This window comes from Bidens hawaiensis, unplaced genomic scaffold, assembly GCF_021521415.1.
Source record: "Bidens hawaiensis isolate Kalapana, Puna unplaced genomic scaffold, B.hawaiensis_p1.1 tig00009076_1, whole genome shotgun sequence".
Classification (NCBI taxonomy): Eukaryota; Viridiplantae; Streptophyta; class Magnoliopsida; order Asterales; family Asteraceae; genus Bidens; species Bidens hawaiensis.
The window spans coordinates 244,660-316,748 of NW_027491666.1; the positions used below are offsets into that span (position 1 = coordinate 244,660).

General features: G+C 36.9%; 2 protein-coding genes and 1 long non-coding RNA gene across 3 annotated transcripts; 2 read left to right on the forward strand and 1 right to left on the reverse strand.

The window, feature by feature from the left end:
- The first annotated feature begins 643 nt into the window (after positions 1–643).
- Positions 644–1,054, forward strand: LOC143531051 (chaperone protein dnaJ 11, chloroplastic-like). Its single transcript, XM_077026441.1, has one exon. It carries the CDS (start codon positions 644–646, stop codon positions 1,052–1,054), a length of 411 nt encoding a protein of 136 aa, XP_076882556.1.
- Positions 1,055–6,652: 5,598 nt separating this feature from the next.
- Positions 6,653–14,793, reverse strand: LOC143531083 (enhancer of mRNA-decapping protein 4-like). The gene is made up of 12 exons (XM_077026465.1): positions 14,032–14,793; positions 13,499–13,548; positions 13,268–13,424; positions 12,949–13,167; positions 11,269–11,397; positions 9,934–11,193; positions 9,506–9,862; positions 9,310–9,429; positions 8,288–8,458; positions 8,036–8,200; positions 7,839–7,964; positions 6,653–7,123 (listed from the first exon to the last, which is right to left on the reverse strand). The coding sequence occupies exons 1-12, from the start codon at positions 14,719–14,721 to the stop codon at positions 6,818–6,820; spliced, it is 3,750 nt and encodes a 1,249-aa protein (XP_076882580.1). The 5' UTR covers positions 14,722–14,793; the 3' UTR covers positions 6,653–6,817.
- A 16,331-nt stretch (positions 14,794–31,124) lies between these two features.
- LOC143531084 (uncharacterized) lies at positions 31,125–32,738 on the forward strand. Its single transcript, XR_013134961.1, has 3 exons — positions 31,125–31,245; positions 31,867–31,930; positions 32,466–32,738. It is a non-coding gene; the product is annotated as an uncharacterized LOC143531084 (long non-coding RNA).
- Positions 32,739–72,089: the final 39,351 nt, after the last annotated feature.

The window sequence follows — 72,089 nt, forward strand, 5'->3', positions numbered from 1 at the left end:
AATCCGGACGCTACTCTCTCCAGACATAGAGTGTAATAACTTTAAACAAACACTCATTTTATTACTGTAAGAGTAACATTATAATGCAATGGGCCTTCATGATGATCTCAGATTCGAAACCTGACTCAATGGTTTTCTCATAGTGGTGGGTTTCCTCCTTGATGATGTTCTTGGGTGAGTCAGGCCTGGAGAGTCAAAATCCGTATGGATGTTGATATCCCGTCTCAAGAAGACTCACTCGGTATTAGTGGTGGATTCAAACGCTATTTAAAAAAAAGAGTAATATTATATCATATAATAAAACGAAAATATCTGATAAATAAAAAAAGAAGATTCTATTCTATGAAGTAAAACGTTAAAAATTTTCTTAGCTTTTTGGTAGGTTCATTTATAAAATTTAATGGAGTGAGCAAGACTTATTTGTCACATACTTAATGATTTAACCATACAACAACGAGATACCAACCGTTTGAGTTGGGTGTTGACTCTTCTAGAACCAATCAGCCCAAACCAAAAGCAAGCAAAGTTCTCACAACACTGGGCCCAATGGGCCCACCTCCAATATTTATATAATCCAACCGGCTTAACCACTAATCACTCACTAAACTCTAATAAAACCCCAAATTCATTTATCTCCGGCGACATGATCGGAAACCTAACAACTTTCTCCGGCGTAATTTCCGTCCACCTACATCCTCCAATCTCCATCAAATCCACCTCAATCAAATCTCCTGCGGCGGTTAATCGGCCGGAGAGTTTGTATGAAGTGTTACGAGTCGAGAGAACCGCGACTCCGACGGAGATTAAGGCGGCGTACCGGAAACTGGCTAAGGTTTACCATCCGGATGCTTGTGATGTCAGTTCGCGTGGTGGTGATGGTGATTTTATTGAGATTTATAAGGCTTATGTGACGTTGTCGGATCCGGTGACTCGAGAGACGTATGATTTGACGTGTAGCGGCGGAGTGAGGCGGAAGGTAGGGTTGGATACGGCGGTTGGACGGAGGCAAGGGTTTTGTAGTTGCCGCCGGTGGGAGACTGATCAGTGTTGGTAGATATGATATTATTATTACGGGAATGAATATTTGTATAGGTATAATAGTTGTAACCAAAATATATAAATATTAAAAACATATAATTAATTAAAAATCATGTGTCCTTCTGCTCAGTTTTACGTGGTTTGTTCAATTACGTAACTTTAGGTATGTTTTTAAATTAATTGTAATAGACATAGGAGGTGTTTGAGATTGCTTGGGATTGCTTATATTGTGAGAGGAAAAGTTGCATAAGTTACGCTTTTGTAACTTATTAATTTAATGAAAAGTTATAATGAGGTAAAATAAGGAATCCCAAACACCCCAATAGTTAGAAAAAAAACACTAAAATTGTAAGTTTTAAAAGAAGTATGACAATCACATGTACTAAAATGACACTAAACTCGAAAATATATATAAAAAAAGTGTAAATCATTAACAAATTAATTCAAAATGTATTAGAATGACACTTGACTTGAAAATATATATAAAAAAAAGTGTAAATCATTTAACAAATTAATTCAAATTCCACAATTTAATAAACTACTAAGTCTATTAAATCCACACACCATGTGAAATAGGCGTTTTCTTTTCTTTTTTTTGGAGATCAAGGATTCAAATTCAATAGTACATATTAGATGGATTTGACAGTAAATTAAATAAGACCAAATTAAAATTAAGTTAAATGAGTTGAGTTCCACTTTAAAAGTTTGGCTCTACTCACTTCTCCTTCGTTGAGGTGAGGTGAAGTGAAAGCAAAAGACCACAATCATGATGGGCGAGCCATAACAACATTATCTAATCGAACCATACCATACATCGGCCACCTCAATATATCACGCTACTAACACCATCACGATGTGTTAGACCTTTAGTCTTATGTTATATTTATGCTAACCCAATGTGTATACTAGTCTTTAAAACTTATAGTTTTTTATGTTAACATAAATTCCCTCATACTTTATAACCTCTCAAGTGCCATTTATTGTTTCTTTGTTGTGGGTTCTTTTAAAAGTATTTATATTTTTTAATTAAATGAATACATGAACATTTGTTACAATTTTTTTCCTAAACGACTTAAATTGAACAATCATGATACTTAATTATTATTGAGTGTTTGGTCATTTTCACTTTATATATTTGTTGTGGTTACTACTCATGGTTCAATCGAATAAATAGAAGCTATCTAAGAAATGATTTTAAATTTCACATTTTTTTAAATAAATATGTACACAGAAATATCGAATCTTACGAGACAAAATTAAGCCGAGTTTAAGCGATTCAAACATCAGTTCGTACGAGTTTGGCTCCTCTCGCTTATCAATGAGCCACGACAACGCTATCTAATCGAACCACACCACACATCTGCCACTGCAACACTTTCACACTACTAACGCCATCACAACATGTTAGACCATGATCTTCTGTTTATGCTTATCTAATGTGTGTATTAATCTTTCATAACTTGTAAATTATTTGATAGATGATGTGACATACTAACAAATAAGTTACTATAGTTGTTAAATGGTGAGATGGTAACCCAAGAATTTGTATAATGTTACATAGAACCTTAAGGTCCATCCTTTCACTTTGAGCTCCCTCAAAGACAATTATTTTCTCTCAATCTGTAGTATTAGAGAAGAACAACGGAGATTGTAAAAAACAAAAGTTGGTGGTTATCTTAGTATTAATACTTTACTTTTTTAAACCATTGTAGTTTGATCCTTAAATATTCTGTTGATAAAAGAAATTATTGTAACCCGAAGTCCTTTCGAAACTAACTTTTCAGCCTCTACTCCAATTTTAACTTCTAGAAGAGTACAATCATATAAAATAATTGTCAAGATAAACCATCACTTTATTATCTATTTTTTCTTCCTAATGTGACATTATTGTCTTGAAAAGGGATGAATAAGATATTTATAACTAACCCAACTAACTTAGAAGAAGCTAAATAATTATCACACTTACCACTGTTTGTTGTAATACAATCATGATTCTTCCACAAATAAATACATAATGTTATAAAAGAAAATTTTAAAATAGTATAGTGTGAATTATCATAATGCATCTAATATCAACTTAAGATCCCACTAAGAAAAGGTAACTTATAATTAAAATAATCATCAAAGTTAACCTTGCTAACACTTCAATATCATGTGTCCCTTAAACCAATGGATTTCATGCAAAGTGTTCCCTTTGCGTGAACTAAACAAGTTTCCCCTTTTCAGGAAAGTAGGCATGGCCATTTACAAGTAGACAAGGTGCGGGTCCGGTGGGGCAGGTTTTGATAAAAACCATGTACCAAAACGTCAACTAAGATTTGAAAAACGATAAACCAAACTGGCTGGCTGGGTGGACAGGCTAGCCAGTTTTAGTGGTTTAACGGTTCGAGTGTTTAACTGATTTTTAGTGAGTTTTTCAAAATGGTTGGTTTGTATTAAGAGTCTTAAAGGCATAAGATATTTGGACAGACAATATATCCGGACACCATGCGTCACGTATAGGTCTATACTAGAGGTGGCAAAACAAACTCAAATGGGTTGTTTTGGGTATATTTGGATAATTTTAAAAATTGAAATGGGTCAGGATGGATCAAAAATTTTCCAAGAAGGTAAAGATGAGTCGGGAGAAATGCTAGTGATTTGTAGTTATAGGTCAGAATTAGTTTATTTATGGTTAGAATGGACTAAAACAAGCTCCATCCAATTTTATTTAAAACAAAATCCACGCAACCAAATAGAAACCAAGAAACCGACTGAAATGGAAAAAAAGCAAAACCAAACCGGAAAAAAAACCCGAAAAAATCGAACCTGAACTGATACAAAACCGGTTTTTTTAATGGTCGAGGACGACGGGGAAACATTTTAGTTATTTTACATTTGACGTTTTTTATTTATATTTTGAGTTATTATTTTTTTTATCAATTTTATTGAATTTTTTTAAGAAGTTTTTGAAACCCTTTGTATTTTAACCTTCACTTGGGTCAAGATGGGTTAACTTTACTCATCTTGACCCATGCCCATCCTAACCATTCGTTTTAAAAATTCATCATGATCCATGCTCATACTGACTTATACCCATTATAACTCATCACCCAAATCTATCCAAATCCATTCACATTGCCACCTCTAAGACCTAGTCTATACGATTTGATAAAGACAACTTTTGTCAGATTATGTTCATATACCTCGTATGAATTGTTTATTTATTAATGTTAATTTTTTCATAAGATCGTATTTTCAATTAATTAAAACTTTTAATAAGAGAAACACACATTTAAGAAAAAAACATCTAATATATAATTATAAGATAAAAACACTTAACTTATAAATAAAATATATCTTTTTAAAAGTGTTTCATTCTAATTGAACAATCTATAAACAACATAAGTGATTCAGAGGTACCGGCCTTGCTATTCGTAGGTTGTTCAATTGGTATAGAGAAAAAAATATATGAATATCTAAAATGTTTTTTTGTTTATAAATATGTGTTTTTATTTTATAACTATGTGGGATGTTGTTTCTTAAATTATATATTTTTTATTAGAAGTTTAATTAATTAAAAACAGGATCTTATAAAATAATTTAAACAAAACTAAAAAAAATGTTACTACACGAGGCGTATAAGAAAAGATATCCATATACTAAGTGAAAGTGATTATGGTTGCAAAGTATCGATGATTATTATTGATAAACAATGACCCTATATATAGGGAAGAATACAACTAAGAAATAAGGAAAGGATATACACAATGAATACAATGATTATCTCTAAATAACTAACTATAATCTATTCCTAATTTACATAATAATTGGCTGGCTAAGACACCCCCTCAGTTTGAGCGGGCGGAGGACAGACGCTCAAGCTGGACCGAAATGATTGGAATAGTTCACGAGATAATCCTTTGGTAAATATATCCGCATACTGCATAGAGGATGGGACGTGAAGAACTTTAATGTGCCCAAGACGAACCTTCTCTCTAACGAAGTGTATGTCAATCTCTATGTGTTTTGTCCTTTGATGTTGAACCGGATGATTGGACAAATAGACCGCTGAAACATTGTCACAAAAAACTACTGATGCGCGCGTTAAAGGAGTGCGAAGTTCGAGCAGCAGATTCCTAATCCAAGTCGTTTCTGCAACCGCATTTGCAACTCCCCTATACTCAGCTTCCGCACTGGATCGTGAGACAGTAGGCTGACGTTTAGCAGACCAAGATATAAGATTTATCACCAAGGAAGACACAATAACCAGATGTCGAGCGTCTCGAATCTGGGCAACCGCCCCAATCAGCATCAGAATAGGCAACCAAGTCATGTGAATCAGATCTCATGATCCGTATACCATAGTCAATTGTTCCTTGCAAATAACGGATGATACGCTTCATAAAGGCAAAGTGAGGATCTCGAGGCTCATGCATGAAGAGACACACCTGTTGAACTGCATATGACAAATCTGGACGAGTAAAAGTTAAATATTGCAGTGCACCCGCCAGAATCCGATATAATGTCGGATCCGAAAATAGAGCTCCATATGTAGCACTTAATTTAGATGAAAGATCAACCGGTGTTGAACAAGGTTTGCACGAGGACATGGAAGCGCGGGTGATTATGTCTTTGGCATATTGGGTCTGTGACAGGAAAATACCATTCTTTTGCTGAGTAACTTTTATTCCCAAGAAATGATGTAGACGACCCAAATCAGTCATGGCAAATTCCCTTGAGAGCGTGCCAATAATGTTGTTTAAGAGACGGTCATTAGAAGCTGTGAGGACTATATCATCAACATATAATAATAAATATGCGATATTAGACTGGTCCTGTTGATAAACAAATAAAGACTGATCACAGGTGCTGCTACGAAACCCCTTGGGAGTAATAAAATTAGCAAAACGGGTGTACCAAGCCCTCGCTGCCTGTTTAAGACCATACAGTGATTTCTTCAACCGACAAACGTGGTTAGGAAAACGTTTATCATAAAAACCCGGTGGTTGATGCATAAAAACCATCCCATGTAGTTCCCCATGTAAAAAAGCATTCTTTACATCAAGTTGATGAATAGGCCAAGTCCTTGACCATGGGACTAAATGTCTCATCACAATCGACACCAACTGTTTGTGAATTTCCATAATAATTGGCTGGCTAAGACCAAGGGGCTGTTTGATAGGCTCTTAATAGCCATTAAGAGGCTACCTCAACCTCTTAATCGTTAAGAGGTAAGTCTGAATGGTTAAGAAGTTACCTCTTAACCATTCAGACTTATGGCTACCTCTTAACCATTAAGAAGTTATAAACCATTAAAAAATAGCCTCTTAATGACCATTAAGAGGCTACCAAACAGTCCCTAAGTCTTGAGTTTAGTGGTTATAAAATAAATCATAATTTTACCTCAATAATAAAACTCTAGAAGTGACAAACGTTATAACTGAGAATTTACCATATTATAAATTTCCAACAGTCTTTAAAACATTTGGATCTAGCAACACCTCTTTTCTATATCCCCAAAATTAATGCAAGAAACATAGCAGCTTTTTGCCCAAAAGAATGAAACTGAAGCTTACCATTTTCAGGTCAAAAGTAGACCACGCCACGATTAAGACCCGTTGCTTATCGATGAAAAACATCAGGAAATGTGGTGTTGTGTGAAGAGGTTAAAACGGATAGCTAATACTTAAGAATTACTATTAAAAAAGTTCTCAAAAAGCAACAATTTAGAACCAAAATGTGCAATTCCCATTACAAAATTTCATGACTTTGTACAAAACAATAATCTCTGAATTACTTACAAGCTCCCTAACATAGAGTTTATAAGTCTCATAACCACACGAATACTGGAAAGCTCAGCAACCGAAGTTGTGGAATCACTCATCTGATTGTTTAGAATCGAGTGCACTTGTTCAAATATGGGCCTCACATGCAATGCAATTATCTCGTCTGTTGGTTTGATCGCCACCACCACATCCATCATCCAATTAAGCTTCTTAGATGTATCGTTTCCAATATCACACGCCAATTGCTGCAATAGTGACAGCAGTACCCCTTGGCTCAGAGGAACAAGATTACTCGTTAATATCCCCTGTAGATTAACCTGCGATTTTTTAAACATAAAAAGTATCAAAAGATCAGCACAAGGGCTGTTCACAAAGCTCGTGAATTGCTCGAAATCAAATACTTCGTAAATGAGCCAAACTGAGCCCGTTACGCGGGCTGCACGCAAACACACACACACCACACACACACTCACACATATATAAAACTAAAAGCTGTATGTTATTTTTAATAAACTTAATATTGAAAACACTCGTTTTGACTCAATTGAAAACTTAAGCCTAAATTTAAAACCCAAGTTTGGATTTATAAATACGAATTCTATAGTTTATAAATTCTGCATTATTGTATGTTACAAATATTATTTTTAGGTTTTATATACAACATGTGTCAAAGTTAAAATAAAAAATAAAAAACTGAACAAGCTCGGTTCGAGCTTTTGGCAAGCCGAGCCCAAGCTCAGCATTTCAGCTTCTTATATAAACGAGCTGACCCGATTCGGCTCAACTTATCGACAAGCCGAGCCCAATCCAACCCATCTCAGACTCGCGTACATCCTTAATCACCACAAACCTACAAGTGAATAAAAAATGGGTAAAAGAAAATAAAGAAAATGCTGTATTTGTAACGCACAAGACCTCCTAAAAATAATTATAGGAGGTATTGTTACATTTGACATGCTATTTTATTACTTGAAAAAAATTTGGAGAAAATATGGTTTTGGTTAACCTCCTGGTTTGACTCGTTAAACGTACCTGAGAGCATAACCAGGAAACGATGCGAACATCGCTTCTTTGCAGGGCAGCAGTAAAAGCCTCCTCAAATTTGTGCTCATATGCTAGCCTAGATAGCTCTTTTGTGGGGTCCACTGGTGCTTCAATCTATATAAAGAAATTACATAATTATAAAATGATCTTTGAGTGTTTTAACATAATGTAAGAGTAAAACCTACCTTTTCATGGAAAACACCTAAAGGCCCATTACTTAGTTGGCTTATTAATGGATTTGCTATTTTAGAATTTGCACCAGCAACTGAAAGAGCCGTTAACTTCCTTTGACCCTCAGCAAATTCATTGGTCAATGCTTGACTTAAAGATAACGCTGAATTGATAGTATCCTGAAAGAACCATCATATAACATCAAACAACATATATTAAATCATTTTACAAATAAACAATCATATTTAATAATGGTGATTTCTTACTCTCAAAGTAAATGCCAAAGAAGAATGCATGGACTCAACTTGCTGCTGAGTTGCAGTTGTGTGTTCCATCATTCCCTTGTGGAATGTGGAGTCAACTTGGTCAAACATTGACTTGCAAGACATCTCAAAGGCGGGAACAACAGAAGACTCCATACTTGACCTAAGTGCTTCCTGTAACATAAACACAACAATTTTTGAAAAAAATTACATGGCGGTACATTAATACTATGGTTTTGGTCCCTAGCTTAGAAAGATCACATCCATTGGTCCTCATTAAGAACCAAAGCCATAAATTTGTAAAGCTAGACTCAGAGTCCCAGATAATGAATTGGTCTTCACTGGTCACGAATCAGATTTTTAATTCTGATGACTCCTACATTCAGACTTTAAGATAACATTAAATAATCACACATCACGATTTGTATAACCGATTGCTCTACTAACTGCTGTTACGCAATTGTCCTCGAAACAATCATTAGTGCATTGTTGAATATTCACCAAGCCTCCAAATTGATAAATATTATACTCCAAGCAAAAAGTTGTTAATTATAATTATTACAATTATGCCATTAGAAAGTAATACGTGGAATATAAGCAACAACACAGTTGTGCATATCAGCAACCACGTTAGTACAATCATACACCACTAGTCCTAAGTTCACAAAAACTAAAACCAGGTGAGTATTAGGACTAATGGTGTATAATTGTATTAATGTTGTTAATATACACTGTTTTTCTGTGCTTCTATTTCTCGTAACAGCACCGAGCAGATGCAAATCGATTATTTGAATAGTGAATTGTGATTATTTAATATTACATGAAAGTTCAAGTGCCAGAGAAATCAAATTTGAAACTCTTAAAATATGATTGGGTCTCGGTCCGCTTCGGTTTTTGGTGTAACAGCAAATAATGAACACCCGTGGGACTATCCGTGTAATTAATAATAATTCTATATTCATTCAAAATCCCGGTAAACAAGGCTCTATAGAATCTAAAAACTTTATGATTCATCATTATCATACCTGTAGAGATTGTTTGCCAGAAGTTTGAAATTGAGTTTGAATTTGCCTAGACACAGTAGCTTCCAGTTTGGAATTAACCGCTTTGTCCAGTTGGTTAACAGCTTTATCACCTATTCCCCTCTACACGAAGATACAATTACAATTTCATCAGATTATTATTGTAATAATAATGTTCTTTGATGTAAGATTTAGTAACCTGGAAGGCCTCTGTGACAGCTGTCGAGACTGATTTCTCAATAACTGGAATTACCGAGCGTCCGACAAGTGGCACCGCTGCAGCAATTTCTTTCTTGAGCATTTTCTCTGATGCTACAAGAAATTCTTTGTGGCTATTTGAGGCGGAATTTGATATTTGTTGATGATGGTCTTTGTTTGACTTTTCTTGTTTTGCAAACTCTTCTTGTAAACGAGCCAAATAAGCATCAGAATTAGCTTTATGAATTTTCTCCATGCTTTTGCCAATGGCTGATTCTATCCTTTTCCCTTCTTTTGTTATTGGTACTGCAGTAATCACTGGAATCTGTTTCTGGATTTCCTTTTGGTTGATCAAAATCTGCAGAGATTAAAGAAAATTAATTAATTAATTTCTTTAAAAGAATTAATTAACAGAGGGATATTTATTACCTGATTAAGTGTTTCTTGCATGGACTGAATTTGTGAAAGCATACTGGAACTCACTCCTAGCTCATCATAAGAATTAGTGGATTTTAAGACACTTGAAGTTTGACCTGATACTTGAGCATTCTTTTTCTTCTTCTTCTTCTTTTCTCGTGAAGTGGGACTCGCAGATTGAACTAAACCAGACACAGACATCTCAACAGATCCAGCTAGATCAGTTGCCACATCATCAACTTCATCCTGAGCATCTGCAATTTGATCCAACTGTTTAGACTCATTATCAAGTGCCATATCAAGCCCTAGCCCTAATGCCTGTGATGAGAAAGTTCTAGATCTGTCCTTTTCTTCATACGCAGAACTATTAAGGTCACCCACAACCTTAAGCTTCACCTCAGCATTCTGTGTATCAGAGTTGACCACCACGTCATGCATACCATCAATATGATTCACTTCAGCGGATGATGTGGCCATCAACTCAGCAGGAGTTACTAGATGAGTCGGATGCTTAAACTTAACCGTCTGATCATCATCACCATCCAACGAGGCGGCATTCGACATATTTGAACGAGCAGTTTCCAAATGTATGTCCTCCATAACTTTCTGATCATCATAACCATTCAGTTGCTGACGTGGCTCAAATCGGCCAGATGGACTTTTAAAGTCAGAAACTTTTCCCGACAACTTAGGGCTAGATTGAACTGTTGGCGATACAATACATGAAACATTGGTATTCGTATCCTTCAGCTCATTAGGGCTCAATGTTGGTGCCACATCAGCCTGAGCCATCTCATCCAAACCAAGAACCGTTGCATCAACGGTTGAACCAGATTTCTCAAACACATCATAAATGGGAGGTGGTAAACATAGAGATAAGTCTAGAGCATATTGTTGAATGGCTTGTGTTTGAACACAGTAAACCTGAATGATGTGAGACCCGTTTGGCAATAGATTACTAGTGCCCGTAAAGCTCAATATTGGCATAGTAACAGTGAACTCAGCAATGTAGTCCAAACGTGTTGTTTCCGGATTGGGCCCATAATCCAAGTGTACAGCATATATAGCATTTCTCTTGGCATTTGCTAGTAAGAGAAGACCCGATTGAGGTAATGCAACTACTTGATTATAAAATGCATCTTGGGGTCTCGATTCAATAGAGCTTTTTAATTCCAGTGTTTGAGTACAACGCCATGAGTCAGCATCACTGGGAAGTAACCATCCTTCTTCACTATCAGAGACCCATATTTTCAATTCACGGTTCAACGGGCCCTGTAAATAATTAGTTGTTAATCATATTTAACACGTCAATTTTTAAGATATTATAATAATTGATTTAGCACATACCCCTGTGATAAGTGTGACGTGATTTGGGCGATGTGGAGCGGTTAAGAACGTAGCAGAACCAACAGGAAGGCCGTCGTGTGGCCTCAGTACTGCAATAGGTGATGATTTGCGATCTTCCCAAATCTTTATCTGTTTGGTCAAAATATACCTTCCTGTTACTTACGCATTATTAATAAAATGGAACAACAAAAAATCATATAAATTAATCTTCAGTCAACTTGTGCATCTTCTTTAAGTAACTTTATACCGATGTTTTTAATATGTTTTGTTTCCTTATTTGATGGTTGCAGTTTGTGTGTCTGCTTTTTTGTAGAGTGCACATAAATAGATAAGCAATTGTTTATGTTATGCTTAATGTACATTACAATCATTATACATTATACTTACAATATGTAGGGATTCCGGTCATATAGAAATTTGTTGGAATTCTTCACTTAAATTTAACAAAATGAGCAAACGTAGATGCTACAGCGTGATATCAGACATCTTAGACAAACTTTGTATTTGTGAGGAGGACCAGGTGAATACTCTTCTAACTATTTCATAGTTTTAAATCCAATAAAAACTATAGCTAAGAATGGATATTTTAAGCCAGCTTTAATGCGATTGAATGTGCATATTATTGCTGAAAATGAACCACATGGTAATAATAAACAAGATATTTAATTGACTGCATACGTCACTTGCACATTAAAATGTAAATGAAGCAATGAATGACATACAAATATTTAATGACCTTCTTAATATGGTCCGTCCTCTGGCTGAAGCTTCAGCAAGTATTTTCTTAGTTGATTCAAAAAAGATGAACACACGATGCATTCATGTAAAGAAAAAAAATTATAGTGGTTTTAGCATAAAATGTGCGTGAAAACATAACGAAAAAATGATAGTAGGTTTCGGGTGTTAAATGTTAAAATACTATATATTCAACTCCGGTTCTTCAAAATAGGTGAACTAGACAAGAACACTTTTAGCACTTCAGGGTCACAAGACAAAAAAATTGCATTGATTGATTTAAAATTCCTACAGTCAACACAGTCAAAGGTATTAGAATTGACATCATATTAATCAACTTTTGGTTCTGGAAGCTCGGGTTATTACTGTAGACTAATATGCAGACTATGGTAATAAACCGAGCTTCCATACCATAAATTAACTGATACGATAACAATTATAGTACCTTATCTTTCAATAAATAAAACTACAAATAAAAGTTCGTGGTCAATCATAACTACTTACAGGTAAAAGCACCAAATTTTTCACAATATTTTGTAATCCTTTACATGATACAGTGATACTGATAGTTCTTTAGATTGTAAATTAAATATGCAATATTCTAATAAGGGAATGCCATATGTTAGTGTTAAATTAAAAGAATAGATTACGTGCAGCCAACTGTAACTGCTTCAGGCTACAAACAAAACTTGATAGTCCTTTGTGATGACATTGGTTACATAAAATGTTCATGCATACAATAACATGATGTCACGTCTTAGGGGTAAAAACTAAGTAGGTTATTGTTTATGTGATAAAAAATGCTACTGATGAGTTCCTATTCATTTTCCCAAACAAATGCATGTCAATTAAACGAGATCATAGTTCATTAAAGACAAGTACAGAAAACATATAGATATTAGGTTTTATATAAATTTGCACAAAAAGATATCTTTAAAAACTCACCGTGCCGTCTACCGAAGCAGAAACTAGACGCGAAGACATCCATTGACACATGGATAGATCTGTAATTTCACCATCATGCTTACCAACAAAACTAACTCCATCAATCAACTTATCAATAGGGCATATGAGAGGATCATCTGCTGAATATCCTTTACCTCTCCCAACCTTTGTAGTATCAAATCCAAGAATACGATTCTCGATTGCCACTACAAGAACTTCCTGCAATACATCAAAAACCACATCCAATTATGATCCAATTACTAGACATGTCAATTCGAGTTATCTTCCATTTCAAACGAGTTAAAATGGGAAACATTACTTGTTTATGGCAGTGCCAACAAACCCTAGAATGAACATATTCTCCAACTCCTAGAATTTGGACTGCAGTAACTATCTTTCCTGTTATCTGTGGCTTATCTTCCTCATCAGGACCTTCTAGAATCTTCCATACATAAACTCCTCCATCCGTGCTTGCACTGCGTATACGAACTTCAGTATACCACAGAGATCAAAACAAAAAATAGATAACTTATAAAGTAACAAGTTCTACCTGGCAAGAAGATGAACCTCCTCTGCAAAGAAAGACATGTCTGTAATCCTCTGAGAAAGAAAGTTAAACTGTTAAAACGAACAGATTGTATAATATGCTAAACTAGGGACGTAAACAAGCCGAAAGCTCAGCCCGCTTTAACATACAAAAGCTCGTGCCCGGCTCGTTTCAAGCTCCTTTTCTAAAGCTCGAGCTTCGCTCAGGCTCAACTCGTTGATTATTTACTAACTAATTTCTATACACTTTTTATTACTATTATATACTTGAAAATAAACTTAAACGAGCCAAAGCTCCGCTCAAGCTCGTATGCAGTACCTTGAACAAGCCAAATCTCAGCTCGAGCTCGACTATGCAGTGTAAAACTAATACATAAAAGTTAAAATTTAATAATACACAAGCTTTATTTGAGGCACAAGCTCGATAAAGCTCGGCTCCTTTTGAGCTATTTATCAGTCCGATCTCGAGTAACTCGCTGGCAACTCAGCTCGTTTGCATCCCTACGCTAAACCTATTTAAAAACTAACCAAACCAACCTGAACAAGACCTTTAAGCAATGATCTCAAAGCAGTATTAATATTAAGCACCCTAATTGTCCCTGTTTTCAATCCATAACATATATAACTCTTGTTAACCGCAATCTGCCTTCCCACCACCAAATTCGGATCCGACCCGTACTTAGTAATCGGCGTAACCTCAAGCTGAGGCTGAACCTCTCCATCCAACCTAACATCAATGTCGTAAACCACCCGATCACCGACCAAATGCCGCCCCTTGGGCATCTTACTACTCGGCATCCGCACCGGACCTGAGCTAAAGTTCAAATTAGTTGGAATTGGCGGCAAAGGCATGGATGATTGAGATTGAGACGAAATATTATTATTATTATTATTATTATTATTATTATTATTATTATTATTATTCGGAAGCGGAGGCTGTGGCGGTGCGGTTAGTAATGCCATTAATCTAGCTCCATGGTTAGGGTTAGGGCTTGTAATGTTAGGGGTGGGTGGTTGAAGAGGAATGGTGGTGTACGGTAGGGATCGCTGGTGGTGCAGATTGGAAGGTGGTGGCGGTGGGAGGTGGTGGTGGAAGACAGGCGGAGGATAAGAGGCGGCGGAAGACGGTGGTGGAATGTGGTGGTAGGGGTTAGGGTTTTGAAGTGGTGGTGGGTTGAATAAGCGTTGAATGTCGAATGGTTGGTTGTTGTTTGGTGAAGAAGCCATTGGTGTTGGATTTGGTTACTGGTTATAATAATATTAATATTAATCGGTGGGATTGATCGGAACGGAAAGTGGTGAGTTAGTGATATGTTCTCTCAAGAGTGAAGAGTGGCGTATGGGGATGAACGCAGGGTATTTGTTTATTGGGAAACCAAAACCATTGACCAAGGCGGCTGAGTTTTTCTTTTTCTTTAACATAGTCCGGTTACACAGGTAACCTAATGACAAAACACGATCTTATGTATACATTAGTGATCCCGGACATAGCAGGGTCGTTATGATAAATCCCGGTTAAGATTGAATTTGAATTTAAGACGATGTTACAACCTCTATCTCAAATATCCACTTCCATTTCAGATAATGATAATTAAGTTATTATTTGTTTAATAAGCATTTAAGTTTTTTTTTAACAGCCATAAAACATTAATAAATGTAATTAGAGTAAGTTAGAACAAGGTATATATGGCTTAACCCAACTATTATTTAGATTTATAGGTGTGAAAATTTATGAATATAGTACCCATTTACTAGCGGGAAGCATAAAGGACTCATAAGACAATTGAGACCCATCAAACTCGCTTATTGTTAAATAGGGTTGATTTGTGGGCATAATATACGGATATATTCGGGTATCGGGATGGGTCAGGGTCTAGTGACGGGATAAAGAGAATACCCGTAAAACCTTATAGCATTTCAATTAAATGGTAAAGTTAAAATATAAAGGGAGACAAAAATGATAAGTGTGAGAAGGATTTGTGACCATACAAGATACCCTTTAAAAATAAATTCAAAAAAATAATTAAAAAATCATAATTCAAAAATATAAATTAAAAATGAAAAAAATAAATAACTAAAATGTTTCCGCCATCATTCTCATTCATAAAAAAAATAAAAAAATTGGCGAAAAGACACAATGCCGAGATCGAAGACACAATGACGAAAATGAACAAAAGACACAATTATAACTAAAAAAAGACACAATAGATCGCAAAATATAACACAATGTCAAACAAAATATAGCACAATGTTGAGTAATATAACACAATATAGAGGAAAAAAAGACACAATGTTAAGGAAAAAAGGCACAATCAATGACGAAAATAAACACAATGATAAACAAAAAGACACAACGACTTTTTCACTTACCATTGGGTTTTTTATGAGAAAGAGAAAGACGGTGGAAACATTTTTGTGTTTTTACCTTTTTCGTTTTCTTTATCATATTTTGAGTTATGATTTTTTATATTTTTTTGAGGGGTTTTTATATATGTGGCTACAAATCTTTCTCATTCTTCTCATTTGTGTTCCCCTTTGTAGAATAACTTAACCCTCAATTAAAAATAAAAAAAGAACAAATTTTATAAGGAGAATATCGTGATCAGTATCTGTAAGGTCTTGGTCCCGGTGTCCTACTTTGGTATTGGATTTACTCATAAACACAGTTCTAAATATTAGAGTTAATTAAAAATTTTCGCGTAATATAATAAGTTAACCATATATTACATAACCTTTCGAATCTTGTCTTAACATCATTCAAATTTGTCTTTAAAATAGTAACATAATTAAATATGACAACATAACAATCTTCTCAAGATGCCAGTATCTTCAGTCCAATGCCATGTGTCTTCGCTCAAGCCAACTTCCTTAGCCTATTCACCTAGGTGCATACTAAAAGTCAGGTACAGTGAGTGAGTTATAGTTAATCAGGCAACATACAATACGTTCACATACTTACTTATACGAATCCGAAGATACATATTACTTAACATGTTTATATTTCTTTCGTACATACATAAGTATATACCTTCATTCTTACTTTCATTCTTTATTTCTTTCATACTTTTATATTTTAATCTTACTTTACATACATATTTATACGTTTTAAAGAGCATTTCGCCCTACTTCCTTGAGTATTATTAGGGTCCGGTTCCCTTTCTGCCTTGGATACTATTAGGGTTCGGTTCCCTTCTTCCTCGAGTATTAGTAGGGCCCGCTTTCCTTCTGCCTTGGATATTTGTGACATCCCACATTGGTTGGGAAGGAGAACTAAGTCTTCTTTATAAGGAGGTGGATACCTTCCCCATTATAACGCGTTTTGGGCACTTAATGGTAGTGGATGAGATGGGAATTCCACAGTTAAGAGTGCTCAGGTGGGAGCAGTATAAGGATGAGTGACCACCTGGGCAACCAAAAGCAAATCCGTGAGGCAATGGTGGTACGTCCCGTCCAAAGCGGATATTATGGTGCGGTGGTAGCTAGGCTGTTACAGATGGTATCAGAGCCAGGGTCGGACCGGTGGTGTCAGGTCCCGCGAGGACGCTGGACCCCTAAGGGGGGTGGATTGTGACATCCCACATCGGTTGGGAAGGAGAAGTAAGCCTTCTTTATAAGGAGGTGGATACCTTCCCCATCATAACGCTTTTTGGGCACTTAATGGTAGTGGATGAGAGGAGAATTCCACAGTTAAGCGTGCTCAGGTGAGAGTAGTATGAAGATGGGTGACCACCTGGGCAACCAAAAGCAAATTCGTGAGGCAATGGTGGTACGTCCCAGCAAAAGCGAACAATATTATGGTGCGGTGGTAGCTGGGCTGTTACAATATTATTAAGGTCCGGTTCCCTTCTTCCTCGAGTATTATTAGGGCCTGATTCCCTTATTCCATACAACCATACCATACCTTTTTTTATATTTATATTTATAAACTTTCATACATACTCTCAATATTTCCTATAACATGCATATATCAATCATACATCATATATAAAACAATCACATGTCATACACTTACCATAAAAGGTAAGTGTATTACTAATCACATCGAGTATGCACACAGCCCCGAAAACATAACAAGAAAATGGGGCTAGAAACTCACCTGAGCTTGGTTCCTTTCGGAGTTAATGGTAATTCTTTTCCTTAACTGGGTGCGGCTAACTGTTTAACAATTACAAGTATCAATTAAGTATCACTACCCATATCATATATCTATTTTAATATCGAATGGGGTCCGGAGGCAGCGCCCATGGAAGCAAGGTCTAGGGGCAGCAACCCCTATCAGGGATCAAGCGGCAGAGCCCCTGGCTGGGGTCGAGCTGCCATGTCAGCTTGGAAAAAACTTATTTTCATTAACGTAGGGCTGGCAATTCGTGTCTTAACAGGTTTAACAGGTAAGAAGCAACGCGCGTGACACAAATATAAAACTTGAATGCTACTCGTTTTACTACTTATATGCCATGACTATAAGACAGTTTTAAGTTTTGTGTACCAATAAGGGATAATGAGAGAGTCTTATAGTTATGACGAATGGTTCCATTCCGGCTAAGTATCATTCGCCAACTCATTCGTTATGACGAATGGTTCCATTCGTTATAACGAATGGTTTGATTCGTTGTCTTATCGATGCGAATATAACGAATTAATAATGTCATTCATGATTTCTTTGAGACGAATGAGAGGCTCATTCATTACAAGAACACATGAGTGCATCTTATAACGAATGGTCTGATTCGCTATCTCATCATGACGAATGAATGGATAACGAATGAGTACGATCATTCGTGACTTCTATGAGAAGAATGAGAGGTTCATTCGTTACATGAGCACACGAATGTATCTTATTCGTTATGACGGTTCAACGAATGATGCAACATCCTACTTTTGATAATAATAAATAAAAAAATTGTGTTTGTTTAAAGACGTGTTAATATTTAATTAAGTTAAGTAAGATAAAAAGAGTATGGACTTGGTTAATAAAAAATGGAATAAGGGATGGTTATAGGCCTTAGGTCCATGGGCTTAAGAGAGTATAAATACTCCTTAAACCTCCCTAAAAACCTCATTCTTATCTTCTAAGCCTCCTAAACACTAAAAAAAACACACACACACACAAACACTCCTTGATAATCGGCCGACCGAGATAAGGATCCAAGACCAAAACCGAGCTTAGATTCTTGTAGATCTTGGTTATATAAGCAAGATACAACTCTAAAGCTGCATATCGAAGCTAACTGTGGCCTTTAAGCTTGAAAAGGTACGTTCTTCACGTAAAGATTATGCTTTTAAGAACGGTTTGCCCTAAAACTTAGCCCTAAGGCAAATCGGGTATTAATGTGCCATAAAAATGTAAACTTGATGTTAAAAGTGGACTTAATAAACTTACGGGTATATACGGTTCACTTAGAAACCCTAGATCTAGTTAGAACGGGTTTGTAATCAATAAAGGTTGAAACTTTATTGATAAACGATCTGGATCTTAACCTAGAACGGAAAGGAAAACGCTTGGAAGGTTATATGCAATTAACTATGCGAATGGATGTTTGATATAAGGTGAAAAAAGAAAATAAAGGTGATAACCACCTACAGTAGTTGTATTCGAATGGGCTACCATTTGAATACAATGCCACAATGGATGTATTCGAATGGGCAACCATACGAATACAAGATGTAACATCCCGTTTCCTGTTTTGGTTAATAAAATAATAATATTAGTTATTATGAGTTGGGCTTGCGTTGGGTTAAATGAATGTGGGTAATGGACTTGGATTAATAAGGAAGGAAGAAACACCTTGGACTTAAGCCCATGACCCATAGTATATAAACCATAATTATCCATTAATCCATCAAATTCCACTCATTCCTTACACCATCCAAAATACACACTTAAGCTCTCTCTCTTTCTCTCCTTCTCTAGCCGAACCCAAGGAGGAAACCGAGCATTGATCCGAGGTAATGAAGTTATGATCTTATATGGATCCAAACCCGCTAGATCTAGTCGCAAAACGATGAGCCGACACCCTCAACCGTTAAAGTCACGAAACTCGAATGGAATCGGGTATAAGCCGATCGAATGACGAGCTTAGGGGTCACCCTAGCTCGGATCTGGAACGATCGGGGCGAAAAACGGTGAAGAAATACGTTTTTCCGGCCACCGCCCGCTTTTCCGGCATGACGGCACCGGAAAGACGGCGTACGAGGAAGGGAATGTCAGAGAATGTTTCTGACATTTTCTGACCTAACTTTAGGCGCTTGTAGCGAATTCATTATGCCAATTTGTTATGCCAGTTCGTTAAGAAAGAATAATGAATGAGCCTCATTCGTTAAGTAATTCGTTACAGAAAACTAACGAATGAGCCCTCATTCGTTAGGTTCATTCGTTACGATCATTCGTTATAAATGTTCATTCGTTATAAAAGTCAATTCGTTATAAAGGTCCATTCGTCAAGATGTAACGAATGAGCCCCAATCGTTAAGGAATTGAATAACGAATTAGAGTTTGAAAGAATGACAGAAAGGTCCTTGGACTTAGAATAAAATGGATTAATTACAAAGAAGCCCTCGAACTTTATGAGTTAGCAAATAAAATAACAAATTAAAAATCCTAATGAAAATTGTGTTAAGGCAGTTAATGGAAATCCTAATAAATTTTTTCCAGGTCAGCTCGACCCCAGCTAGGGGCTTTGCCCCTTGGACCCTGCTAGGGGTTGCCGCCCTTAGAACCCTGCTGCCAGGGGCGCTGCCCCCGGACCCCCGTTCGTTGAGGGTTATATTAAGCTAGAAATACGATATGGGTGGTAACAGTTAACTGATACGTGTAATGGTTATACAGTTAGCCATGCCCAGTTAAAGAAAGGAATTACTATTAACTCTGAAAGGAATCGTTTGCAGGTGGGTTTCTAGCTTCACTTCCTTGTTATGTTTTCGGGGTTGTGTGCATACCCAATGTGATAAGTTAATACACTTACCCTGAGTGGTAAGTGTATGAATGGATGTTATATGTGATAGATATTATATTGTGAATATGTATGAAAGCTTGTTGGTACGTGAACGATTTTCGGATATTGCACGTATCGCCAAGGAAGGTAAGTGTTAGAATATATAACCGTGTATGCATGAATGATAAGGCAGGGTATGTGCGAAATTGTATAAATGTTAGTATGAAAGTATGGTAGAGTTAAGGTAGGAAACATACCCTAAAAATATATGCGAATATAGGGAACAGACCCTAATAATATCTGCGAATGAAGGGAGCATACCCTAATAATATCTGCGAATGTTGGGAACATACCCTAATAATATCCGCGAATGTAGGGAACAGACCCTAATAATATCTGTGAATGTAGGGAACATACCATAATAATATCTGCGAAGGTTATAGGACGAAATGTATGTATATATGCATGTATGAAAGAAAGAATGAAAGTATGAATATATGAAATCACGAAGAAAGGTAAAAATCTAAGTATGTTATATGTATCTTCGGATGCGTATATAAGTAAGTATATGGATGTATTGTATGTTACCTATATTAGCTAAAACTCACTCAGCGTAGCTGACTTTTAGTATGCACACATGTGAATAGATTGAAGTAGTTGGCTTGAGAGAAGGACACATGGCAGGATTGAAGGGACTGGCATCCAAAGAAGTTTTGTCATGATGTTTTAAATAAACTACTTATGTTCTGTTTTTATGACAAGTATCGAATGATTGTAATGAATGTTGGAAGTTTTATTTATTCCACGAAAGTTATAATTAACTCTGATATTTAGAACTGTGTTTATGAGTAAATCCAACACCAAAGTAAGGCACCAGGACCGGAGCCTTACAATTAACTAATCACATTGAGTATGCACACAACCCCGAAAATCATAACAAAGAAGTGGGGCTAGAAACTCACCTAAACTTGGTTCCTCTCAGAGTTAATGGTAACTTCTTTCTTTAACTAGGCACGACTAACTGTATAACAATTACACGTATCAATTAACTATTGCTATCTATAACGTTTTTCTAGTTTATTATAACCCTTAACGAACGGGGGTCCGGGGGCAGCGCCCCTGGCAGCAGGGTTCTAGGGGCGGCAGCCCCTAGCGGGGTCCAAGGGGCAGAGCCCCTGGCTGGGGTTAAGCTGCCAGGTCAACTTGGAAAAATTTTATTTCCATTAACTGTTCTTAACCAAATTTCCATTAGAATTCAATAATAATATTTTATTGTTAACTCATTACCCCTTTAAGGTATCTTTCATCAATTGATAAAGCCCAAGGGCTTCTATGTAATTAAATCATTTTATTCTAAGTCCAGGGACCTTTCTATAATTCTTTCAATCTCTTATTCATTATACAGTTCCTTAACGAATGGGGTTCATTCGTTGCCTCCTAACACGTGTATTCTTTCATAACGAATGAACTCATTCATTACTTCTTGACGAATGGACCTTTTTAACGAATGAACTTTTATAACGAATGAACCTTTATAACGAATGAACTCTTATAACGAATGAACTTTCATAGCGAATGGACCTTCATAACGAATGAGGGTTCATTCGTCATTTCTTCATAACGAATGACATAACAAATAGCTTAACGAAAGGGGTTCCTTCATTATTCTTCCCTAACGAATGAGCATAGCTCATTCGTTATGAGCGCCTAGGGTTAGGGCACGGAATGTCAGAACATTCCCTGACATCCTTACTACGTACATCGCCTTTCCGGCGTCGACGTACCGGAAAAACTGGCGATGGCAGGAAGAACATGTTTCTACATCGTTTTTCACCGCTTTTCGTCCCCGATCATTCTTGATCCGAGCTAGGGTGACCCCTAAGCTCGTCATTCGATCGGCTTATACCCGATTTTATCCAAACTTCGTGACTTTAACGGTTGAGGGTGTCGGTTCATCATTTCGTGACTAGATCTAGCGGTTTGGAATAAAAGGTCATAACATCATTACCTTGGATCGATGCTCGGTTTCCTCTTGGGTTCGGCTAGAGAAAGAGAGAAAAATGAGAGAGATAGAGAGCTTATGTGTGTGTTTTTGGTGGTGTAAGGAATGAGTGGAAATGAATGGAATAATGGATAATTATGGTTTATATATTATGGGTCATGGGCTTAAGCCTATGGTATTTCTTCCTTCCTTATTAATCCAAGTCCATTACCTAAATTTTTTAACCCAACACAAGCCCAACTCATAATACTAATATTATTATTTTATTAACCAAAACAGGAAACGGGGTGTTACATTATGTTTTGTCCTAAATATATAAAAGTCTCATAATTTCTAGTTAGCATAAAGTTAGGACTATACAATAAAAAAATAAAATATAAAAAATTATGGATGTTATCATATTTCGTAGTGTCCGAAAAATATCTTATCAGCCCATCTTACCAATGTCCTAACTCACCGATACTAAAGTCTAAAAATCTAAAACAACTTAAAAAAGTACATTAAATCTTTTTTAGATTTATTTAAGTTGGGTTACAATATTTGTTTTCTGGGTTAACTAATTTATACAATTGGAAACTTTTATGTTTCTTGAATTTACTAGACACTTCATACATGTTATTATACATTTGTTGACATATGCTTAGTTGTTAAAATGATATGTATTTATATATTGTCATGAGGTTGAATTTCTGTGTTTACCATGACCATTATTAGTACAATAAAAATTTCTTTCAAATATATCACATATTAATTATAATTCAATGGTGGCTTGTTCATATCGTTCCGATATCTGGTTGTGGAAAGGGTTCTATGCGGAAAGCCCATTCTTGTAAGGAACTTTTTAAATACATACTACTAAAATTGTAAAGCAATTACAAAACGTTTGCGCGTGAAGGAGACCCATTTGTTCACACATCATGTGCGTTGAAGCATAATTACATAGTAAAGAAATCCAGACATGTACCAATTAAGTTAAAACACTCATATGTAGGCTCAAGTCTCTGGTTGGATGTTAATAGCCTAATCGACTCTTAAACGCGCGTGTTAGTATCACATAGTGCTTCAGGGGGCAAATTGGGAATTCTTTGTTCCCCGGAGTATCTAAGAGTCGTGTGGGTATAAGTAAGGCCCGAGAGCTGTTATGAATGAGATTGATGAGGTCGAGGCCTTAGGTACTTGAACCGTGTTAGAATGTCCCGTAGGATAAACGAGTCCTTTCGGTGTCGTTAGTAATGATTGTTTATAAACCGACAGGCGTTTGAGTTGTGGGGATATTTAGGGATTCTCTAGCTCGTGGTGAATTCGTGCCTTGTGTCAGGTGAGTTCATTATGCCCTTTTTACTTTTTTTTTTAGTTTTGGGCTAGCATGTACACTTAAACGATTTTGCTTGAAGAACCGTTTAAATTATTTTGCATAGGCTTATTTATATAGGATAGGCCTTGAGATGATAATATTGGATGATGTATGGATGTGTATGTATATATATTATTGAATGGCTAATATTTGGCGAATTTTGTAGCTCACCCCTGCAATCATCTTGTTTACAGCCAGGGTGTGGGCAAAAAACTTCTATTGAAGGTGAGCTCTATGTTTCCCCAGGTCTATTACACCATAATCCATCTTTATGTCTCACGTATTGTCATAAACTGCTTGTTCTAGTCTTACCGGGTGGCTGTCCGTTTAAGCAGTTTCGGGACTGAAGTGATTGAGGCCTTTACTCCATAATCTTCCTAGGTATGGCTAGTGTATCATACTTTAAGATTATGTCTTTTGGTGTTCGTTTGACTGGTCAACTAATTGTAATTGAAAACTAGTATTCGGTTGACTAGTTTGTGATTTGTGATGTCTAACGCGTTAATAGGAAGAAATCAACAACCAATTCGAATATTATAGCCTTGGTACAAATTTTGGATTGTAAGAAATTGATCTTAAAAGTGATGGGGATGAATTGGTTATCGGTTAATCAAACGGGTCGGTACAACGTTAATCCACGTTTATTGAATAGTTGGTACTTTGTACTTAAGAGTTACCGACCCATTTGACTCGTGTAGCGTCGTGTGGACTTGTTGACTGTGAATTCATCATATTGGGTCCACATGGGGCTGAGTTGGATGTTAATAGCCTAACCGACTCTTAAACGCGCGTGTTAGTATCACATAGTGCTTCAGGGGGCAAATTGGGAATTCTTTGTTCCCCGGAGTATCTAAGAGTCGTGTGGGTATAAGTAAGGCCCGGGAGCTGTTATGAATGAGATTGATGAGGTCGAGGCCTTAGGTACTCGAACCGTGTTAGAATGTCCCGTAGGATAAACGAGTCCTTTCGATGTTGTTAGTAATGATTGTTTATAAACCGACAGGCGTTTGAGTTGTGGGGATACTTAGGGATTCTCTAGCTCGTGGTGAATTCGTGCCTTGTGTCAGGTGAGTTCATTATGCCCTTTTTACTTTTTTTTTAGTTTTGGGCTAGCATGTACACTTAAACGATTTTGCTTGAAGAACCGTTTAAATTGTTTTGCATAGGCGTTTGAGTTGTGGGGATACTTAGGGATTCTCTAGCTCGTGGTGAATTCGTGCCTTGTGTCAGGTGAGTTCATTATGCCCTTTTTACTTTTTTTTTTTAGTTTTGGGCTAGCATGTACACTTAAACGATTTTGCTTGACGAATCCCATTGTAAGGGGGACGAATCGCATCGTGTGGACTTGTTGACTGTGAATTCTTCATATTGGATCCACATGGGGCTGATTTGGATCTTAATAGCCTAACAGACTCTTAAACGCGCGTGTTAGTATCACATAGTGCTTCCGGGGGCAAATTGGGAATTCTTTGTTCCCGGGAGTATCTAAGAGTCGTGTGGGTATAAGTAAGGCCCGGGAGCTGTTATGAATGAGATTGATGAGGTCGAGGCCTTAGGTACTCGAACTGTGTTAGAATGTCCCGTAGGATAAACGAGTCATTTCGGTGTCGTTAGTAATGATTGTTTATAAACCGACAGGCGTTTGAGTTGTGGGGATACTTAGGGATTCTCTATCTCGTGGTGAATTCGTGCCTTGTGTCAGGTGAGTTCATTATGAACTTTTTACTTTTTTTTAGTTTTGGGCTAGCATGTACACTTTAACGATTTTGCTTGAAGAACCGTTTAAATTATTTTGCCCTAGTCTTGTTCGTCAAAAAGAAAGACGGTAGCATGCGGATGTGCATTGACTACCGTGAATTGAATAAACTTACTGTGAAAAATCGATACCCTCTACCAAGGATCGACGACTTATTTGATAAGTTCCAAGGAGCTAGTTGGTTTTCAAAAATCGACCTTAGGTCCGGGTATCACCAGTTGAAAATTCGTAAGGAAAATATCCCTAAGACTACCTTCCGCACTCGTTATGGGCATTATGAATTTCTCGTGATGTCTTTCGGTTTGACTAATGCACCGGTTGCGTTCATGGATCTTATGAACCAGGTGTGTAGGCCGATGCTTGATCGTTCTGTTATTGTGTTCATCGATGACATTCTTGTGTATTCCAAAAGTGAGTCCGATCACGCTGGTCATCTCACGGAAGTTTTGGAAGCTTTGCGAAAGAATAAATTGTACGCGGAATTTTCTAAGTGTTTTTTTTGGCTACGCGAGGTCCAATTCTTAGGTCATGTCATTAACTTGAGCGGTATTCTGGTCGACCCTGCAAAGGTGGAAGCCGTGAATGAATGGGAACCTCCTAAGTCTGCGTCTGAAATTCGTAGTTTTCTGGGATTGTCGGGGTATTACTGCCGCTTCATTCTCGACTTCTCAAAAATCGCTTCGTCGTTAACCAAGTTGACTAAGAAGAATGTTAAGTTTGTGTGGGGTTCTAAGCAGGAGGAGGCTTTCCTTTAGTGCATCTACCCGAGGTTGTTCGTATGGAGATTTTAAGAAGTGTGACCCTCATTCCTTCGATGGTACTAAGGATGCGTCGGCAGCACATAAGTGGGTGAGAGAAATAGAGGTCGTATTGAGGGTTAGTAAGTGTAAGGGGGAGGACATGGTGACCTTCGCGACTGCCTCGTTTCATTCTGAAGCGCTATGTTGGTGGGATAATCTGGTGCAGGCTATGGGTGATACGTTCTATTAGGAGGATGACTTGGGTTGAGTTGAAGAAGTTGGTTCTTGATCAGTTTTGTCCTCCACACGAATTGGAAAATATTGAACAAAATTTCTTGACCTTGGAGGCTAGCAGTATGACGCATCGGGAGTACACCACGAAGTTTAATAAGATGGCTCGCTTATGTCCCGATTTGGTTACTCCTGAAGCCAAGAGGATTAAAAAGTATGTGAAGGGTCTTCCGGCGAATATTCGAAGGGGTGTGATGACCACCAACATGAACTCGTTTCATTCAGTGGTTACCCTAGCCAGCACGTTATACGATCAGAGGAAAAAGTTACCACCAACCGAGACTAGGAAGACGTGGAATTCAAATTCGTACGGTAAACGGCCCGGGGGAAACAACTTTAATTCGGCCGAGAAGAGGGTTAAGATTGAGAATTCGGATTTTAAGAAGGATGTGGCGTTTGTAAAGTGCAAGAAGTGCGGGAAACAGCACAAAGGGTAATGTAAGCATGGGTCTAGTTCCTGTTTTCGTTGTGATAAGGTTGGACACCCCCATTTCGAGTGTCTGACGTTGACTTGTTTCCGCTGTAAGGGAGCTGGCCACTTGTCATCAAACTGCCCTACTATCATGACTGGGGGGCCCAACCCGGGAACTTCCTCGAGGAGGAAACTGGAAGAAAAGCCAAAGGTCAGGGCGATGGCCTTCAATATCACCAAGAAAGAGGCAAAGGATGATGCGGACGTTGTTTCGGGTACTTTTCCCAATACGTCATTATAACTTACCATTTTGAATTTCTTTTCCTTTGGAAACGTTTGTGTGTTCAAGTAGCTAAGTAAGTAGTGTAATATTATACCGGGTACCTATTTACTTGATGAAATACAGGCAACCGTTTTATTTGATTCGGGTGCCAGTAGAAGTCTTGTGTCTACCACTTTCTGTTCCTTATTGAATAAATTACCCGAGCGCGTAGTTGATGTGTTTGATGTTGAGGTCGCCGTAGGAAAGTCTTTATCCGTGTCTAGGGCTATTCAGGGTTGTACCATCGAGTTGTCTGGGTATAGATTTTCGGTGCGACTGTACTTGATGCCGCTTGGCTATTTCGATGTGGTGCTTGGGATGGACTGGCTCGCGAGTGTTGATGCTCAGATCATTTGTGGTCAGAAACTTGTACGTCTAAGGGCCCCGGATGGGACCCAAATTATGGTCGTCGGTGATCAGAATGGTGCAACTCCACCTATCATGTCCATGCTTAAGGTGAGAAAATTGATGCAACGGGGGTGCGGAGCGTATCTGGCGTATGCTATAAACGTGAAAACTGAGGATGCTACTGTTGGTTATGTTCCTATTGTTTGGGATTTACAGGATGTTTTTCCTGATGATTTGTCAGATATGCCGCCGAATCGTGAAGTCGAGTTTCGAATAGACCTTGTTCCAGGTGCAAAACCTGTTGCTCGAGCCCCTTACCGTCTAGCACCAAATGAAATGAAAGAACTTATGACTCAATTGGAAGACTTGCTTGACAAGGGCCTCATTCGACCGAGCATCTCACCTTGGGGTGCCCTAGTCTTGTTCGTCAAAAATAAAGACGGTAGCATGCGGATGTGCATTGACTATCGTGAATTGAATAAACTTACTGTGAAAAATCGATACCCTCTACCAAGGATCGACGACTTATTTGATAAGCTCCAAGGAGCTAGTTGGTTTTCAAAAATCAACCTTAGGTCCGGGTATCATCAGTTGAAAATTCGCGAGAAAGATATCCCTAAAACTGCCTTCCGCACTCGTTATGGGCATTATGAATTTCTCGTGATGTCTTTCGGTTTGACTAATGCACCGGCTGCGTTCATGGATCTTATGAACCGGGTGTGTAGGACGATGCTTGATCGTTCTGTTATTGTGTTCATCGATGACATTCTTGTGTATTCCAAAAGTGAGTCCGATCACGTTGGTCATCTCACGGAAGTTTTGGAAGCTTTGCGAAAGAATAAATTGTACGCGGAATTTTCTAAGTGTTCTTTTTGGCTACGCGAGGTCCAATTCTTGGGTCATGTCATTAACTCGAGCGGTATTCTGGTCGACCCTGCAAAGGTGGAAGCCGTGAACGAATGGGAACCTCCTAAGTCTGCGTCTGAAATTCGTAGTTTTCTGGGATTGTCGGGGTATTACCGCCGCTTCATTCTCGACTTCTCAAAAATCGCTTCGTCGTTAACAAAGTTGACTAAGAAGAATGTTAAGTTTGTGTGGGGTTCTAAGCAGGAGTAGGCTTTCCTTGAATTAAAGGACAAGTTGACGCATGCTCCAGTTTTAGCTTTACCCGATGGCACCGAGGATCTGGTTGTTTACTCTGACGCCTCTTATCAGGGGTTTGGATGTGTTCTGATGCAATTAAGTCGAGTCATAGCTTCTGCCTCACGGCAGTTAAAGCCTCATGAGGCGAATTATCCTACTCACGATTTGGAACTGGCGGCGGTTGTGTTCGCGCTTAAGTTATGGAGACATTATTTGTATGGTGTTCCTTGTATTATCTATACCGATCATAAGAGCTTAAAGTATTTCTTTGAACAAAAGGAACTGAATATGCGTCAGCGTCGGTGGTTAGAATTGATTAAGGACTATGATCTGGAGATTATGTATCACCCCGGCAAGGCTAACGTGGTAGCCGACGCGTTGAGCCGAAAGAAGAGACCGAATCCTATTCGTGTGTCTTACCAGCTTATCCTCAGACCCGATATTTTAAAACAGATAGCCAATGTTCAGAACGAGGCCTTACAGGTGGAACGAATTATGTCAGAACGTATTTGGGGTCAGGAGAAATTTTTAGAAAACGTCAGTGACGGGGTGAAGTATAAGGGCGGTCGTTTATGGGTACCCAAGCATGGAGGATTCAGGAGCCAGATATTGGATGAAGCACATAAATCGCGCCATTCCATTCATCCGGGCGCGACCAAGATGTACCAACACCTGAAGAAGAATTTCTGGTGGCCCGCGATGAAGTATGAGGTGGCTCAGTACGTGAGTAAGTGTTTGATATGTTTACAAGTTAAGGCTGAACACCAGAAGCCTTTCAGGAAGCTACAACCCCTAGAAATACCTGAGTGGAAGTGGGAGCATCTTACGATGGACTTTGTGACTAAGTTGCCTCGTACTCCTAAGGGTAGTTATGACACAATTTGGGTAATCGTGGATAGATTGACTAAGAGCGCTCATTTCTTTCCAATTAGAGAAACTTTTAATTCTGAGCAGCTGGCCGATGTGTTCATTCGTGAGATCGTTTCTAGGCACGGAGTACCCGTATCTATTGTTTCGGATAGGGATACGCGTTTTACCTCCCGATTTTGGAAGAAATTCCATGAGGAGATGGGTACCAAACTTCTTATTAGTACCGCTTATCACCCGCAGACGGATGGTCAATCCGAGAGGACCATTCAAACTCTGGAAGATATGTTGCGGGCTTGTGTTATCGATTTTGGTGGTAGTTGGGATTGTCACTTACCGTTAGTCGAGTTCTCGTATAATAACAGTTATCACGCTACGATTGGAATGCCACCGTTTGAGATGTTGTATGGGCGTAGGTGTAGGACTCCGGTCTGTTGGGGCTCCATTAGTCAAAAACAGTTGGGTGGTTTGGAAGTGGTTGAGGCAACGACTGAAAAACTCGATAAGATAAAGGCTTTTATGAAGGCCGCTCAGGATCGTCAAAAGTCTTATGCGGACAAAAGGCGGAGACCTATTGAGTACCAGGTTGGTGACCGTGTTATGTTGAAAGTTTCTCCTTGGAAGGGTATTATTCGTTTTCGTAAAAAGGGGAAACTCAGTCCGAGATTCATTGGTCCGTTCCGTATCTTGTCACGAGTTGGTGAGGTAGCGTATAGACTGGATTTACCCGACGAACTCGCGGGGATTCATCCTACTTTCCACGTGTCTCAATTGAGGAAATGTTTAACAGATGAGGAGGCCCATGTGCCTCTTGATGATATCGAGCTTGATAGTAAGTTAAACTATGTTGAAGAGCCTATCGCTATACTTGACCGTCAGGAAAGGCGTTTGACGAATAAAGTAGTTAGGCAGGTTAAGGTGCAGTGGAAGCACCGTAAGGGTTCCGAGGCTACTTGGGAATCCGAAGATGAGATGATGAAACTGTATCCGCAGTTGTTCCTGTTGCATCGTGATTCAGGGACGAATCCCATTGTAAGGGGGTAGACTTGTAACACCCGTTAATTTCCTTCTCGTTATCCCGGTCCGTTAAATTATTTAGCTTTCCTCTCAAATGCCATATTCTTTAAGTAGGAGGGGCCATGGTGTAACTTTTATATTATATCATACAGAAGAGATGATTCAGGTTGAATCATTCAACCACTCTTGCACTCACCATGTTCTCCCAACTACTCTTCTTACCTTTTTCCTCCTTTAGCTGACCAAGACATCAAGAGCAGCTCACCATTATTGAACTACTCATCCACTCATCATGTTCCCCACATGCTTCATTTTTTTTCTTTCTTAAATTGAACGGCCAGCAAAGATGTAGCTCACCCCTGCAATCATCTTGTTTACAGCCAGGGTGTGGGCATAAAGCTTCAATTGAAGGTGAGCTCTATGTTTCCCCAGGTCTATTACACCAGAATCCATCTTTATGTCTCACGTATTGTCATAAACTGCTTGTTTTAGTCTTACTGGGTGGCTGTCCGTTTGAGCAGTTTCGGGACTGAAGTGATTGAGGCCTTTACTCCATAATCTTCCTAGGTATGGCTAGTGTATCATACTTTAAGATTATGTCTTTTGGTGTTCGTTTGACTGGTCAACTAATTGTAATTGAAAACTAGTATTCGGTTGACTAGTTGTGATTTGTGATGTCTAACGCGTTAATAGGAAGAAATCAACAACCAATTCGATTATTATAGCCTTGGTACAAATTGTGGACTGTAAGAAATTGATCTTAAAAGTGATGGGGATGAATTGGTTGTCGGTTAATCAAACGGGTCGGTACAACGTTAATCCACGTTTATTGAATAGTTGGTACTTTGTACTTAAGAGTTACCGACCCATTTGACTCGTGTAGCGTCGTGTGGACTTGTTGACTGTGAATTCATCATATTGGGTCCATATGGGGGTGAGTTGGATGTTAATAGCCTAACCGACTCTTAAACGCGCGTGTTAGTATCACATAGTGCTTCAGGGGGCAAATTGGGAATTCTTTGTTCCCCGGAGTATCTAAGAGTCGTGTGGGTATAAGTAAGGCCCGGGAGCTGTTATGAATGAGATTGATGAGGTCGAGGCCTTAGGTACTCGAACCGTGTTAGAATGTCCCGTAGGATCAACGAGTCCTTTCGGTGTTGTTAGTAATGATTGTTTATAAACCGACAGGCGTTTGAGTTGTGGGGATACTTAGGGATTCTCTAGCTCGTGGTGAATTCGTGCCTTGTGTCAGGTGAGTTCATTATGCCCTTTTTAATTTTTTGTTTTGTTTTGGGCTAGCATGTACACTTAAACGATTTTGCTTGAAGAACCGTTTAAATTATTTTGCATAGGCTTATTTATATAGGATTGGCCTTGAGATGATAATATTGGATGATGTATGGATGTGTATGTATATATATTATTGAATGGCCAATATTTGGCGAATTTTGTAGTCGTTGTCGACTACGGATGCTACGTATTCCTACTTCGTGTTTGCACGCGTTGATGGAATGTTACGTGTTGGGGTTGTACGTTTTCTCGGCCATGAATGTTATTATTGAATGTTATATATAATATATATATACTTTTTTTATATATAGGAAAACATGTATAGAGATGTTTATATATAAGAATGATTACCCATTATTATTGCCGATATGGTTTTTCTGCAGGGGCTACTGTAAGCATACTGTGGCTTATGAGGAATGAAAATCTATTATTATTAAAGATGTTATTTATTTAAACTTGAACTCACTCAGCTTAAGCTGACTTTGTGTACATGTTAGTGTGAGTTTCAGGTTAAGAGGAGGATGCTTACCGCTTGGACGTGCTCGAGACTACTCGGTCGGTTGAAGGCATACTTAGTCGGAAGTTTCATTAAAATTAAACATTCTCTTTTAATGTTTTATTAAATACATTTCAATTTGATTTTAGGAATTTGTTTTAATAATTTTCCGCTGAACCTATACTCTGAATTATTATTTTAATGGAACGAGCTGTTTAAGTTTAAGTATTTTTGTAAATATCGTGTATGAGTACCAACTGTGGGACCACCGGGAGTCGGGCTCTTACATGAAGTGTATGTTTTAATGTTTTAAATTATGTTTGTAAACATTGTACTATGTAACTTAATATTTGTAGGTTCATGTTTTTAAGAGTTTTTTTTCGTATAAATATAAATTTCATTTATAAAGCATGTTGTTGTCTCCAGAAAACATATTAAAAACATTTGTCCTTTTAATTTAAATATGTGTACTTTACAATTTTTATATGTCCACCCGAGTTGTACACGGGTCAATAACTAGTTTTATTATAAAACCACCAAGAAGGAATAAGTCACAAAAATACGTTACATCACTGATAAATAGCATTAAGGAACTTTTTAAATACACGCTACTAAAATTGAAAAATCAATTACAAAACGTTTGCGCGTGAAGGAGACCCATTTGTTCGCACATCATGTGCATTGAAGCATAATTACATAATAAAGAAATCCAGACATGTACCAATTAAGTTAAAACACTCATACGTAGGCTCAAATCTTTGGTCTTTTAAAACACAATAAGCCAAGAAATACACTTATTTGTTTTACATAAATCACTAATTTAAATATTATATAGTTTTTGGTGCAATAGAAGTATATTACAATAGTCAAATTTCAAACACATATTTGATCATATCAAAAATGTATATGTAAAATAGTAGTAATGTAAGAAAATATTTATTAGTTATGTTTTAAATTATGTTTGCAAACATTGTACTATGTAACTTAATATTTGTAAGTTCATATTTATAAGAGTTTTTTTTCGTATAAATATGAATTACATTTATAAATCATGTTGTTGTCTCAAGAAAACATATTAAAAACATGTTGTCCTTTTAAATTAAATGTGTGTATTTTACAATTGCTATATGTCCACCCGTGTTGTACACGGGTCAGTAACTAGTTTTATTATAAAACCACCAAGAAGCAATAAGTCACAAAAATACGTTGCATCACTGATAAATAGCATTAAGGAACTTTTTATATACATACTACTAAGATTGTAAAAGCAATTACAAGACGTTTGCGCGTGAAGGAGACCTATTTGTTCACACATCAGGTGCGTTGAAGCATAATTACATAGTAAAGAAATACAGACATTTACCAATTAAGTTAAAACACTCATATGTTAGCTCAAGTCTTTGGTCATTTAATTCATAAAAAGCCAAGAAATACACTCATATGTTGTTCATAAATCACTACTTTAAATATTATATAGTTTTTGGTGTAATAGAAGTATATTACAATAGTCAAATTTCAAACACATATTTGATCATATCATGAATGCATATGTAAAAGAGTAGTAATGTACGAAAATATTTAGTAGCTTATGAAGTATATGTTTTAATATTTTATATTATGTTTGCAAACATTGTGCTATGTAACTTAATTTTTGTATGTTCATATTTTTAAGAGTTTTTTTTTTTCGTATGAGTATGAATTATATTTATAAATCATGTTGTTGTCTCAAGAAAACATATTAAAAACATGTTGTCCTTTTAAATTAAATACGCGTACTTAACAATTTCTATATTTTCACCCGTGTAGTACACGGGTCAATAACCTAGTTTTATTATAAAACCACCAAGAAGCAATAAGTCACAAAAATACGTTACATCACTGATAAATAGTATTAAGGAACTTATTAAATACATACTACTGGATTTGTAAAAGCAAATACAAGACGTTTGCTTGTGAAGGAGACCCATTTGTTCACACATCATGTGCGTTGAAGCATAATTACATAGTAAAGACATCTAGAAATGTACCAATAAAGTTAAAACACTCATATGTAGGCTCAAGTCTTTGGTACTTTAAAACACAAGAAGCAAAGAAATACACTCATTTGTTTTTCATAAATCACTAATTTAAATATTATATATTTTTGGTGTAATAAAAGTATATTACAATAGTTAAATTTCAAATTTTTTTTGATCATATCAGAAATGAATATGTAAAAGAGTAGTAATGTAAGAAAATATTTAGTAGTTTATGAAGTATATGTTTTAATGTTTTAAATTATATTTGTAAACATTGTACTATGCAACTTAATATTTGTAAGTTCATGTTTTTAAGAGTTTTTTTTCGTATAAATATGAATTACATTTATAAATCATGTTGTTGTCTCAAGAAAACATATTAAAAACATGTTGTCCTTTTAATTTAAATATGTGTACTTTACAATTTTTATATGTCCACCCATGTTGTACACGGGTCAATAACTAGTTTTATTATAAAACAACCAATAAGCAATAAGTCACAAAAATACGTTACATCACTTATAAATAGTATTAAGGAACTTTTTAATTACATACTACTAAAATTGTAAAAGCAATTACAAGACGTTTGCGCGTGAAGGAGACCCATTTATTCACACAACATGTGCGTTGAAGCATTATTACATAGTAAAGAAATCCAGACATGTACCAATTAAGTTGAAAAACTCATATGTAGGCTTAAATCTTTGGTTCTTTAAAACAGAGGAAGCCATGAAATACATTCATTTGTTTTTCATGAATCTTTTATTTAAATATTATATAGTTTTTGATGTAATAGAAGTATATTACAATAATCAAATTTCAAACACATATTTGATTATATCAGGAATGTATATGTAAAAGAGTAGTAATGTAAGCAAATATTTAGTAGTTTATAAAGTATATGTTTTAATGTTTTAAATTATGGTTGTAAACATTGTACTATGTAACTTAATATTTGTAAGTTCATATTTTTAAAAGTTTTTTTCGTATGAATATGAATTATATTTATAAATCATGTTGTTGTCTCAAGAAAACATATTAAAAACATGTTGTCATTTTAAATTAAATATGTGTACTTTACAATTTTTATATTTTCACCCGTGTTGTACACGGGTCAATAACCTAGTTTTATTATAAAACCACCAAGAAGGAATAAGTCACAAAAATATGTTACATCACTGATAAATGGCGTTAAGGAACTTTTTAAATACATACTACTAAGATTGTAAAAGAAATTACAAGACGTTTGCGCGTGAAGGAGCCCTATTTGTTCACACATCATGTGCGTTGAAGCATAATTACATAGTAAAGAAATACAGACATGTATCAATTAAGTTAAAACACTCATATGTAGGCTCAAGTCTTTGGTACTTTAAAACATAAGAAACCAAGAAATACACTTATTTGTTTTTCATAAATCACTAATTTAAATATTATATAGTTTTTGGTATAATAGAAGTATATCAAAATAGTTAAATTTCAAACACATATATGATCATATCAGAAATGTATATGTAAAAGAGTAGTAATGTAAGAAAATATTTAGTAGCTTATGAAGTATATGTTTTAATGTTTTAAATTAGGTTTGTAAACATTGTACTATGTAACTTAGTATTTGTAAGTTTATATTTTTAAGAGTTTTTTTGTATGCATATGAATTACATTTAAAAATCATGTTGTTGTCTCAAAAAAACATATTAAAAACATGTTGTCCTTTTAAATTAAATATGTGTACTTTACAATTTCTATATTTCCACTTGTGTTGTACACGGGTCAATAACCTAGTTTTATTATAAAACCACCCAAAAGCAATAAGTCACAAAAACTGTTGAAGCATAATTACATAGTAAATAAATCCAGACATGTACCAATTAAGTTTAAACACTCATATGTAGGCTCAAGTCTTTGGTACTTTAAAACACATGAAGCCAAGAAATACACCTATTTGTTTTTCATAAATCACTAATTTAAATATTATATAGTTTTTGGTGTAATAAATGTATATTACAATAGTCAAATTTCAAACACATATTTGGTCATATCAGGAATGTATATGTAAAAGAGTAGCAATGTACATTTAGTACAGTAACTTTCCCTCATGAGGGTAATACATTGCCACTTGTACAACCAAATCAACTGATTCGTAATGAGTCCCCGGATGATTACTGGAGGCTTGGGGAAAAGCCTACAACTATTCGTAATGGAGATTGACACCGATGCCGGGGTTGTCGACCCAGCAGTTGTGTTCGTTCAGGTAGTTAGATGTAAATAATGTTTAAATTTAGTTGTGATACATGATATCACAATTCTTTACTTTGTACTTATTAATTCAAACTAAAGAACTATTGGTTGTTTTTAATACTATTACTACTTATACGTACAGGCAGGCTTGTTGAATTCATTTCATCTTCTGGCTATTTTGGTCAATTGGTGTCAAGTTCAAACATACGTCATGTTACATCGATAAAAGTCACAATTGACTTGTAGTGTACCATAGATCAATAAAGTCATTACACTCATAACTGACTCGTGCTATATCAAAGTTACATTAATACAAAGAAAGCCCAAAAATGCATTATGTTGTCTAGGGTGTTCATGGTTCGGTGACAGTCATCATTTCTCGTCTGATGGTTTTGTTTCTTGCACAACCTCTATTTGGTTATGTTTCAACATACTTTCAACAGCTGGTTTCTTGCAGAACATTATCAACTCATTTTATAAAAAAAAGACCATTATGCCCTTCTTTTCACTAACCTGCATACCAAAATTGTACCATCCAGACTTTGAAGAAGCCTTTGAACAAATAAAATTCAGTTTTGAAAAACGGCTTCCAAACTCAATGCCATCACTAGTAACCTAATTTAAGATTCATCACCAGTAACCTAATTTAAGATTTGGTGATGACATTGAGTTTTGGAAAGGATTTTATCAAAATCTAAGATCTTTGGGAAGTTTAAGATCTGTGAAAACCTTAGATTTTTTATGCTTGGCCAAGTTTGGAATTCACATAACATATATAAAAGTGTAATAAATTTCAGTCACCAGTATTATTGCAGTCATTAAAATCTCTGTTGTTATGTAGTTGGTTGTTGAGTGTATAACACACTATAACTGCATACTAATTACTACCTGTCAAAATGGTTTTCACACGATTTGAAAACGCACTGAAGCTATAATTTTGGAAATTAATTACATTTATACCTACTATTTGTCAAAAATTTTGAAAATATATTTATGTAATGGTAGCCTACATTCAAGTTAATTAAAATAAAAAAAACTAGTATATCACACGCTTTTGTATGCTTTAAATACATGTCAAAAATCTTGGAAATATATTTATGTAATGATAGTCTACATTCAAGTTAATTAAATTAAAAAAACTAGTATATCTTACTAGATAGGCTACAAATCAACTGAACTACAATAAATTACTGTCTCAACTATTAAAAATTAAATTTTTTAGGTCTATTTTGTTATTCACTCACACTAACATCTATTTTAAAGTTAATTAAAAAAAACAACATCAACTACGCTTCAAATACGCTTTAACCAAAATATAATAATAACATTTACAGTTAATACCAAAATATAATAACTACATTACATTAATATAGAAAAATTAATTACAAAAAACTAAATCCTAGCATCAGATTCCATATCTGAATCTACATCCGTCGGATTCTCAACTTCTGGAGTCCGAGAGGGCATGATCCTCTCCCACATGTCGTCCGAGGTGTAGGTGGAGTCCTTAAACCTTCGGAGGTGAAGGTTCACCTGAGTATGGAATGCCCCATAAAGGGACACAGCCTTGAAGTCCTCCACAGAATTCAAATCAATGCGCGCCACCTCGATTCCCGGGACTTCCATCACAAAGCTGAAATAATCAGCAGTCGTATACCCATGAAACCTAACCATTCGGTTAAGTTGTTGGTACGTGAAGGTTTGAGGGTGGACATAGTCCACAAACCTCACCCTTTGATTCTTCCGGACGACGCCGGAAGAAAAGTGGAAAACAATGGTGAAGAAGGTGGGGTCGTAGTAGATGGGGGCATGAGTACCCGGTTCACGTACGACCATGTTGAAGCCATTTTTCGGAAATTAATCGGATGAAGGTGATTGTAGATTGTGATTGTGATTTGCTGGATTGTGATTGTGATTGTGATTGTGGATTGTGACTGGTATTTAAACACCGTCTGACGCCAGCGATACATCTCCCTGACAATTTGAAATTGGCGGCACAAGAAACTGGAAAGACAATGATGACGTTAGCCACTCGTCAAATCAATGTGTGGCCATTAATTACGTTTGGACACACTTAAAAATATTTTATGTAACCATTTATCACTTATAGCCACACATAATAAATGTATCTGTGACAATAAAAAACTTAGAAAAAATAAAACTAAGATACTCTTTGGTCACATAATCTCTTATAAATGACCATTAATTATATTTGGACACACTTAAAAATATTTATGTGTGATCATTTATCACTTATAGCCACACATAATAAGTGTATATGTGACAACAAAAAAACTTAGAAAAAATAAAACTAAGATACTTTTTGGTCACACAACATCTTATAAGTGGCCATTAATTACATTTGGACACACTTAAAAATATTTAAGTGTGACCATTTATCACTTATAGCTACACATAATAAGTGTATCCGTGACAATAAAAAACTTATGAAAAATATAACTAAACTACTCTTTGGTCACACAACCTCGTATAAGTGGCCATATATTTTAAGCGTTTTAGCCACATTACTAATATATACAATGGTTGTTCGTCATATTTTGCCACATTATTAAAAATGTGGCTAACAAATGTGACATTAGGTCACACAACGTGATATAAGTGGCTATATCTTTTAACTTTTAGACACATCTCTTATCAATACAGTAGCCGTTCGTCACATTTGACCACACTATTAAAACATGTGGCTAGTTAAATGTCACAGTTTGTGGATAATGCATGTGTTTTTGGTCACATGTATCAAATATCAAACAAACTATGACTGTAGGTCATATTTCGCCACACGTTTTTATAATGTGGCTAGATTTTGTCACAGTTTTTTTTCAAAGAGTGGCGAAAAGTACCTGAGTATGTATAGAATAGTCACATGAAGAATAACATGTGTGACCAAAACATTCTGGAAGGTTTTCAAACATGGTCAAAGACCTTTTAGCCACACATTTAAGCCGAAGTGTGGCAAATCGCCCAGACCACATGTGTGGCTAAAAGTCGATTTTCACGTAGTGTGTAAGAAAATATGTAGTAGTTTATGAAGTATATGTTTTAATGTTTTAAATTAGGTTTGTAAATATTGTACTATGTAACTTAATATTTGTAAGTTCAAATTTTTAGGTGTTTTTTTTATGAATATGAATTACATTTATAAATCATGTTGTTGTCTCAAGAAAACATATTTAAAACATGTTTTCCTTTTAAATTAAATATGTGTACTTTACAAATTATATATTTCAACACGGGTTAATAACCTAGTTTTATTATAAAACCACAAAGAAGTAATAAGTCACAATACGTTACATCAATGATAAATAGCATTAAGGAACTTTTTAAATATATACTACTAGAATTGTAAAAGCAATTATAAGACATTAGCACGTGAAGAAGACCTATTTGTTCACACATCATGTGCGTTGAAGCATAATTACATAGTAAAGATATCCAGACATGTATCAATTAAGTTAAAACACGTATATGTAGGCTCAAATCTTTGGTCCTTTAAAACACAAGAAGCCAAGAAATACACTCATTTGTTTTTCAAAAATCACTAATTTAAATATTATATAGTTTTGGTGTAATAGAAGTATATTACAATATTCAAATTTCAAACACATTTGATCATATAAAAAATGTATATGCAAAAGAGTAGTAATGTAAGAAAATATTTAGTAGTTTATGAAGTACATGTTTTAATGTTTTAAATTATGTTTGTAAACATTGTACTATGTAACTTAATATTTGTAAGTTCATATTTTTAAGAGTTTTTTTTTTCATATGAATATGAATTATATTTATAATCATGTTGTTGTCTCAAGAAAACATATTAAAACATGTTGTCCTTTTAAATTAAATATGTGTACTTTACAATTTCTATACATCCATCCGTGTTGTACACGGGTCAATAACCTAATTTTATTATAAAACCACCAAGAAGCAATAAGTCACAAAAATACGTTACATCACTGATAAATAGCATCAAGGAACTTTTTAAATACATACTACTAGAATTGTAAAAGCAATTACAAGACGTTTGCGCATGAAGGATATCCATTTGTTCACACATCATGTGCGTTGAAGCATAATTACATAGTAAAGAAATCTAGACATGTACTAATTAAGTTAAAACACTCATATGTAGACTCAAGTCTTTGGTCATTTAAAACATTAGAAGCCAAGAAGAACGCTCATTTGTTTTTCATAAATCACTAATTTAAATATTATATAATTTATATAATCTCTAACTTGTTTTTCACATATTCATTTAATCAAACTCATTTGTTTAATAAATCTAAATAATTCATAAATCACTAATTTAAATATTATATTATTTATATAATCAAACTTATACAAATAATTAATTAACCGTTTGTTAAATAAATAAATGTTTATTCTAAAAAACGTTTCTTTGTTGAATTTATCATTAATAATAATTTTTGAATCAATAATAATTAATTGTTATTATAGGAGTAAAAGACGTTTTAACTCTTTTAAACTATTTGACCATTTGTGTAATTCGTTGTATAAACTCAAAAGATATATATCACTAGCAATGTTAATATACTCATACCTGGACATACAATAAATATATAAACCTACAAAATTTTTATGTAATACACTTATTATAACAACTTTTTTCTAGTTACGTAAATTTTAAATATATGTTTTACTAGAGATGATTGTGATTGACATGTATGTAGGAAATGACAAAGATGGTAATTGATATATTTATGAAAGAGTGTAATATATTTATCAATTTCATATTAAAAAGTTTGTGTTTTGTCCTAAATAAATAAAAGTCTTATAATATCTAGTTAGCATAAAGTTAGGACTGTACAATAAAAAAATAAAATATAAAAAATAATGGATGTCATCATATTTCGTAGTGTTCGAAAAATATCTTATCAGCCCATCTCACCGATGTATTAACTCACCGATACTAAAGTCTAAAAACTAAAACAACTTAAAAAAGTTCAATAAATCTTCTTTAGATTTATTTAAGTTGGGTTACAATATCTGTTTTCTGGGTTAACTAATTTATACCATTGGAACTTTTATGTTTCTTGAATTTACTAGACACTTCATACATGTTATTATACATTTGTTGACATATGCTTAGTTGTTAAAATGATATTTATTTCTATATTGTCATGAGGGTGAATTTTTGTGTTTACCATAACCATTATTAATTACACATAGATAACATGATAATTTGAGGATTATATTTGTGAATTTTGTATAATCATTTCAAACTCTTTCTATATTCCTTTAATCATTACTATAAATACCGTAATACATTATAAAAATGATAAGTTGAAGTTGATACATACCTTTAGATCTAAAAAACAAATGGAAACATTATCACTATTTTTTAACACCCAGCAAAAATTACACCGTTTAAATAGTTACGGTATGTAACTAAAGGGAAAAAATATTCATATCAAAATAGTAAATTTAGTGAAGTTTGATAAGATAAAGTGTTGGGATGTAATTTGTGAATTCATTTGTAAGATAAAGTGCTGAGATGTAATTTTTTCTTATATATAGGGAAGTGAAATTACTACACACATTCACGCTAAGAACCGAACCTAATTTATGCAATGTCAGCTATCAATCTTTTGGTATGCTACTAATAATTACACATATCCAACTATTTGAATCTTACAAATGTAGACTATTTATACAAAATAGAAAATTATTATTTATACAATTTTTTTTGTATTTTAATTAAAACTAGTATTTAGACCCGTCGCGTTGCGGCTGGGTGGGTTTAACGTTGTGTTTGATAAGAAGGCCATTGCATCAAACTGGATCCTTTAAGAATATTATTATCTACTTCAAATGCTAGAATAGAAACTTTATATCTTCTTGATGCAATATCAAAAGTCCATACGTGTGGAGTTTCCCCAGTCCCCCATGGCCCCATACACCTATGCTGCAGTTAGTCAAATAGTCAGACAAAACATGTACACTTAATTTGTACATCAAGTTTCGATTGACGTCCATCAAATGGACGAAAGTTAACACTTAACAGCATACTTAGCTGAAACAACAGTCAATTAAATCTAGCAATTGTGATAAATAATCATACAAAAAATAATAATTTAAATAAGGAATCAAAAACAAACTTAAGCATACACCTAGAACAACAATCAAGTAAGTGAGGCAGTCTTTTTTGTGTGCAATGGATTTATGAAAATATGCATTTTTAGAACATAAAACATGACAATGTTAGGTTTCTTAATGCAAGAGAAGCAAAATGAGTAGAGAAAGTGGAGGTGTGGTGAAATCAGATAACTCAGACAGGACGCGACACAACCACGACAATAAACAGATTCATGGAGAAAAAACGAAGATTGAGAGAGGAGAGAAACAGTGACAATGATGATAAATGAATGAGAGAGAGAGAGAGAGAGAGAGAGAGAGAGAAAGAGATGACGGTAAATGGGTGGTTCAATGAGAGAGATAGGAGAGTAAAAAATGTGTGGTTGAGAATTGAAGATTTTATTATTATTATTATTGTTTTGAACGGCAAATTAGGATCACTCACGGATCATTTGACTATCATCGTGTCACGAGCAGAACCACGCGATCATATCCATCTCCACTAGGCAATAATGCCTAACCACCAATTCAAGAGGAAATCCAATAAATCTTGGGAAAACCTCCTTGTGGGATTCGAACCCAGGACCTTATGGTCCCTAAGCCTTATCCCACCACCAAGATATCACTAAGCTATAAAGCTATGGAATTATGCAATAATTTATTTTTATAAGAGGGGTTAAATGTTAGTTTTTAATATACATATAATTTATTTTTATGCAATAAAAAAAATATTTGCTTCCTTTCTATAACTTTCAGTCAAATCCATTTATTGTAATGGAGGCTGTGTGTGAAATCTATTGGCTTGGAATCTAGTTAGTAAACAGCTAGACTCTTTGATATGAAAAATTTACTGTTTTCGTTATAAAACTTCTGTACCCAACTAAGTGTAGATTGAGGTTAATCAAGTAGATTGAATCTTTTTTGATGTTACAATAAATTAAATCTACATTAGTGTTGTTACAGTAAATTAAAGGTTACAGCCTCATTAATCAAGTTTCACGTGATACAAATGGAGACACTACTTTTTAGTATTATATGCATTTAACAAGTAACACAATTTGGGCAATAATAACCTTAAATCATTCATATAAACCTATCATAAGAAAACACTTAAAAAATTTGTAAATTGCCAACTGAATAGGTTTCGGTTATTGCTAGAAATTAAATTACCATCATTTTCTTAACCCACGTAATTGCTCATCAAGCATCACCCAACATAAATCATACATTTCTTTTATAAACAATGAGTACTCATATTATATACATCACTAATATATAAGAATGGAAAAATTACAAGACCAATTCCTATATTTCTTGTATAAATTTATCAATCATTTAACAAAACCACTTAATGATATAAAAATATTAGCCTGTTAAATGGAATGAATCCCAAAACAAGCTAGGAACCGGTATGTGAAAAACTAAACTTAAAAAAACTTAATGTGTACAGGAACATAATCCCATCCAAGTTATACCCATGTTTCTAATTGCACGTCAAATCTTACGAGACAAATCAAAAAAATCGATTTGTTGAACAATACAAAATCATAATTCTATTGAAGTGAAAATATAACACTACTAGTTCAAATTCGAATAAATATGGTTCATGTTTGAGAGAATAAAAAAATGATTTCTGATTCGACTATACCAACTTACCTTATTGTAACATCCTAATTTTTATAGTAATAAATAAAGGAAATTATGTGTGTTTATTTAAATATGTGTTAATATTTAATTAAGATTAAATATAACAAAAGAGTATGAACTTGGATTAATAGAAGATGGATTAAAGGGTGGTGATAAGCCTTAGGTCCATGAGTTTAAGAGAGTATAAATACTCCCTTAAACCTCCCTAAAACCCTAAAACCCTCATTTCTTATCTTCCAAGTCTCCTACACACTCTAAAACACACACACACACCTCTCACTACTCACGGTCGTAACCCGAGGCCAAGATCCTAGGCTAAACCTGTAACATCCTGTTTTTCGTTCGGTTAATAAAATAATAATACTGCTTGTTATGAGTTAAGAAGTGGGCTTGTGTTGGGCTTAAATATGGGCACTGAACTTGGGTTAATAAAAAAAGGAAGGAAGATGAACCATGGGCTTAAGCCCATGACCCATGGTATAAGTACCATAATTATCCATTAATCCTTTCATTCTCATACATTCCATACACCACCCAAAACACACACTTAAGCTCTCTCTCATATTTCTCTCTTTCTCTAACTGAAACCAAGAAGGAAAACCGAGCATTTATCCAAGGTAACGATAGTATGATATTATATGGACCCAAACCTCGCGAAATGATGAACCGACACCCTCAACCATTAAAGTCGCGATATCCGGAGGGAATCGGGTATAAACCGATCAAAATACGAGCCTAAGGGTCACCCTAGCTCAGATCTGGATCGAACGAGACGAAAAACGGTGGAAAAACGAGTGAGATCTCGGTTTTCCGGCGAGATCTCGTTTTTTCGGAGATGATGGCGCCGGAAAGGCGGCACCAGAAAGTGGCGCGGAATTTAAGGAATGTCAGAGAATGTTTATGACATTCTCTGACCTAACCCTAATTCGTTACGGAAAAATAACGAATGAGCAGCCAATTCCTTATGCCAATTCGTTAAGGGAGAATGACGAATTAACCCCAATTCGTTAAGAGAGGATAACGAACTAACCTCAATTCGTTAAGGCCATTCGTTAAGTGAGGGACGAATGAACCTCATTCGTTAAAGAGTTCATTCGTTAGACATACCAAACGAATGAGTCAATTCGTTATGAAGGCCAATTCGTTATGAAGGTCAGTTTGTTATAAGGGCCAATTCGTTATGAAGGTCAGTTCGTTATAGGGGTCCATTCGTTAGGAGATAACGAAGGAGCCTCCTTCACTAACGAACTGGATAACGAATTAAGATTTAAAGAATGACAGAAAGGTCCCTAGACTTAGAAAAGAATGAGTTAATTACAGAATAGCCCTTGGACTTTATTAATTGATGAATGATACCTTAGGGGCCCTGCCCCTTGGACCCTGCTAGGGGCTGCCGCCCCTAAAACCCCACTTCCATGGGCCCTGCCCCCGGACCCTCGTTCATTGAGGGTTATTAAACTAGAAACACGATATGGCTAGTGATAGTTAAACTGATACGTGTAATTGCTATACAGTTAGTCACGCACAGTTAAAGAAAGGAATAACCATTAACAGTGAAAGTAATCGATTTCAGGTGAGTTTCTAGCCCCATTTCCTTGTTATGTTTTTGGGGTTGTGTGCATACTCAATGTGAATGTTAATACACTTACCTTAAATGGTAAGTGTATGCTATGATGCTTGATGTGATAGTATGTATGAATATTGTGAATGTATGCTTGTCGGTAACGATATTCGGATATTGCACGTATCGCCAGGAAAGGTGTGTTTTAAATAAGATGCATGAATGATGTATGAATGAGTACGAATATATGTGAACATATATAGTAGAATGTATGTATGAAGAAGCGTAGGAATGGTTGTTAGGAAAGAAGGGACCATAACCTAATAATATCTGAGATAGAGAAGGAAGGGACCAGACCCTAATAATATCTGAGATAGACAAGGAAGGGACCAGACCCTATAAATATCTGAGATGGTAAAGCTAGTTATGCATGTATTATGAATGCATGAAAGTACGAAAGTCAGAAAGTATGGATGTACGAATGAAAGAAGAATAACATGCTAAGTATGTATTATGTATCTACGGATACGTATATATAAATATGTGAATGTATTGTATGTCGCCTGATTAACTAGAACTCACTCAGCGTAGCTGACTTTTAGTATGCACTCAGGTGAGTAGGATGAGACAGCTGGCTTGAAGGGGGACGCATGGCAGATGAATAAAGAAGCTAGCATTTGAAGACTCATTTGTTAATGTTTGAACTAAAAGACATGTTTTAAGTTATGTTTTAAAGACAAGTTATGAATGTTATTTAATGAATGTTGAAGTTTCATTTATTCCGCGAAAGTTTTAATTAACTCAAATATTTAGAACTGTGTTTATGAGTAAATTCAACGCCAAAGTAGGGCATCGGGACTGGGGCCTTACAAAACCAAGCACGAACTCGTGTTGAAATTGATTATACGAGCAAGATACAACCCGAAAGTTTCATAACCAAGCTTACCGTAGCCTAAAAACATGAAAATGTATGTTCTTTACACTTAAAGGTTATGTTTTTATGCACGGTTTGCCCCAAAACAACCCTATAGCAAATCAGGTATAGATTAACCATAAAGTTACCAACTTGATGTTAAAAATGGACTTAGCAACATGTTAGTATATACGGTATACTTAGAAACCCTAGATCTAGTTAAAACGGGCTTGAAACTAATAAAGGTTCAAACTTTATGATACCCGAACTAGATCTTAGACAAAGGAGGTTACAGAAACATTTAAGGGGTAATATGATGCAATGATAGGAGAATGGATGTTAGCATATGACGAGAAAGTTAAAATAAAGGGTGTTTGAATACAATGTGCATTTGAATACAATGTGCATTTGAATACAATGTGGGTTTGAATACAATGTGGGTTTGAATACAATATGCGTTTGAATACAATATGCGTTTGAATACAATGTGCGTTTGAATACAACGTGCGTTTGAATACAACGTGCCTTTGAATACAACGTGCCTTTGAATACAATGTGTGTTTGAATACAATGTGCGTTTGAATACAATGTGCATTAAATACAATGTGTGTTTGAATACAATGTGTATTTAAATACAATGTGTGTTTGAATACAATGTGTATTTGAATACAATTTGCATTTGAATACAAATGTATTCAAATGGGATGGGAACACTCAATTAGAATAGACCAGACTTAGCCATTTTGCTGAAATCTAAATAATGCGATTAGGACAAGTATTGATACACATAATTAATGTACAGTTAGCCGAGCCCATTTAAAGAGAGGAATAACCGTTAACGGCGAACGTAACAGGATCCAGGTGAGTTTCTAGCCCCATTTCCTTGTTATGTTTTCGGGGATGTGTGCATACTCAATGTGATAGTTAGTACACTTACCCTAAATGGTAAGTGTATGCCATACATGATTTATGTGATAAATATTATGTTTCGAATGTGAATGAAAGATTGTCAGTACGTGTCTTCGGATATTACACGTATTGCCAAGAAAGGTAAGTGTATATGTATGATATATCAGTATGTATGATTGTTCAATGAAGTATGTATAGATGTATAGAATGATATAGGTATGTGAAGAAAGTATGCACCAATGTAGAAGAATGAAGGGACCAGACCCTAATAATATCTGAGATAGATAAGAAAGAGATGATGACCGTCGTTTTAGTCAATCAGAAACCCAATTAAACTAAATAGTTAGAGTAAGTAGGGTATTGTATCCACGAGGAGCATGTGGTCAGTATTACAAAATTTGTTTAACTATTTTTATCAAAATTATAACTAAAGTGGACAAACGATGCCAAGTAAAAATTAGAAGATTGATTTTAAAAACAATTTAAAGAAAATGCAACCTCCTCCAGGTTTCAGGTTCAAGGTTTTACACAAAACTCGTTTCATTAATTGGACACCACATAGACATGGTGTTGGAAAGTCGGTTAATTTAGGTGATAATAAAAAATAGGTATTTGTCATCGGATCTTTTATAATTCAATTACCCTATTTGTTAGTGTGAATCGACATACTCTATGTCACCCAACAAGCTACAAGGTTTTGTCATCAACCGAACAAGTTGTAAAGCAAGGATTACTAACACATGCAAAAAGTTTAACTAAACCAACACATCAATATGTTCATACAACGTTGTCACTGTCAAGAACAAATCCAAACATAAATAAAATAAAGTTTAATGTTTAACCTAAACGAACCAGTCACCCGAAGAAAATTACAATGAGATTACCCTTGCCTCATCATGATTGTGCCTTCTTGATTTTCGTGCCAAAAAGCCAAGGAGGCTGCTGCCCTAGTGTTTGCCCTCTCGTCTGCCTTCTCCCCAAAAACTCCTATTCACTCTGTGACCTTGCTTTTTCTCCACAACTCATCTCTGCCTAAGGTTTTTACTATGGGCTTGTTTTGTTGCAGCCCATGTGATTTGCTATTGAAGTCCATTAACCCAATTAATTCATGAGTTCACTGTAACAACGAGAAAGAATGTAATCATGATATTGACTTCTTACTTTTCTATTTTCCTTTTATCATTATAATTAAATATATTAACAATTAATTCTATATCGTTACAATGATATATTAAACTGTATATAAGCTTCAATTGTTAGCTAGTAATAATAATTCATTTATAATTATTCTTTTATTTAATTACAACGTCTAACTTGCTTTTGCTCACAACCCATAAAATAAAAATAACTTTTAAAGTAATTGCATTCCAACAAATATATCAACTAAAAATGCAATATTATTAACAATTAGTCACTACCAAACACACTCTCATCACATCCCCACACTTATCATTTGTTTGCCCTCAAGCAAACTATCATGCAACACATACACCTCGATCAATGGTTCATCAATTATTATTATTAATACTAGTGAGGTGTAAGGTCATACCCAATTCATAAGAACTGACACTGTCAAGATTGATAGCCCACCAAATAATTTAGTGATACATTTTAAAACCATGGAATCGCCCAAACGAGTGTACTTTGTTTCCGGTTAAGACACACATGTTCACACCCCTCATAATATAAAATCTCTCCTCTCGGTTTAATATATGGATCAGCAAAAATTGTGCTAGTATCTCTCTGCCCTCTATACCAAGTATGAACACAAAGTAATAAGCTTGGAAGTAAGTCATATCTCTACCCATTACCCACCGGTTGCATAAAGAATAGAACTAAGGGTTTTGCTGTGGCTTAGATTAGGATGTGGAAGCGGATTTATTTAGTAGCTTATGGTGGATGAAATGCAATATATTCAACAAACAAACAACTCACTCACTATTATTTACAAACAATACTAACTCAAACATCGACTCGTTTTGAGTTTTTCTTTGATTTTCCAACTTTTTTCTAATTTCTTTCTTTTTTTCTCTTTTTTGTTTTTTCTTCCTTTTTTTAAACAAATACTAACATCAATATATACAAACAACTGATCCGAGACATACGTACATTGTGTACTTTGCTTGACAAACAACTTAAATACAACTCTTAACATACCAAGTTTCATCCACATGGTTAAAACAAAAGGCCAAGGCTAACACGGCTTGTAATGTGGGCTTAACAAATTAAAGTGAAAAGACACATACTTGGCTCCTAAGGGATAATGTAGGGTAGGGAGTATTATTATTTATTATTATTATTATTATTATTATTATTATTATTATTATTATTTTGTGTAAGGCCTATATAACATGGGTTTTCTAAAGTCCTATTTCTCCATACAGGTGGTGATATTAAGATCTCGAAATGCATGAGACAACCAAGTTCTAGATATCATGGAAATACTGGTTACTCTCTATAATGGCACTCACATGACATGTGTATATACTATATATTATATGTGTACTACTATAAGGCAATTCTCACACACGTACCGGAGGAATTAGGCTGCCGATATGAAACATGTGTGCACGTCCCCATGACTCGTTATCCCCATCTAAACAGTCCATTTTAATTTTTCTTTTTGAAAAATATTTGCATGGGAAAACTTTCGAGAAGCTTAAAAACTGACCATGACCAAAGACCTTTACTTGACATTAATAATAGCAATTAACAAATTACAACTTCGGCTTTTGCGCACAATCAAGCTACTCTAAGGCAATTAAAATTTCAATTTTTCCTCCGTCCCCACACTTGAGGTTAACATTGTCCTCAATGTTAAAGATTTAGCATTTAAAAGAACATTAACGAGGACAGGGTTAAAATTTACCAATTATTAATTTTAAAACCGGGCTTAATGTGATGGTAAAAAGAAACTATATAATACTACAATTACACTTTTAGCACATAAACTAGAATGACAAAACAAAGCATGAAACAATATCACCTGATATTTTACATTGCAATTCCATTGCTGGCTTGGGATGATCCGTCTTCTCCAAAGACTTGAATTAATCTGCAAATCATAAAGTGTGTAGAAGCAAGCTTCTCACAAATATTATACCTTAACTCTTTTAAGAAGTTTGCAAATTTCTTCTGTTTAATTTTAAACAAAAATAAAATAAATTACCAAGCCAAATATTTAGTTTCATAATGAGTTTTGTTAAACAAGTAAACATATTAAAAGACCTAACTCACTTTCGTAGGAATCACGATTGCATTTAGCATATGCAACAAGCCCTTTAAACCCCTCGGTAGCCCGAGTGGACGAGTGAGGTCTCGTGAGGGTTTATAGGAAACTACACCCACAAAGTTTTAAATACAACATAATATACACGCCTGAATACAAGGCCGAGTTGCCTCCCGGTTAGCGCTAAGTTTTTTTGTTAAGGTCTTTAGCCGGACCATACCTGATGTGCTATTCATGTTGGTCTCGTAGGGTGCTTGCTTCCTTCCGCTCCTAAACTTGTTCTACTCTCATCATTAGATTTTACCCATACCTGATCATAAAATTACACATTTCTCTATAACAATCAAACTCCACCTTTTTTCTTCATCTCCTTCTTAGCTTCTTCTTTACCTTCTCTTCATTTAACCTGTCAATCATAAAACATTCTTTCTTTTCTGTTTGATTCTCCTTCTCAGGAGAACCACACTTGTCAGTTTTATGATTAAACGAATTAGAAAACACGTTTAAACTCATGTTCTTTTCCCCGAACCTCATTTTAACCGTTCCCTCAGCACAATTAATAATAGCCTTTGTTGTCGCTAAGAATGGTCTACCCATAATAACAGTCGGTTGTGTATTCGTTACACAATCAAGCATGAGGAAATCCACAGGATAATAAAATTCACTAACTTTTGCAATCACATCCTTTACAACCCCCCTAGGACACTTAGGAGTTTGATCAGCCAACACCACTGTTGTTTTAACTTTTTGTAGTGGCCCAAAATCATACTGATCACACAAACTCCCCGGTAAAATACTTACACAAGCTCCAAGATCCAACAAAGCCCTATCTAATTTAAAATCACCTATTTGTATTGAAATAATAGGTGTTCCTGGATCTTGGAGTTTCGGGGGAAGGGTACCCATCAAAACGACGTTCACACTAGCAGTTAAATCAAGTTGTTTAGGAAACTTATAACGTCGCTTGTGGGTACTTAACTCTTCTAAACACTCAACATGATCAGGACTCACTTTAATTGTTCAAGCAACGGTTTATTTATTTTCACTTTTTCAAAATTTTCCCACTTTTCACTCTTAGGTTGTTCCCGTTTACTTAATATTTTTGGTGCAAGTAAATCCATTGGAAATGGAACTTTCACATTCAAATTACGAATTTCAGAAAACATGTCATTTGAATCACTTTCAGACTTTAAAACTTTTAACTTCTTGATCATTTTCACTATCACCCTTAGAGTCGGTTATATCATTCACCCCAGCCTCAACACATTGTGGTGAATGAGTTTCAACAACAGAAGTTTCAGAAAGAGGACGAGTACTTACCTCATTTATGTGGACACTTATTGTGTTAGACGATTTGTGAGATGGACATATCTGAGTATCACTACAAAGCTTACCTTGATCTCTTCTGATGACTGCCACTTCTTCAATTAACTGTCCAACCTGCTGTGATAATGCCTTGATTTCCTTATCTCTGATCTCGTTTCCTTTTGAATATCCATCATTAACTCAATAATTGTATCCAATTTTTCATTGATGGAGCTATCATCCAACCCATGCTGACCCGTTTGCCTATTCCCCTGATTCTCAAAAGATCTTGTATTTTGATGCGGTGATGCGATCTGTGGGGAGTTCTTTGGTACTATAGGCACAAAATGACTGGCAACTCCTCTAACTTGGGATCTGTGATTCACCATAGACACTTCATTCATATACTCATCATGCCCCTGTTGTCCTCCATAATTGTTCTGCTAACACCATTATACCTTTGCTGACCCAACTTGACCCGATTCTGACCTCTTTGATTAAATTGTGGCACTGGAGGCACAAACTCATCAAGCTCATCATATTCATATTGGTTTTGGGTTTGAGGATGTGGCAGGTCAAAGTTAGAAAATTGTTGTTTTTGTGTGAATGGTGGGTATAATGGCCTACATAGTGGACTTTGATTACTGTAATAACTCATAACCGAACTACACGTATGCTGCCGACACTATAATAAGTTCCTGCACAAGCAAAGACAAGCAATACCAAGTGTAATACCGAACTTAAACAAATCGAAATAAAAAGAAAAATATTTTTGGATTTTTTTAATATTTTGAACAAAAATTAATCAAACAAGCAACGCAACACTAAGCGCACTAGCTCCCCGGCAACCACGCCATTTTGATTGCCGTCGTTTTAGTCCATCAAAAACCCAATTAAACTAAATAGTTAGAGTAAGTAGGGTATCGTATCCATGAGAAGCATGTGGTCAGTATTACAAAATTTGCTTGACTATTTTTATCAAAAATTATAACTAAAGTGGACAAAAGATGTCAAGCAAAATTAGAAGATTGATTTTAAAAACAATTTAAAGAAAATGCAACCTCCTCCAGGTTTCAGGTTCAAGGTTTTACACAAAACTCGTTTCGTTAATTGGACACCACATAGACATGGTGTTGGAGAGTCGGTTAATTTAGGTGGTAATCAAAAATAGGTATTTGTCATCGGATCTTTTATAATTCAATTACCCTATTTGTTAGTGTGAATCGACATACTCTATGTCACCCAACAAGCTACAAGGTTTTGTCATCAACCGAACAAGTTGTAAAGCAAGGATTACTAACACATGCAAATAGTTTCACTAAACCAACACATCAATATGTTCATACAACGTTGTCACTGTCAAGAACAAATCCAAACATGAATAAAATAAAGTTTAATGTTTAACCTAAACGAACCAGTCACCCGGAGAAAATTACAATGAGATTAGCCTTGCCTCATCATGATTGTGCCTTCTTGATTTTTGTGCCAAACAGCCAAGGAGGCTGCTGCCCTAGTGTTTGCCCTCTCGTCTGCCTTCTCCCCAAAAACTCCTGTTCACTTCGTGACCTTGCTTTTTCGCCTCAACTCATCTCTGCCTAAGGTTTTTATTATGGGCTTGTTTCGTTGAAGCCCATGTGATTTGCTATTGAAGTCCATTAACCCAATTAATTCATGAGTTCACTATAACAACGAGAAAGAATGTAATCATGATATTGACTTCTTACTTTTCTATTTTCCTTTTATCATTATAATTAAATATATTAACAATTAATTCCATATCGTTGCAATGATATATTAAACTGTATATGAGCTTCAATTGTTAGCTAGTAATAATAATTCATTTATAATTATTCTTTTATTTAATTACAACGTCTATCTTGCTTTTGCTCATAACCCATAAAATAAAATTAACTTTTAAAGTAATTGCATTCCAGCAAATATATAAACTAAAAATGCAATATTATTAACAATTAGTCACTACCAAACACACTCTCATCAAGGGACCATGCCCTAATAATATTTGAGATAGAGAAAGAAGGGACCAGACCCTAATAATATCTGAGATAGAAAATAGAAAAAAAAGAAAAATAAAAAAAGAGGGACCAGACCCTAATAATATCTGAGATAGATAACGAAGGAATCAGGCCCTAATAATATCTGAGATGGAAAGGACAATAAGTATATAGTATATAAGTAATAAAGTATGAACGCATGTATGAAAGAATAGTAATAAGTAAAGTATTTAATATGTATCTTCGGATGCATATATGAATGTAAGTGTATGTATTGTATGTTGCATGATTAACTAGAACTCACTCTGCGTAGCTGAATTTTAGTATGCATGCAGGTGAGTAGAATGAGGCAGCTAGCTTGAGTGGGGCACATGGCTGAAGAGTAAGAGGCTGGCATCTGAAGACTCATGATGTTTTTATAATTAATGTTTTATTTTGAAATACAAGGATGTTCGTTTAAGACATCTTTATGAATTAATATGTAATGTTTAATGAAAGATTTATATTCCGTGAAAGTTTTAATTATCTCTGATATTTAGAACTGTGTTTATGAATAAATCCAACACCCAATGTAGGGCACCAGGACCGGGGCCTTACAAGTTGGTATCAGAGCAAAGTTCATGAGAATTAAGCATCCTACATGCTTAGACTCGAACAGAAAATGGGACGAAAGTAAGAAAAAAAAGAAGATGCTAGTTCAAGATAACCATGTGTCATTTAAGCAAGTTCAGTAAAGGTAAAGTATATGGTTAAATAATGTGTAATGATGTTAGCTTAATTGATATAAGAAGGATATGTGTATGTTAGGGATAGGATTAATTGTTTGATTGATTAACTATTTAAAAGGGAAGTGTATAGGACACAGAAAGTAACGTGATCAGCTAATCACAGCTGGCCACTGTTATTACATGTTAGCCTTAATATCCATGTACTAAATAGTTCCTTGAGTGATAGCGTTTGTGTTTTTCTGTAGGTCCCTCCGGGGCGTCGCCGATCGATACGAGATCCGCACGAGGTCTAGGAGTGCGGAATCCTCCTAGACTCGTTAATGGTGTACAAGATGAAGAACACAAACACGTACACAAACAAATACACAAACAAATACAAGAACGGGATAATCAAATCTGCAGATTCTTATATAATAATCAAAACACTTACATACCAAACATAAAAACAAATGACACGGCCGACCCGAGGTGAGCTCTACCTCGGGCCGTCCCACACGGCTCACTCTCTCGGTTTCTCTCTAGCTAATTAATCTTATCACACAATACTCTGATTTCTGGATCTACTAATCCTAAACACGACACACATATATATATATAAACTTCACGGGCTTTGGCCTGTAGGCGAAGTTGCTACAACTTCGCCTATGGCGAAGTTGATATAACTTCGCCTATGGCAGAAGTTGTGCTAACTTCGCCTGTGGCGTTCCGCTGGTCAGAATTGCATAGCGACGGTCACAAAATGCACCAACAGACTCCCCTTTGACCGTTGCTCTCAATTCTAACAAACACGAAAGATCATCTGTTACAAAAACATGCACCAACAGACTCCCTCTTAACTGATGATCTTCTGTTTGCTCTTCAACCAGCTGTGTCTGAAACTGTCTTGTAGCTTCACAAATCTACCAATCACCCAGCGTCTTCCATATCAGATCTCCCCTTCAGTGTAAGCTTCTCCGACTATAACGATTGAGGTCTTTGAAATGCATGCATCCTCGTGCCAATAGATCATCTCAACCAATCACGTGAGTCCATCTGACTTCACCAACACGTGAAGTTGGGCTTTCTCCACAACTTCACCAACTCGTCGGCATACGATAAGGTTTAATCTTCAACTACTCAACAACAAGTGATCAATTTCATCACAAAACCACCTTAACAGAATCTAACACATGACCATTAATTAATCCGAAGCATCTTCAATCACCAGGGATAACGATCAAGAATATAAACACTTTAGTTCCCGATTAAATCCAACTTGTTCCAGAATTTTCACTCTAATAAATAAGCATCACGTTTCAGGATCCAATTCTCGAACGCCTTGAAAATAACATAAATAATATGCTCTGACCGCAATCCAGTAATGACAAAAACCTTTAGTTCAATTTGACTTTCTTCAGTTGGTCAACCTCGAACAACAATAATTTCATTGCCCACAAACACCCAAATATGTGTCAATATCCAGTTTCAATCAATATCCCATTCACAAACTCAACTCCATATCCAGAGTTGACACGTATTTGTTCACACGTAAGACCCAGAGATAACAAGTTTCACTCGTTGACGGAACAACATCTCCGGTCTCACAATAATCGTGTACACCTGGCCATACAGACGAAAACACCAAAATACTCTTTTTTTTTTTTAAACTCGTTAACTTCGCCTAAAGTTAACATCGCTCCTCCTTAACTTCGCCTGTCCATAACTTCGCCTGGCTGATAAGCGAACTTGTGAGGTAGGCGAAGTTGTGGATAACTTCGCTTAACCTTATATCTTCGCCTAAACCCTACGAACAGTGACGGCAACTTCGCCTGATGAACAATAACTTCGCCTGCGGCGCTGTTCGGCCAGAAACGCACAGAAACGTGCCAGAAACATCAAAAGGCAGATCTCGAACCATAGCATAAGAGCCTAAGGCTCTGATACCACATGTAGGTCCCTCCGGGGCGTCGCTGATCGATACGAGATCCGCACGAGGTCTAGGAGTGCAGAATCCTCCTAGACTCGTTAATGGTGTACAATATGAAGAACACAAACACGTACACGAACAAATACACAAACAAATACAAGAACGGGATAATCAAATCTGCAGCTTCTTATATAATAATCAAAACACTTACATACCAAACATAAAAACAAATGACACGGCCGACCCGAGGTGAGCTCTACCTCGGGCCGTCCCACACGGCTCACTCTCTCGGTTTCTCTCTAGCTAATTAATCTTATCACACAATACTCTGATTTCTGGATCTACTAACCCTAAACACGACACACACATATATATATATAAACTTCACGGGCTTGGGCCTGTAGGCGAAGTTGCTACAACTTCGCCTATGGCGAAGTTGATATAACTTCGCCTATGGCAGAAGTTGTGCTAACTTCGCCTGTGGTGTTCCGCTGGTCAGAATTGCATAGCGACGGTCACAAAATGCACCAACATTTTCCTTTTAGAATACGATGGCTAGAGCTAGGAAAGTTGATGGAATAGAAGGTCGCACAGGACTTCGTGGTAGGCCACGTAGGATCCTAGAACCTTCTAAAGAACCAGTTGTTAACTCTGTAGAAGGGCCAAGTGAGACTCTGCGAGGGCCAAGCCAGAATGAAGGGTATCAACTTGACCATGCTGTTCAAGCTGCCATTGCTCAAGCTGTAGCTGCGACAGTGAAGAATCTGCAACCTGAAAGGTCTGCTGGAAGTCATGCAAGAATTGCTGAGAGGTCAGGAGAGAATGGTAAGAAAGATGCTGAGAGAGAGAAGGGCGATTCAAGTGAAGTTCGATCTGTAAAAGTCGATGGCGGAAGGAAAGGCCGAGGTGGGTGTAACTATAAGTCGTTCAAAGGTTGCGAACCGTCGAAGCTAAATGGTTTAGGAGATGCAATCGCTACTCTTCAGTAGATAACCGCAATGGACAAGGTTATCCAAATTAGCGAGTGTTGTCCCGACCAAGTTATGTACTGGTGGGAAAGTGTCGAGCAGAGGAAGACCCGAGATGAGATTAAGGCGATGAGGTGGGATGATCTGAAGGAGTTGGTAATGAAGATGTTCTGTGCTGATGCTGAGGTTGAAAGGGCTGAGATGAAGTTCTGAACTTGAAGGCGGGAAAGATGACCCAATGCGAGTATACCACCGAATTCAACCACATGTCCAGGTTGGTGCCGGATATGGTTAACACTGAAGCTAAGATTATCAAGTACTACATAAGAGGACTACCACAGAACGTCCGCACTCTAGTCAAGACTAGTAAACCTGCTACTTTTGAATCTGCTGTCGAACTCGCAGAAATGGTTTATGATGACTTGGCTGTGGATGAAGTGGTGTTTGAAGAAAAGAAGGAGAAGAAATGGATGGTTCCTACTAAACGACTTGGTACTCAAATATGGAACCCTAAGAACAAGCAGTCGAGAGTTTGGGAGAAGAGGCCGTGTAAGACCTGCGGGAAGATGCATGGTGGGGAGTGCAAGTGGAGTAAGGGATTAGATGTTTGTTATAACTGCGGTAAAGCTTATGGTGGAGAGTGCAGGCTGGGATCGAATGCCTGTTATAAATGTGGAAAGGTGGGGAATTATGCTCCAGATTGTACTGCAAAGCCCGCATGTTACAAGTGCGGCAAGACGGGTCATTTTGCTAGGGAATGCACCGATGGTGGAGCTGGAGGAAGCGAGAAGAAGTATGCTGAGCAAATGATGCCAAGGAATAGGGCCTTCATGCTGACTCAAGTACATGCCAAGCAGATTCCAGATGTTGCGACATGTATGTTTCTAGTAAATGGTATTTCTGCTTCAGTATTGTTTGATTCGGGTGCTAACAGAAGTTTCGTAGTTACACCATTTAGTAAATTAGCTAAAATAAAATGCTACCAAGTGTTTGAAACCTTTATAGTAGAGACCGCTAGTGACACCTCGGTTAAAATAATGAGAATGGTTAAGGATTGTAAGATAGAGTTAAAGGGACGTGAGTTCCCTGTTACCCTGTATATAAGGTTCAATGTAGTTTTGGGAATGGATTGGTTATCTGAGTTTGAAGCTCAGATAGTGTGTAGCAGTAGGATAATAAGGTTAAATTCCTTGGTTGATAGTGCGGTGACTGTTTATGGCGATAAATAAAGTTCAGGGCTTAATTTCATTTCGATGATAAAAGCCGAAGTATTGTTAAGGCGAGGGTGCGGTGCCTACCTGGCGTATATTGTCAAAGCTACGGCCAAGACAAAGGAAGTGAAAGATGTTCCTATAGTGTATGACTACCCAGAAGTATTTCCTGAGGATCTTCCGGGGTTGCCACCGGAGCGAGAGATAGAATTTCAGATAGTTTTAATACCAGGAGCACAGCCCGTCGCAAAAGCACCTTATCATCTAGCGATGTCCGAAATGAAAGAATTGATGTCCCAGCTAAGGGTTTTATAAGACCGAGTGTTTCCCCGTGGGGCGCACTGGTGTTGTTTGTTAAGTAGAAGGATGGAAGTATGAGAATGTGTATAGACTGTCGTGAGTTGAACAAGCTTACGGTAAAGAATAAATATCCGTTGCCATGGATGGATGATTTGTTTAACCAACTACAAGGTTTGAGTTGGTTCTCACGAATAGATCCTAGATCGGGTTATCTCAACTGAAAGTGAAAGAGGTAGACATACCTAAAACGGCGCTTTGAACGCGGTATGGACACTACGAGTTCCTCTTAATGTCATTTGGTCTAACGAATGCTCCCGCGGCATTTATGGACATGATGAATAGGATATGTCGGCCGATGCTAGACAAGTCAATTTTCGTCTTCATTGATGATATATTGATTTATTCAAAGAGCGAGTCTGATCATGTTGAGTGTTTCGGTCAAAAATTGGCAAAGCAACTTTTGATCAAATTAGTGCGTGAGGTGAAGTGCTTTTTGATAATAAGATTGAACACAACGATATGATTATGAGGGAAAAAACCCTTGATTATGATAATCTTCGTTTCGGTCAACAGTTTCAACGTAATCTTTAGTCGAATCGCTTCGGTTAAAGATTATGAACATAACTTTTGGTCGAATGAACGCTTGATTATTATGATCTCCGGCACAAAAAAACCCCGGACGGTGAAAACTATCACCGTCGATTTTATTAATAACGAAAAGAGGATTACAAGTGGTGGAGCTGATAAGTGATCGTGAGCTAAGTGATACAATGATTACTAGTAGCTAAGCAAGTGGATTGTGTGTGGCCTAATGATGTTATCAGCTCAATATATAATAAAAGTTTACAACTGCTATCCCGAAATAACCGGAAACCCTAAGCTATTTCCTCCATAATCCGTTGCTTGCCCACGTTCCGTTTGACGAAGTTCAAGCATTAGCCGTTGTAAGTCCACGTTCGTATTAGCATATTTAACACGTGATGTTATCTGCAAAACAAATAAAAATAATATAGGACAATTGAATAAGTCAAAGTACCTTCCTCAGAATATTAGCATTGACAGGATAGCTCAAAATCCCTGAATCGTAGCTCATCCTGAGGATAAAAAATCTACACCCAACAATTGCCCCCAATTTTTACAGATAAGGCGCGACAGCTGTAAAAATTTCAAATTTTGAAAAGCAAAATATCTCCTGCCAACTGAAAGGACGTGCACGCGGATTGAGGAGAGCCTATAACCGTCCTTCCAGGTTATAATTAAACCATTTCCCAATCTTGAATTAATATCTCTTCCATCGATTCACAATCAGGTCAGTTACCCTTCCTTGTCTTCTTTATTTTCTTGAAATTTTTCTTCTGATCAAACGATAATGAGAAAGAGAACCCCTCGCGCGCCCAATCCTTTTTCGTTTGCAACCTCAGATGACTTTGTCGATCAGACTCTCATTCCGGCTACCGATGAAGACCAGTGTCTCTTTAAGGATCTTGACATTAGATTCTTGAAAGATTCAGGCTTGCTGCCTGCCGAAGCTATTATTAGACCTTACCCTAAAGCCAAAGCCGACTTTTCTTCCAAAACCTGGGTGTGTTTCTTTTATTATCCCTTTTCGATCGGCCTTTCATACCCATTTTCCCCGCTCATCCAAGAGTTCTTTGACGTGACCGGATTCTCGTACTCGCAAGTCATGCCAATGGTGTGGAGGATTTTGGTCACAGTAGATCATTTGAACAAAACCCATGGGTTGTCCATAGGTGTGCCCGAGATAGCCGCAACTTATAACCTCCGAACTCACGGGTCTTTTCGCTATTTTCTTCAATCTAAATCCAGTCGTTTTTACATGGTCCCCAAGGTGTCCGGTAGCGATCCCGATTGGAAAAAACATTTCTTTTTCATCCGTCGAGACTCTATTCCGAATGGGATGGACTTGCCTATTAAATGGGTTCGAAAGGGTAGGAAACCTGTAGGATATAATTTCTTTTTGCAAACGATTCATCCTAATATGGTTTGTTTTTTGACAGTTGTGTTTGAGGATTTGATAAAGTTCAGGAAGGATACGAAGAAAAGGCTCAAGGCGTTGTTTAAGGTTCCAACAGAGGAGAGGGAGTTTTGGTTAGAGGAAGAAACAGGAGAAACAAGTGTGATTGCTGCGAAACCCGCTGAGAGTATGACTTCCGGTAAGTATATTGGGGATTTTAGGTTTTCTAGGGATTTTGTTATCTTTAAAATAACTTGATAACCCATTGTATAGGGATGCCGAAGCCAAATTCTTTTAGCTTAGTTGATTTGGATAATCTCATTGAGGATAGGACTGTGGTGAAACAAGAACATTCCAAGACACTTTCTCCGTCGGTGAGAGTTCCAACAACTCGCCAGAAAAGTGCTGCACAGAAGAAGAGGAAGGCCACCACTTCGGCCGAGACCGAGCCTTTTGCTGACATGACCACTACTGATGCTGTGGAGAAGCTTCAAGCTCTTGCTAACTTTCTTGGAACAGTAAGTATTTTCGCTTATCCTGAAAATAGTAATCTGTAGAAAAACTAATGTTAATTTGGGGATAACAGAAAACTGAAAAGTTACCGTCAGATATCCCAAGATGCTGAATTGTCCAAGAGAGAAGCTGAAGCCAAGCTCGCTGATCTCCTACAGGCTGTTGACACAAAGGACAAGCTGCTCGAAAAGAAGGACAAAGAGATTTCGGATCTCAAAGCCTCATTTGAGTTGGAGAAGACTGAGTTCTTTGAAGAGACCAAAAAGTGTGCAGACGCCAGTATCTTAGAGTCGATGATCAAGATGTCAGAGGAAGCACAAGAAAAAGGTCATGTGATGGACTCCTAGAATTCTGTGGCTTGGAAGAAGAAACTGAAAATGCTGAGGGGGGAAAAGCTTGAAGAAGAAGAGACGGCGGGAGCTTCTGAGGTGATCAAGGAGACTGGAGTTAGTGAGGAGGCGAAGGAGACTAAGGCTGGGGAGGCGGCAGATTTGGAGAAGAAGGAAGGCGACAATGCTGAAGGTGGAAAAGTTTGAACCTGATTTCCAGGTTGTTTTTATGTGTTTTCAATGGTTGTGTTGAACAATTTCTATTTTGGTTATGTAAGGATAATGTAGCAAGCTCAGGATAATGGTTTGGGTGGAGGGATCCTGGTTCAGGACGAAACCCAAACTGTCTTTTATTTTCTGTCTTAGAACAATTATGATAGTTCAGGTATATGGGCTCCGTTTTGAGTGAATCCCGAACTATCTTTTCCTGCATCATAATATTAGTACAACTTTTTATGACTTATATTGGTATCCTTTCACTTTTTTAGAAAAATCTAAGTTCATGAATAATTCTTATTAATAGTTTAAGTTTTACCAATAAACCAATACCAAGTCATAAACTTTATCTTGTAAATAGTACGAAAGATAAAATATTCACAAATAGTAAATCATACCAGAACCATGTATCAATTAACCTGGAAATTGTCTAGATCATCTTATTATCGCAATAAGATCATTGTTTAGAATGCTCTTCTAATCCTGGGGATATAGCAATAGAATTAGTATTATCTTGATAATATTTTTAGAAATTCTGGCGACACGGCCTAAATAAACTGGCGACAAGGCCCTTTAGAAGAGATGAAAAATCTCTTAAACCATTAGAAACGAACTTGCGACAAGACCTTTTAGAAGAGACGAAAATCTTTTAAACCTTAGGAATGAACTGGCGTCGAGGCCCTTTAGAAGAGACGGAAATCTCCTAAACCTTAGATTATGGTACATCTACCATAAACTTGTGATTCAAACCAATAGCCAAGGATAACGAGGTAACAAGTCACTATATTTCATGTGCTGGCCCCGCCTCTCGAACTAAGGCCGAATAAATCATGCGCTACAGGCGTCTTTAAGAAGAGATGAAGATCCCTTAAACCTCAAGATTCAAACCAATAGCCGAGGATAACGAGGTAACAAGTCACTATATTTCATGTGCTGGCCTCGCCTCTCAAACTTAGGCTGAATAATCGTGCGCTACGGGCGACCTTAAGAAGAGATGAAAATCCCTCAAGCCTTAGAAGAGGTGAAAACCCCTTATACCTTAAGAATAAGCTGGCGACAAGGCCTTTAGAAACTGGCGACGAAGGCCTAAGTTAACTTCATTTCCTCATATCTACAAAACAGTCAACTCTAAGTGAGGGGTGGGTGTTAGCCTTGCTAACACCCCTCCGATGCTTAAGTCAGTACCTTGTTTGAAGAATAATAATATTGAAAATGAATAAAAGTATAAATTCGAATACATACCTTAACTGTTTAGTATAACAGTTATCCTCGGGATAGAAGTCTTACATGAAATATTTTTTGAGGTGTATAGCATTCCAAGCCCTTGGTAGTAAGTCAACATCCAAAGTAGACAATTTGTATGCCCCCTTTCCTGCTTCCGAATCGATCAAGTAAGGACCTTTCCACTTTGGTGCGAGCTTCCCATCTGTAGGATTGGTAGTATTCTGAAAAGCTTTTCGGAGAACCAAATCCCCTTCTTGAACCCTTTGAACTCTGATATTCTTGTTGTAGGACTTTGCTATCTTCTGCTGATAAGAAGCCATTCTGATCTTTGCCAAATCCCAGAGTTCTTCTACTGCATCTAGATCTTCAAGTAGACTTTGAGTATTATATTCGTGATTTTGATGACTGACTCTGGCCGTAGAGATAACCATCTCTGTGGGGATAACTGCTTCAGCTCCAAATACTAATGAGAAAGGAGTCTGACCAGTAGAATTCTTCGAAGTGGTTCTATCTGCCCAAAGAACAAAAGGTAGTTCCTCGGCCCACTTTCCTTTCTTAGACCCCAACTTTTTCTTCAGGTTACTGGTAATGATTTTGTTGCTTGATTCAGCCTGTCCATTAGCCTGAGGGTGGACAGGTGTTGATGTGATCATCTTGATTCCCCAACTGGCATAGAAGTTAGTTGTTCTCTTGCCGATGAATTGCGAGCCATTGTCACACACTATCTCTGCCGGAATTCCAAATCTGATCAAGATATTGCGTTTGATGAATGAGATGACTTCTTTTTCTCTGACTTGAACAAAGGCTTCCGCTTCGATCCACTTTGAGAAATAATCTGTCATAGCCAACATAAAGACTTTTCCTCCTGGAGCTCTTGGTAGTTTCTCCACGATATCCATCCCCCACTTCATGAAAGGCCAATGGGATATAATAGGATATAATGGTTCTGCTGGCTGATGCAAAATGTTGCTGTGTCTCTGGCATGCATCACATTTATGAGAATAATCCAAAGCATCCCTCTTCATCGTTGGCCAGAAATACCCCGTCCTCAGGATCTTGGAGAATAGTGCTCTTCCCCCAGTGTGATTCCCACAATCTCCATCATGGATATCCTGAAGAACTTCTTGAGCTTCTGCCTTATCCAAGCACCTAAGATATGGTCCTGTAAGAGATTTTCTGTATAATATATCATTCATTATAGTATATGGGATTACCTTTGTGCAAAAAGATCTTGGGTTTTCATCCTTGGGGATAACTCCATCCTGAATATATTTCCTGATTGGGATAATCCAAGAATCTTCATTATCCTCAGGATTCATTGACACCTTGGGGATAACTCCCAAATCTCTACCATCTTCCGATATTTCATTGACACATTGTTCTTCTATTGCTGGGCTCAGGATATGTATGATAAGGATCTTGACACCTTCTGGTATCTTGAAGGATGAAGCTAAATAAGCTAGGGCATCTACTTCAACATTCTCTTCTCTAGGTACCTGTGAAATATCAAACATTTCGAAACACTTTGCTAGTTTTTTGACTAGCTCTAGATATTTCATTAGTCTTTCTCATCTAACAGTGTATGAACCATTAAAATGATTAGTTAATAATAATGAATCAACATGTACTTGAATAAACCTGATTTTCATGTCGATTGCTAGTTGTAATCATGCTATCAAAGCTTTATATTCTGCTTCATTATTTGTGGCTTGAAATCCGCAGGATATGGATTGAGGTATAATGTCCCCCTGTGGCGATTTCAACAGAATCCCGAGACCTGTTCCTCTAACATTTGAAGCACCATCAGTGTATAGAGTCCACTTATCTTTGGTTTCTTCAAGTTGTTGGACTTCCAAGTCTGCCTTTTCTTTAAATTCACTGGTGAAATTAGCCACAAAGTTTGCTAATGCCTGGGACTTGATGGCGGTTCTAGGTTCATATGTTATATCATATGCACTTAGCTTCACAGCCCATTTTGTCATTCTACCTGACATTTCTGGTTTTCTCAAAACAGACTTAATAGGATAATTAGTTTTAACACATATAGGGTGAGTTTCAAAATAATGTCTAAGTTTAGTAGATGCCGTAATAAGTGCTAAAATTAATTTCTCAAGATAAGAATACCTAGTTTCAGCATCCAAAAGACTTTTACTTACATAATAGATAGGGTGTTGTTGACCTTCTAGATCCTTAGCTAAAACTGCACTTATAGCATTATTTGATACAGCTAGATATAGAGATAGAGATTCACCTTCCTCGAGTTTAACCAGTAGAGGGGCAGAAGAAAAATAAGCTTTTAAGGATGCTAAAGCTTCCTCATGCTTACTGGTCCACTCGAACCTTTTGTTTTTCCTCAGGATATCATAAAATTCTTTGTACTTTTCTGAGGACTTGGATATGAATCTGTTGAGCGCCGCTATCCTGTCGGTTAGTCTTTGAACATCCTTGACTGATTCTGGGGATTTCAGGTTCAGGATAGCTTGTATCTGCTCCGGACTCGCCTCTATCCCCCTTTTGGTGACCATGTATCCCAAGAATTTGCCAGCCTTCACTCCGAAATGGCATTTTGAAGGATTCAGCTTCATGTTGTATTTATCGAGGATATCGAATGCGGTCTTGAGATCTTGGAGGTGATCCTCAGCTTTCTTGGACTTCACCACCATATCATCAATATAGACCTCCATTGTGTCCCCCAGTTTCTCTTTGAACATCATGTTAACTAACCTCTGATAGGTTGCACCTGCATTTCTAAGTCCAAAGGGCCTAGCAATATAACAATAAATACCTGTTGGAGTCATGAAGGCGGTATCTTCCTGATCTGAGAGCTCCATCTGGATTTGTTGAAATCCTGAGGATGCGTCCATAAATGTCAGCATCTCGTGGCCGGCTGTAGCATCTACCATCGAATCAATGTGTGGTAGAGGGAATGGATCTTTAGGAAAAACCTTATTCAAGTCTGTGAAATCTACACAAACTCTCCATTTGCCATTCTTTTTCTGTACAACCACCACATTTGCTAACCATCGGGGATATTGAACTTCCCTAATCATATTTTCCTTCAAGAGTCTTTCTACTTCCTCTTGAATGATTATGTTTCTTTCAGGTGCATACTTTCTTCTCTTTTAATGGATTGGCCTGAAAGAGTTATCAATTCCAAGTTTATATGTTATAATATTTTTGGAAATACCTGTCATATCTTCATGTTTCCATGCGAATGTTGACAGCCTTGTCTTGAGGAAATCGAGCAGATTTGACTCAATATCCTCAGGAATACTCGTTCTTATCAGCACTTTGACTTCAGGATCCTCGGAATAAAGAGGTACTTCTTTAATTTCTTTTTCCCTGGCCTCTATTACGTCTCATGCTGGCTTCTGTAATTGCTACTCCTGATGGGGTTTGGCAGTACACTTCATGGAAGAGGTGTAGCAATTCTTTGCGTCTTGTTGGTCACTGATGATTTTGATAACTCCCCATGGACTCGGGAGTTTCACACATTGGTGATAAGTGGAGGGTACCGCTTTTATATCGTGTATCCAGGGCCTGCCTAATATAATATTGCAACAAGATAAATAGTCAATAACACAAAATTTTTGCCTAATATTTACCCCTTCGACATATATTGGGAGCTTAATCTCCCCAATAGTGTTCTTAGCTTCCCCACTGAATCCAACCAATACTGAGGAACTGGGGATGATCTCATCCTCAGGAATATTCATCTTTTTCAGCACGTCTAATTAAATAATGTTGACAGAGCTTCCGCCATCTATGAGGATCCTGCTTACATAATGGTTAGCCACATATAAAGTTATTACCAAACTATCATGATGAGGATCCTGAACATCAACTCTATCGCTTTCATCGAAGGATATAATCCTCTCCTGAGTGAGAACAGATGTCTTTGTTGGCCTATCAGCCACTTCTAACTTTCTTTGGTCAGCATTTCTCGTTGCAGCAGAATAAGAGGTTCCACAGATGTCGGATCCTCCGGATATGAACATGATTTTTCTTGAATCCGTTGGCAGAGGATTTGGCTTTTCATGAATTTTCTCGTGATCCTGCTCTCTTCCCTTCTTCTTGACAATTAGCTCTTTCAAGTGGCCCTTGCTGAGAAGATAGCTGATCTCCCTTCTGAGTGCAATGCAATCATCAGTCAAGTGCCCAAAGTCTTCGTGGAAGGCACACCATTTTGATTTGTCTTTCCAGGCTCCTGGTCTCTCCGTTTTGCTTGGCCACCTAGCTTTCTCACCTAAGTCCTGCATGGCACACATTAATCCACCAATATCAATAGAAAAACAATATTTAGAGATCTTAAGATATTCTTCAACATTTTCCTCATCTATTGCATTAATCCTGGGGTTATCAGGCTTGTAGTAAGGTTTTGCTCGATATGATTTTCCCGTGGATTCGGATTTTCTGTTCGTCTGATCATACTTCGGGATATCGACCTTAGAGTTTTTCTTGTCGTCTTCTAGCCTGATAAACCTCAGATCTCTGCTTCTTGCTTCGTCTAATGACCTGCATGGAGTCATAACGAGATCATCATAGAAAGAGGAGCCTCTTTCTAACCCCAACTTGAGAGCTTCCACTGCTGACACTGGGTTTAGATTCGGAATTTCCAGCGAATCCTTACTAAACCTGGTAATAAAATCTCTCAAGGATTCCCCAGGATTCTGGGTAACCTTATAAAGATCACCCGTCATTTTCTCAAAAGTTCTACTGCAAGAAAACTGGTTATTAAACATGTTAACTAAATGAGAAAAAGAATTGATAGTGTTAGGAGGAATACTCAGTAGCCATTTCATGGCTGCTCCAGTCAAGGTAGACCCAAACCCTCTGCAAAGACATGCCTCTTTGATTTCCATAGGGATTGGATTGACCTCCATACGTTCTCTATATTGCGTGACGTGTTCCTTAGGATCCGTTGAGCCATCATATAGTTTCATGTTTGGGGTTTGAAACCGTTTCGGGATCTGTACGTCGCTAATTGATGGCACAAACCGGGATATCCTGTGACTATCAGTGGGAACTTCAGCTATAGGACAGATTATGCCGGGAACATTCGATATCATGTCCTTAAGCTTCTGCAATTCTCGGACTAAACCCGAACTTATGCCTGCATCCTGCAAAAATCCTTGATTAGCATTAAATGGAATCATATTGAAAGAGTTACCCTGATTAACATTCTGAGGAACGGTCTGGGCGTTGTAGCTCGTATTCCCAAACATAGTATTTCCAGGGTTGGTAAACGGAGCAATTGGAGTGTTAGCCAGCATCGGGATAAAGTCTCCCTGGTGCACATCAGAGGATCTTGAGGGCTGCTGAGCTTGAGCTAATCCTGGAGATACCGCCTGCTGATAAGGACCAGCCTAATGGAACAATCCTGAGGATCCAGACTGTTGGAACAATCCGGAGGGTCCTCCCAGCTGTGACAATCCTGAGGATCCTGCATGTTGAAGAGGCCCTGCAGATGACGCATACGGGTATCCTTGAGATCCAGATAAGTGAAATCCCGCAGACCCCAAATGCTGGAAAGATGGGGGTCCAGAGTTGTACACCGTGGTCGGCTCAGGGTGCACCAATCCAAAAGATCCTGGAGGAGTGAAATCTAGAGATCTCGGGATTAGTGGTGTGAATTCTTCCGCCGGCTTCTTGGTTTTCTTGAAATCTTCCAGTTCCCTCACGAGCATCTGGTTGGTCTTGTTCTGGAGATCCATTTGTTCCTGTAGCCGTCTGTACAAAGACAGAAGGTCGTTGTTGGACACCATGACGGGTTCCTGGGGAATTGGCCTCGAACATGAGAATACAGGAGTAGCAGGTTTCTTTTGAACGTTGTCAGGTTTCCTCGGGATACCACCAGCAGGAGTGAGAGGCATAGGCGGCCTCGCTGAGGAATCTGAGGCTGCGGCAGAGGAAGAAACAATCTTTGGTTGGGAAGACATATTGTGGATATTGAGAGTAGGGTTTCGTTTGAGAGTGAATAATGATCAAAGCACCGTTTGCCCCACGGTGGGCGCCAAATTGTTTCGGTCAAAAATTGGCAAAGCAACTTTTGATCAAATTAGTGCGTGAGGTGAAGTGCTTGTTGATAATAAGATTGAACACAACGATATGATTACGAGGGAAAAAACCCTTGATTATGATAATCTTCATTTCGGTCAAAAGTTTACAACGTAATCTTTAGTCGAATTGCTTTGGTTAAAGATTATGAACATAACTTTTGGTCGAATTAACGCTTGATTATTATGATCTCCGGCACAAAAAACCCCCGGACGGTGAAAACTATCACCGTCGATTTTATTAATAACGAAAAGAGGATTACAAGTGGTGGAGCTGATAAGTGATCGTGAGCTAAGTGATACAATGATTACTAGTAGCTAAGCAAGTGGATTGTGTGTGGCCTAATGATGTTATCAGCTCAATATATAATAAAAGATTACAACTGCTATCCCGAAATAACCGGAAACCCTAGACTATTTCCTCCATAATCCGTTGCTTGCCCACGTTCCATTTGACGAAGTTCAAGCATTAGCCGTTGTAAGTCCACGTTCGTATTAGCATATTTAACACGTGATCTTATCTGTAAAACAAATAAAAATAATATAGGACAATTGAATAAGTCAAAGTACCTTCCTCAGAATATTAGCATTGACAGGATAGCTCAAAATCCCTGAATCGTAGCTCATCCTGAGGATAAAAAATCTGCACCCAACACTGAGCATCTGAGGGAAGTATTGGAGACCTTGAAGAAAGAGAAGTTGTACGCTAAGTTTTCAAAATGCGCGTTCTGGTTGCGAGAAGTGCAATTTCTATGTCACGTAATCAATCCTGAAGGGATTACTGTAGACCCAGCTAAGATTGAGGCGATAACTAATTGAAAAATCTGCAGAACCCGACTGACATACGAAGTTTCCTAGGGTTAGCTGGCTACTATAGAAGATTCATCGAAGGCTTCTCCAAGATAGCCGCACCGTTGACTGGTACGACCTGAAAGTTTGTAGTATTCAGTTGGGGTAAGTTTCAAGAAGAAGCTTTCGAGGAATTAAAGAAAAGACTCGCGCAAGCTCCAATCCTTGCTTTACCCGATGGAGACGAGGATTTGGTTGTTTGTACTGATGCTTCGCATCGTGGGTTAGGTTGCGTGCTGATGCAACGAGGAAAGGTTATAGCTTATGTGTCCAGGCAGTTGAAGGTTCATGAAAGTACCTACTCAACGCATGATTTAGCGTTAGCAGCAGTAATACATGCTCTTAAGATATGGAGACATTATCTGTATGGTATAGTGTACTATTTACACATAACATAAAAGTTTAAAGTACTTCTTCGAGCAGATTGAATTGAATATGAGGCAGAGAAGATGGTTAGAACTAATAAAAGACTACGACTGCGATATAAAGTACTATCCTAGTAAGGCTAATGCGGTCGCCGGTGCGCTAAGTCGTAAGAATGAAGAAGTCACTGCAATAGTGAGGTCATATCAATTGATCATGAACTCAAGTCTTTTCGAATGAATCATCAAGGTGCAGACAGAAGTGTTGGTGGACTAAGGGTTAGTGAAGAAGGAAAGGATTTTCAGTCAGCAAGACGAGTTGATGGAAAACACTCATGGTGTTAAAACTAGGTTTGACCGTATGTGGATTCCACGCCATGGAAGTCTTAGGGGTCGAATTTTAGATGAAGCTCATAAGTCGAGATATTCAATCCATCCGGGATCCACTAAGATGTATCAAGACTTGAGGAGAGACTATTGGTAGCCAGGTATGAAGAATAATGTGGTGGATTATGTTAGTTAGTGTTTAACTTGCTTGCAAGTCAAAGCTGAACACCAGAAGCCTTATGGGAAGATGCAGCCTTTGGAGATACCTGAATGGAAGTGGGGACACATCACCATGGATTTCATAACCAAGCTACCTCGTACAGCTAAACATCATGATACCATCTGGGTGATGTGGATCGTTTGACGAAAAGGGATCGCTTTCTGCCTATACGAGAAGCAATCTTGTTAGAAACGTTGGTAAGTTTGTTCGTAAAAGAGGTTGTGACTAAGAATGGAGTGCCACTGTCGATTGTTTATGATAGAGATACTCGCTTTACTTCAAGATTATGGAAGAAGTCCCATGAAGCCATGGGAACAAGATTGAACATCAGCACGGCGTGTCATCCTCAAGCAGATGGACAGTCTGAAAGGACGATCCAAGCCCTTGAGGATATGCTACGTGCTTGTGTCCTATACTCTGGAGGGAGTTGGGATAATCATTTGCATCTGGCAGAGTTCTCTTATAACAACAGCTACCATTCAAGTATTGGTA

Bases quoted from the DNA above. Each gene is read 5' to 3' on its own strand.
- LOC143531051 (XM_077026441.1), top strand. From the start codon at position 644: ATGATCGGAAACCTAACAACTTTCTCCGGCGTAATTTCCGTCCACCTA.
- LOC143531083 (XM_077026465.1), bottom strand. From the start codon at position 14,721: ATGGCTTCTTCACCAAACAACAACCAACCATTCGACATTCAACGCTTA. The intron at 11,194-11,268 runs GTATGTGCTAAA...AATTATTTACAG, and splicing joins ACGTCACACTTATCACAGGG to GGCCCGTTGAACCGTGAATT. The intron at 9,863-9,933 runs GTAATAAATATC...TAATCTCTGCAG, and splicing joins TGCAAGAAACACTTAATCAG to ATTTTGATCAACCAAAAGGA.